The sequence below is a fragment of the Lygodium microphyllum genome, chromosome 16 (genome assembly GCF_053477565.2).
Source record: "Lygodium microphyllum isolate KBCC chromosome 16, Lygodium_microphyllum_v1.1.10, whole genome shotgun sequence".
Taxonomy (NCBI): Eukaryota; Viridiplantae; Streptophyta; class Polypodiopsida; order Schizaeales; family Lygodiaceae; genus Lygodium; species Lygodium microphyllum.
In genome coordinates, this window is record NC_141150.1 from 77186760 (window position 1) to 77247947 (window position 61188).

At 40.2% G+C, this 61188-nt stretch overlaps 1 protein-coding gene across 1 annotated transcript; it reads left to right on the forward strand.

Annotated features, from left to right (window-relative positions):
- Positions 1 to 37485: 37485 nt before the first annotated feature.
- LOC148023002 (heterogeneous nuclear ribonucleoprotein 1-like) lies at positions 37486 to 51139 on the forward strand. Its single transcript, XM_087695974.1, has 3 exons — positions 37486 to 38200; positions 38286 to 39459; positions 50731 to 51139. Exons 1-3 carry the CDS (start codon positions 37979 to 37981, stop codon positions 50742 to 50744), a joined length of 1410 nt encoding a protein of 469 aa, XP_087552100.1. The 5' UTR covers positions 37486 to 37978; the 3' UTR covers positions 50745 to 51139.
- The last annotated feature ends 10049 nt before the right edge of the window (positions 51140 to 61188 follow it).

Sequence of the window (61188 nt, forward strand, 5' to 3'; positions counted from 1 at the left end):
CTAGAATGGTATCATAGAGTACATGAATATTACTATTTAAGAAAGAGTTTGTAATATGCTTAGTCAAATAGGGTTACTATAGTACTTTTGGGTTGATGCAATTACTATTGCTATGTTTCACATTAATAAATCCCCATACACTACTCTTGGTTTTCAAGTTTCAAAGAAGGTCTAGTCTAGGAGACTTCCCTCATATGCACATTTGTGGGTCTTTGGATGTGAGGCTTTTTGCCATATTCCCAAAGTCAAGTACAATAATTTGGATCCAAAGTTTGTCAAATGCATCTTTCTTGGGTATGGGGATGCAGGTGAGATGGGCTATCACCGTCGAGATCCATAGGCTTGGAAGGTTATTCATAGCCATGATGTGATTTTCCTTGAGAAGAATATGCATAAGCAACCTAAGTAGGCAGTTGAGGTACATAGGGTGGTCTTTTAGGAGAACCCTCCTATTATAGTACAATCAACTAGATAGCCTGCAGTTGATGATATAATAGCCTAGGATCCACTTTTGTAGAAGATCATTTTGTTAGACAAAGAGGACATGATGCATAGGCTTGATACCCAACTTTAAGGTTCTCGTCTAGAGCTTTACGTCCTCTTGATCGCTATGAGCCCTGTATAGATTATGTCATGGTGACAGGCTCTACTGAGCCACTTACCTATGAGAAGGCTATGTGGAGTGATGATTCTCATTCTTGAGAGAGAGCTATGCAATTTAAGTTTGATTCACTATAGAAGAACCATACATGGGACCTTGTTTCCTTGCTTGATGGAAAATGTGCATTGCCATGCAAGTGGGTGTATAACTTGAAGAGTATCCCTAGTCACACTAAGCCAGCATATAAGGCTAGATTGATTACAAAGGGTTTAAAGTAGGAGCATGGTGTTGAATTCAATGAAGTCTTTTCTCCCATAATCAAGATGACTATCATACACTTGCTGTTGGGATTGGCTACTCAGTTGGATCTAGATCTTTATCGGATGGATGTGAAGACGACTTTCTTACATGGAGACTTGCATGATGAGATTTATATGTAGCAGCCTAAGGGCTTTACGGAGAAAAGCAAGGAACACCTAGTGCAAAAATTAAAAAAGAATATTTATTGGCTTAAATAAGCACTTATGGAGTGATACCATAAGTTTAAAGCTTTTATGCATTCATAGGGATATTCCGATAGCCTTATTATCTTGGTGCCTATGCCTAGCTAACCACATTTACTCACTCTACATTGTACTTGTAAACTTGTACACTACAGGTGGCACGTGCCCATCACTATCACTTTATTTTTTATTCTTTCAGTATACACTGTACTTGCACACTTGTACATTGTAGGTGGCATGCGCCATCACTATCACTTTATTTTTTATTCTTTCAGTGACTATTGAGAGTAAGGGAAGATTGGTCACACATTGTGACTATTAAAGTTCCTACATTCTCTCTCTCTCTCTCTCTCTCTCTCTCTCTCTCTCTCTCTCTCTCTCTCTCTCTCTCTCTCTCTCTCTCTCTCTCTCCATTTGCTATAGCTCTTACTTTGCTCTTGCTTTCACTTGGGCTCTACCTTTTAGAGTTTTGTAGCGTCAACTATTTATTCGATCCATTTTACTTGCTTGGTATGTTACTAGAACTAGTCAAGTGGGTAAGACTAGATGGTAGGAGATCTTGTGGGGTGAGAGACTGCATGATATCTTGGCTAAAGAGAGCACATGATTGATATGCATGCTTCCACCTAGATCTAGCATGTAGGCGAAGTGAACTTATACTTAGATGGTTGGGATATCATGAGAGCAACACATGAGAAATTTGGCAACCATATCCATTTATTGCCAATATATTAACCACGTTCCTTAAGCAAGGCCTTAGGGATTCATCTAGCTTGGTTGTGGTTGTGATGTTGATGTTGCCTCTTACCTAGGCTAAGGGCTAATTTCTATGAGTGATCAGTGTGTGACTGGACCTCTCCCTTTTGGTGTGCCATCTTTCAATCCACTTTTGGTGGATCAATTTGGTTTAGGTGTATTGCTAACTATCTTGTTGTGGGCCACTTGAGCTTTAAGAGATTGTTTGAGGAGAATATCACTACCCTCCTTAGGAGATATACTGAGAGATGTTGAAGGTGTGAGTGGTGCTACTTTCATGGTTGAAGTGTAGGCACCCTTGTTGAAAGTTGTAATAATCTTGGCATTGGATAGCTCCAAGTGAATGTATTACACTTTGAAATTGAATGTACCCCTAATTTGTCATTTAAATGATTGGCTCAACAATACCTCATCTCCAAACTCCTTCAATGTTAGGTAGGAGGTAGTAAATAGTTGGTAGACTTTCAATCTTGATAATCAATATGATTTGGTATTTTTCCAATAGTGCATAAGAAGTTCTTCTATATGGATTCACTTTTGCTATTGTTGGAGTTAGTAGTGGTGCACCCAATGCTCATCCAATCATTGTATCATGATGTTACAATCATCACCTTTATCAACTAGGGCATTCATTCTATGTGATTTCTTCATGGGGGTCAAGTTTGGTGATTCTAATAGCCCTTATAGCAATAAGTGGCAATGCCATTGGGGGTTCATGCAATGGATGCATCAGCAATAATATATTATGCCTCGACTACCATTAAAAAACCCATGCCTTTGCCATCAAGCATCTCAATTTCCACATTGTTGGTTCTACTGATTGATTGTACATGGAAAGTGCCTAGGACTAAACTTATGTTTTTGTTCATGGCCTTTAACAAAATAAAGCAACACTAAGTTGATTTTTTGAAAATCTCTTAGTTTGATGTGTTGGTTAAGCTTGGCCTTTTGTCAAGATTTTTGCAACTTAGAGCATGCATTTCCAATAATCTAATCTTGGATAATTGTTTAAGCCCTACCAAAAGAAGTCAGTGCAAGCTTCTTGACCTTCCCATCTCTCATGCGTAGCCACTCTTAAGCTTGGGACAAAGAATTCAATTGGCATGATGGTATTAATGTCATATGTCAACTTAAATGAGGTTTTTAGCATCTATGTCACTTGAAGAAGTTGGGACTATTTTGGTTAGCATGTTGATCAAGAGTTTTGTTGGTAGCTTCCATATAGCTATTTCTTTTCTTATAGGTAGTAGGAGGAAGATTTTCAATGAATAATAATGAATGTGGATAGCAAGTGTAAAATCACCCCATCAATGAAGTGCATGCCTTACTCTCTCACAATCTTGATGGGCAACCAAATCAAGAGATCGCATGATCCCACAAGACTTTTCATGTTATCCATGCATCATTTTTTACGGCTAGGGCCTCATCCCATTTGGTTAGGTACTCAATTGCAACAATGATATATTTAGCTTGTGAATATTGAGCTACATGACTTATGAGCCCAACAAAATCTATCCCCCACTTTTCAAAGGGTTGTCATGTTATCACTAGTGAGCTCCATCTTGTCCTTTCTAATGGGAACTTTTGTGCATTAGCATTCATCACACTATTTTATGAGCTTAGCGACATCAAGGAAAAGCGTAGACCACCACAATTGAGATTGTATGATATTTGAGCTATAAAATTCCTACCAAAATGACCTCTTGCAACTTTTGCATGAGCTTTAGCTAAAAGTTCATGCATGTCATATTCACAAATGCATCATCTCAGCAAGCCATCTTGGCCTAGTTGATATAACTACCCCGCAATAAGCAGATAGGATTGCGCCTTGATTATGAGATGGTGAAGCCAAGCCTTTTCAATTAGGAAATCTTGTATCTCTTTTTCTAATATCTTGACAATATCATCCGCCTAACAAGGAGTAAGTTCTACTTTAAAGAGATCCTCTTCTCTAGAGATTATAAACAAGTGTGCATCTAAGAGATGTCTACAATACACTTTTCTACAAGATCTCTGTTAGGGAATTAAGATAGATGATTGGCCATGCATCCTAAGAAATAAATTGAGAGTAGGAGCAGGAACCACTTGGCTATGCATCCTATGGCACATGGCTTCTTTACAGGATATAACAAGGCCTTGTAATGGCAAAATTTATTCATAGAAAACACCATTGCCAATCCTTCTCTCTTTGTGGTAGAGTAGTTTCTCTTAGTATTGGAGACTTGGGAACTAGCAAAGTTCACTACATAGCCTAGATTGTGTTCTCTAGATTGGGACAAAATTGCCCCCACTTCAAACTTTGAAGTATCAATGTCCACATGGAAGGTCACATTCCAATCTGGGACTTGTAAAATTGGTGATGTTTTTAGAGATTTTTTTAATGACTTGTTGGTGCATTTGAGTTTTTGAGTCCATTCGAAAGTGATCAATAGTTTATACAAACATCGAGCGATCAATGCATAGTTGAGAACAAACTTTTGATAATATCACATAGTTTTTTGGGGGTGGCAAATCAACAATGATCTTGACCTTTGAAAAGTTAGTTACAATACCATTCTTAAAAACTATGTGCCCTAGGATACGATCATCCAACTTGTGTTCTATCCAATTTGTGTGTATGAAAACTATGTGCCATTCTTAAAAACTATGTGCCCTAGGATATCTCAAAGCTTTTCTAGGTGTTCTATCCAATTTGTGTGTATGAAAAGATCATCCACAAACACCTCTAACCTTTTTGGAGTATGCCCTTGAAGATGTTGCACATGAGCTATTGGAATGTGACTAGATTTTTGGTCGAGACCAAAGGGTATTTTTTTGTATGCAAACACTCCCCATCCACTCGCAAAAGCCATTTTATGCTTGTTGTTTGGATGACCTCAAAGTTGGTTATAACTTGAAAATCCATCAAGGAAACTATAACTCTTTTGTGCCCATAATTTAGATGACCTTACACTTGGTTATAACTTGAAAATCCATCAAGGAAATTATAGCCTTGTTTTTTTGCAATCCTCTCCAACATGTGTTCAGCATAGCACAATGGGTAATTATCTCTCTTCATTCCAATATTAACTTTTTTATAGTTTACGCATGCTCTGATTTTTTTATTTTTCTTCAACATGATGACGATATGGGAAACGTAGTCCATGTGCTCAATTTCATAAATGAATTTAGCATTCTAGAGTTATTTAATCTCCTCTTTGATTGCATGAGCATGCTTAAGATTCATTGGATAAGAGCATTGTTTAATTGAGTACCATGGGGATGTTACAGGTGATGATGCTAGGATCTATCCCTTTAAGCTCCCCGAGTGACCACACAAACACATGCTTGAACTCATGTAAGAGACTTATAAGTTTAGTCTCCTCATCTTCGATGAGGTCATCTCAGCTATGAAGAATGGCCTGTGCTTTTCTCCTCCTTTAGTTAAATCAACTTTCTTTACTTTGGTTGGCCCTTCAATTGGCTCCTTGGTTTGTCATTGTTGTTTTTCTCTCAATAGCATGCATCCAACCTTATTCATCATCATAGGACATGGGATGTATTGATAGAGTAGGATATCATACTCCACTTACATCATGACAATGAAGTTCATTGAAAAACTAATACTTGTGATTTAATAGGCCAATTCTTTGGCACACCAAATGGCATGATCTTTGTTTCGTTGGCCAACATGACATTGAAATGTGCACTTTCCATAGGTGGATTGTCCCAAGCTTGTAGAATTATATGGCTAGGAATACTAAATCTTACCCCATGTCAATAATCCCCTTTTAGATGGAGTTTCCTAATGCAATAAAAAGGATTATGTGCATTTTTGTCCCTTCCTAGAAGGCATTTACTTGTACAATTCCAATTGTGGGGTTTAGGGTTGGATGGGTACATACATATCAACATCATGGTCTTGTGGAGTTGTCATTTTGGCTCCTTTTGTCCCTCTATTCACTTTTTTGATGCATTCCAAAGTGAAGGGCTCTACTTCAGCAAATATCCTAGTAGCAAGGAGACAAACATTGAGGTTAACGTAGCCAGTAAGCTAGTGCTTGGTTTCTCCTACTCATACCCCTCAATGTTTTGTCTTCAATAGTCATGCTTTGATAGCTACAGAACCTGTTGTGTCTAGATGAGATATGTCTAGCATTTGGTTTTCTTATGAACCCATGTAACTAGGAGAAGTGGGCGAGCAAACTCATAGTTGACAAGTCTTGCAAGTCCTCTTTTACTATCAGTTTAACATCTTGGAGATGCACTTGTGCCTCCTTCAAATAGCTTATCACCTTGTCTATTATGGCCAAATGTTGCTTGGGTTTGGGGTATTCTCCAACTTTGGCACTCTCCTTCTCTTTTATTTTTAGAGAAAATGTTTCTACTTCCATGTTAGAAACTTACTTTCCTATTATGATCATTGTGGCACTACCTATTTTGAGCATTAGTTTTGCTTCAACTCTCTTCTTTCTTTTCTTTGGTTCTTTTTGTCTATGGATGAGGCATCCAAGTTGCTAGGTCCAAGCACTAAAAAAGTCTAGCATGTTTCACTTGGGGTCTAGTCATGACATCCAAGGGATTTGTGTGGCATCATCTTCAAATGTTTCAATGCTAGAGTTCAAGTGCCACTAATGGTGCAATTACTAGCCTAGTGAAGGGTTTCCACCTAGGGCAATAAAGATACAAATGTGTGACATCACATTTTTGACATCTCAAGTTAGACTTATATTTATTTGCTTGTTCTTTTTTTGAGTATCTAAATGATATGTGTCTTGGGTGACTACACATCATGTCCAATAGGTTAGAGGTTCCTCTGGTGGGTTCCCTCCCATGGCTTAATATTGTTGCCTACCCACCAAAGCCATAACTAGAACTTGTCTAAAATCCATCAATATCAGATACCCTTCTTCATCATAAGTGATGTAAGGATTCATATATGGTTCTTCTTCCAATGGGTCTTCCACAAAATGCACAAGAGCATCATTATGTGGATCTTGTCATTTCCTACATAATGCCCACACTCTTTCCCTTGTAATGTAAATCTACTATGCTAATCATTCTGTATCGTAGATCTCTTGCTATGGATGGTAATGATGCTTATGGGTTGAATAGCTTTTGCATTTCCTCTCCTTTAGCAAACCATCCACATGGATCGCTATTTTGAAAACCTTGGCTTGCATGTCCCTTTGCATATTCAAATTTCTTGCTAGTGCTTTATAAAGGTTTTTGCCACCATGTTGCCAAATCGGTTGAATAGGCTTCCTATAGGGTCTTGCATTAATCAAGTGGCCAATTAGGTTACTTAATGCCTAAGGGGTCCTTGAATAGTGGTCAAATTCAGATGGCTAGTATGCTAGTAGGCTTGTAAGATGTGGCCACCATAATTATCCATTTGGTCACTAGGCTATTGAGCCTTGGCTACATGTTGACAATTCAGCTCTGCTAAGCCATGTTATTAATTTGGTTGCCAATTCAACCACTAGGCTAGTGCATCAATTTGGCCGATGTACTATTGAGCCTTGGCCACCGTGTTGTCCATTTGGATGCTGGGCAATTGAGCCTTAAAGGCTTACCCCACCATGTTGCAATTTGGTCACTAAGGCTAGTAAGCCTTAGCCTACCTGGCAATCGACAACTTCATTAAGCGTATAGGCTTTTTATCTTTTGGGCTTGGCCACCTTGGGTTTTCTCTTGATCGCTCTACTAAACCTTAAGCCTAAAGGCTAGTCTTCCCTTCACTCAAGAATTGGCTGCATTTGGACTTTTGTTTACCCTCCATGTTGATTTGACTGATTGAGGCCATGATTGTGGCAAGATTTGGAAGGCCATTATAGCACCCTCATTCAAGTGCAATCAAAATAAGAACCATCAAGGCCACATTTTGAATGCCATTAAAGGAGATAGGCCCCTTAAAGCTTAATAAGATCACTAAGGTTTGATGAGGCCTAATAAAGCCTCTAAGACTCAATTGGATAGTAGCGGCATTAGCACAGCAAAATTAGCCAACTAGGGCACCTTGCCAAGACTTTACCATGCTTAGGAACCCTTGGGACTTGCACCTTAGATTGTGACTCAACACTATGACAAACATCATACCAAGACTTAGGCTAATAGTTGTGAGTAGACACAAGCAAGACAACCACTCTGACTACAAGTAGCAACTCTCAAGGCATCCACTCTAGGAGCATGCTCTCTATAAGCTCAAAGGAGGAGGAATCTTGCAAGGGGGGATAGAAAGCTCAAGTATTCACACAAGACCAAGGAGTGTCATTTCAATATGTAAGGGACCATCATCACATTGCTTGCCTACTTAAATCTCAAGAGGAAATTGGAATAAATAGATCAAGTATCATGGAGACACAAAAGGCATAGCAAGAATTCATCCTTGCATCTTCCCTTTTGTCATACCATCAAAAGAAGCATGACTAATACCTTGAGGACAATGTTCAAGGAACCACATTCATGACCAGTCACACATAAAGTCTTGATATCATAGACAAGGCCTAGACTTGTAGCTAGAATTTACAATCTCTCGTTAACTTAAGGAAAACTCCTTAGTTTTCCTGAGCATCCACAACAAAACTCCTAGGAAGGTGATTTGATCTCCAATTTTAGAATGTTGAACCCTTTTATGTCACCCAAACTCAACCATGGAATTACCCACAACTTGAGGACATTCGCCACTTGTGTCTAGGCATTGTTTTCTGTAGATCACGAAGTTCCAAGAGCTCACAACCATTTCCCCATTGACCTTTGACATAACACATACTTGGGGAACTTCACCCTTGATTCCACCAATGCTAGTGAATCATTCATGGTGGTGCCTACAACCCTAGAGGACTCCTAGCAAGGCAAGGTGGAAATATCCTTAATGGACCTAAGAGCTACCATAAACATTACACTTAGTACCCTTGACACAACAAAATAACAAGGTGGAAAGGTACTAGCACTCATATAGTGATCTTGTTAACTCAATCAACTACCTATGAATTCTTAACCTAATCCCAAGGCCACAAACTCATCCTCGTGTGTAAGTTGTAAAGAAATTTCCTTGGAACAATGGCAGTTGTCTTGAATCTTGAGAGAGGATTTGAGGAGAAGAGGTAGTCACATTGAAGCATCGCTAGGACCTATATGGTCAATTCAACATTAGGCCAGCCTTTTGGCAACAATAGGCAAACATCTAGGCTTATTGGCATAGCCATAATGGAAGGGTAAGGGCTTTAAAGTTAGCCAATTGTGGTCTAGGAAGGTCTTTAGGCTTTTTAGACAACTAAATTAACATGAGCCTAAAAGCTCATAAGTGTGGGCAATTCAACATAAAAGAGAAAGAAGATATTTCTCAAGTAAGAAAGTCAATCACTTCTAGCTTTGAGGAGCATAAGTGGTGCTTTATTGAGATAATGTAGAGTCGATTTGTATCTTATTGTCTCATTTTCTCTTCTAATAAGCAATGATCCCAATGTGCTCTTCTCATAAGAGTCTTGCCTTGTTTATGTAGCTCTATTGATCCGCAAGCATTTACAAATAGCACAAAAAAGTAAAAATCCAAATGCCAGATCTGTGGAAAAGAAGAAATCTTGCTACTAAGTAGCCCAGAGATCCTTCTAAACCCCTTGCTTTTGGTTTTATTTCTATAAACAACAATAAAGACCAAAAAGTTTGATATTTTAGCTTTTTAAATGGCACCTTTGAACCTTAGCCTTTTATGCTTCTAGCTTCCTAAAAATTCAATGTACTTATGTTTCCAACAAAAATCCAAAACACACAAGTAAAATGAATCGATTGCCTCTTAACTTACTCATCCTATGCTAATCCATATGCATTTTGGGCTGCAAGTGTTCAGGGGTAAAGGCACATGTGCATGGCTACCCATGTATTACTACATTGATAGTACCCACACACCTATACACTGCAAGTGGAGGGTGCCCATCACTATTACTTCATTCTTTATTCTTTTAGTGACATTTGAATAATGGGAAGGCCAGTCACACATTGTGACTGTTGGAGTTCCCACACCTTGCATCTCTCTTTATCTTGCTCTTGCTCCTTCCACCATAGCTATAGCCTCCACTCGTGTGCTTCCACTCTAAGCTCAGTCCCATCAATTGGTATCAGAGCCATCTTCCATGAGAGCTTGAGCTCGACCCGGGATTTCTTTAGCTTCCATTCAAATACCTATAGCAGTTCACAATCAATGGTAGCCATGGCTTCTTCCATTCGAGGTGAGCATTGATCTCCAATGCTTCGAGGCTTGTTTATGCCTTTTCCATGACCTTCCTTGGGCTACGTAAGCCTTGCTTAAGCCATTACCAAGGTCAATAAGAGTAGTAGGACCAGCAAGAAATGCTAGCATGATTTGTGTTTGACTATCTTGCCCTCTCTACTGTCCACATTCCACCTCATTTCAACTCATGTATGGTCTTTGACACTTAGGCAATCATCTTCGATACTCCCCAGCATTGGCCACTTGCACATTGGAGCTCCCAACCTCCATGCTGAAATATGCAACAAACCTATGTAATATAGGTTTGAACAAAGTTTTCTCAAACATTGGAGCTTGTATATGCTTCCTAGGATGCCCGTATGCACATGTATGGATGTCGAATACTTGGGGGATATATAGCATTGATGTGAGATGCTATTGGATTGATTTATGAAAACTTTTGGTTAGTTTTCTCACATATTTCATTACTACAATAACAAAGTTGAATCTCTATTTATCTAGAAAAAGCATATGCCTCTTGTCATTTAATGCCTTTGGGGCTTGGTGTTGATGCTTGAATGTTAGCTTGACACTTGGGAATGCTTGATACATCACTTGGAATACTTTTGGGCTTCAATTGACCTTGCATTGGCTCAGTTTTAGTAGAGATTTCAGTGTTATAATATAGTGGACAACAAGCTTTTCTCAGGGAATAGTAAATGCTTATTGCTCTTGAATGTCATTCAAGTGTCTCATATATATATATATATATATATATATATATATATATTGATGCTTAGCATTGGTCTATACACTCAAATATGCTATGGGATGCTTTGAGCTTCAATTTTGAGCTTGGTAATATTCATCTTGATTGTAGTTGTGGGAGCTTTCACTCAACCGCCAAGACCCATGGACCGCTTATTGTTTCAAGCGTTCCAAGCCGAGCACTAATGGCTACCTCTCACATAACCGACGTGCAATGCCTACCTTATGGGTGTAGTGAGCTTATCTCTGTGCCGTTCGAGTTACCTCCTCCTCCGCGCACTCCGGTAGCTCCACGATCCAAGTGCAAGCTTCAAGCAAGCTCCATCCTCAAGCTCCACGCTCCAAGCTCCATTGCCGCGAGCAAGACAAGAGAAGAGAAGAGAAGAGAAGAAGAGAGGAGAAGATGGAGAGCTTCTCCTCCTCGGCCCCTCACCCTCACACACTCACTCCCTCACACTCTCACACTCCCTCTCTCAAGCACAAGCTCAAGCAAGCAAAAACAAGAAGAAGAAGAAGAAGAATAGAGCTACTTTTGGCCACACACAAGAATGAGCTTCTCATTCACTTTTCAACTTTATATACAAAACCCTAAATCCCTTTTGGGCGGTCATCCCCTTTTCCCCTTTTTTACATGGCCGGCTGTAGCCTAGGCCCTTTTTCCCATTGTCCTTCCCATGGCCGGCTGCAGCCTAGGCCCTTTTTCCCATTGTCCTTCTATCTTCCTAGATTCCTTTCCACCGCCCGTCTATATTTACAAATTGCACGGGTGAGGGACCGCGGGTGAGGGACCGGCGCTCCTTGAATTAAACCATGATACGCTTGCGCTCTTTTACAAAAGTTTTGACTTGCGCTTTTCCTTGTGCGCCTTTCTCCCTTATTTAGGACTCTTCTCCTTGTGCATCTTTGTCTTTCATTTCTCTTTGCCTTTGCCTTGGCCTTTGTCTTTGTCTTCTGCTTTAGCTTTTCTGGATTTTCCACCTTCGTTCGTTTGAGGGTTAACATTACCCCCCTCCTAGACGAGTGCCAGTCCTATGGCACTCATCGTCTTAGGTAGCAGGCGGGAGCATGCACCGAAGACGTGGGTGACAAGGACATTTGTGGTTTCCGTGGAGGAGTGTTGGTGGTGGTGTGGCAGAAGGTCCTGGGGGCCTGTTTGTGGCCAAGGTGGCTGGTGGAAGGTTATTGGAGTTGGTGGTAGGGCTATTCTGTGTTGGGGATTGCATTGATGGCCAGCACAAGTGTTGATTCGTTGGGGATTCTGCACAGGACGATTCTTTGCAGACTTGTCAGATGGTAAGGGATAAGCATTCAGAGTTGGGTGTTGATGAAGAGCGAACGACACTTACGTTGGAGTCTTCAACACCTGCAATTGAAAACCTCTCATGTGGTCGCTCCCTAAGGGTAGTGCTAGTCTTCTCTATTGTGCACAAAACATAGTGCAATTAGTTTGGGAGACAGGTCGACTCTAAGCAAGCTAAGAGTATTGTCCTGCACTTGAGGACCCAAACTATGGATATACTTCGATGCAGATATGATGTACGTGCTCGTGCATACTTAGATATTACGTAGTTAGAAGACCGTGGGCTAGTTTCTCGTAACAATGTGTGGATGAAGCAAGGTTGTCCATGTGGAGAAGAAGTACACGTGAAGGTATATGAGACATCCTTTGCCTTGTGACTGAACGACATATCATAAGTGAATACGCGGACACCGCACTTTTGGTAGCTGGAAGCTATTAGACTTGCTTGATGAGGATGGTGTACTTTTCATGGCCAATCGTGAGGTGCTTACCACCACTGATTGCAATGGTAGTAAGGCAGAGTGCAAGAGAGAATTGTGAAGTGGGTCAGGGTGACAAGTCTAACCATAGGCGAGACAGGCTCCCTAGGTATGTCCTGCCCTTGATGTGCCCTGAATAATTGTGGGTGATGGTAAAGGGCTAGGGAACTAGGGACGGAGCCAGTCGACCAAGGTCACTGGATGTCCCTAATTTGAGGACCCCTAGGTGCTGTGCTGTGATTGTGGGTGCTTCTTATCTTTTCATTCGTTCGTTTTTTTTTTGTCTCTTTTCTCTCTCTCTCTCTCTCTCTCTCTCTCTCTCTCTTTTTGACTTGCTTGAGTACAACCATTACAATATGTTGAGGCTATCAGCCTTTCAATGGGTTGGAAAATGTCAAGCCTCGAAGGCTCAGGAAATGGATATTACAATGATGATTGTGCCCTAGCCTCGTTGTTAGAGAAGCAGTTGTTGAGATGGGGAGATACACTTGAGATATTGCAAACCTCCTTGTGACACACACGATGTTGGTACAAGTGAGGTAACCACTGCCATGAGCCAACTATAGAGCTTGACCCAGAAAGAGAGCGTGGCCCATGAATGTGCGTTGGTCCATGTGATGTGGGTGGTCGGCAAGGGTGATTCTTGTGTTCGGCAGCGTGGCTTTGTCGCGGCTCTTTGTGGGGTCAATGGTCTTGTGGTGATCGGGAATCAAACACTTTCACACAAGAACCTGTATTATCCTGCATCCACTTGTCACTTCGTGAGAGTATATGCTTGCTTGTGTTAAGTACATCAAACAAATTAAATCATGTTAGACATAATTGTGCAGAATTCTATGATGTCTATTGGGATGCCTATTTCATTGCTTATGAAGGTCGCATACATTTAGGAGAGGTAACGGGAATGTGTACAAGTGGGGATCTTGCCCCTTTACTCATCAAAAAACAAAATGTTCGGATATGCTAACTTGTTGAGCTACTTGTACATCATAGGGGCTTAGTCGATAGGTACTAGGCGGGGTGAGTCCGGTTGGCTAGGCGACTGAGGCTGTGCTGGTGAGGGGCTCATGTGAGGCTGGGCAGGGAACATGTCAGCCGGGACATAAATGGTGTAGTCCCGGGCCACTACCATTTTCAGAATGTCTTTAAACAATTCATTAAATTCTGCCCTATCCCGAGCTACCCTTTCTGCCCTTGAGCATCTGGTGCCCGAGCATGCATTGGGGGTCTGTGCAACTGGCGTTGCCACATTTTGTGTGCCTCTATGACTGCCTGCTCCCCTAGCCCACGGATTCTTCGGCCTTCATCCGGGGCGGTGTCGCTTAGGGCCTCGCTTCTTGGCATACCTCTTGAGGGTGGGTACATAGCGTACCGGTGGAGGGGCGTGTGCTGCATGTTCCCGTCAGTTGCGGAGAGCGTCCTTGCAAGCTAGTTGCCCTTGGTTCTCTATGTTTTCCTCGCGGGGTCCCTGTAAGATGCGAATCAAGGATAAAGATTTGTCACGTGATAAGACCATTCATATGTAAGGGATTATAGTGCAGGTTATCAAGCGCATAGGACGAGAAGGGGTGAGGTGGGACATGCAGTGCTGTTGTAGAGGAATGGCCCTCGTGATGTATATTTAGCCTCCTACCATTAGCGGATCTTGGTTCACGCCGAGTTACGTTGGCTGGCGGTCATGGATTTAGGCAAGGCCCCTCCTCGGAAGGATAGACCGGAAAGGGAAGAAGGTGTATAGAGAAGGGACTACACCATGTCTACATCATCAGAGTTATTGGTCAAGGCTTCCTATGGCGGTAATGTGGGTTGCATGCCCTTCACTTGGAGGTGGGGATGGTCAAACGGCTTTTAACTGTGTGATGAGAGGAGGACTTGAGGAGCTTAGCCTGTTAGACCCAAGTCTTCTCCATGTGCTTGACTATCATCGCTTGTGTGTGTTGATATTATTTATACAAGATGACACAAGAATTAGTGTTTATTTATATACATAATGTCACTTCACGAGGATAAGAACCAATTGTAGAACTTGGGGTTGTACTAGAGCGTGGCACACGCATCCAGCACTCGTGGCAGCTTACTTAGTACCAATAGATATTTTGCCACATCGAGCAGCATGGACCCTTGTCCGAGTCTACTGGCAACATGTAACTCCTCCTCAGTGAGAACCTTATCAATCAAAGGGCTCTCTAGGCTAGTTTCAGCTAAGTCCGTACCCTGAATGTCAATCAGCACTCGAAGGGAAGTTGGTGCCACATAGGTTGGGTCTCTTTGAGATTGCCATTTGACCAATCACTCCTCAGAGACTGTCATGATCTAAGCCCCTAGTTCAGCAATTGCAACACGGCATTTGCACCAACACTGCTCAAATTGACTTCGGTCCTCTGTTAATCGCTTTAGTTGCTCTATGTCTATGAGATTCGGTCGGTAGAGCACTTCATTGAATGTGACGGTTAAGTGCAGTTTGTTAGCCTCCTCGTCAGAGATGAGTTGCATGTGTTCATGTAAGAGCTTGTTATAGTGCTCGTCAAGATGTTCCTGCTCTTCCCAAGATAAGGGGAATGGCAAGTATTCTTCAAGCTGCTCCTTAGGGCATGCGCCCATGTCTGCAAGGACGTAGATACATGCGAACACTTTGAGCTTAGCATCCAACTCAGTTAAGCATTCTGCGACACTTCTATGTTCAACGAGGGCTTGCTCGGTTGCCATCTCATGCAAGGTTCTAAGAGTTTGCCTGGGCTTTAGCATAGCTGGGGGCTCAGGCCTAGATGAGCAAGATTGGTCAACGTTGGGATTGCTCGTGCCCTTGGGGTTTCCATGTTTCTCTAGAGGCTTCGTCATTGTGTCATGGTTCTCCTTGGATGTGACTCGTGCAAATTTGTCACCGTGTTATGACAGTGTTGTATCCACTCTTAATTGGTCAATGTGAGTTCTATCGTCGGTGGCTTGAGTGTTGGAAGCAATGTTGATAGCAACGGCTGCTTTGATTTTTTAGAGCACACAAATGTGCCTGAGGTTTCACTGCTATTAGGAGAGACATTAATGGGTTCATTGGTGGATGGACTCAATGCTTTATTCATCGGCTTCCCACGCTCTTCGTCTCAATGTTCTTGGGGTCCACAACCACCTGTAGAGCTGTTGTTGTTTTCAATGTTTTCTCCTCTTTTTCTTGGTCAGTGAAGGTGCATCTCTCAACAACTCAGGACCCTGGACTAGGTCAACCGTTGATGTGCTTGGTTGGACCTCAGCATTCTCTTTCTTTAGTGTGTCTTTACGAGACATGGCCTTGGCTTGCTGAATAGCCTCGCTAGGTTATGAGAGCACAACTACCTCCCTTTTCGAAGAGTCTAGCTCTTCAGCCAACTCCCTTGAGTTTAACTCCTCCAGCCTAGGCTTTAGGCACTTTGAAAGTGTTGGAGTTGTCGAGGAAGTTGGTTGCGACACCTCCTCCACAGGTAAACTACTAAGGACACGTTCTGCAAGGGGTCTTGTCACAGCCAAGGGTTGTGACTGCTGTGATCCCTGATTTGAAGTGGTAGCAGCTAGTTCAATGGACTTGCTACTATTGGTGGATTGCGGTGTCAAGTCCTTAGAGCAATTGGAAGTGGTCGTGTCTTTTGTTTCCCTTAGAGCATTCACTTGCATAGATCGAGTATCCGTTGATCTAGCCACGGCGGATTGCACATGCACATCTTTAGGTTGAGAGCTAAGGGTGGTGTCGTATCCTGCCTCTTGGACATTTGGAAGCTTTGATGTAGGTTGAGATTGGGATTGAGTAGTCGCACTTGACGAGTGTTGTGCTTCCTGTGTCCGTTTAGGGGAAGAGAGTGTAGGAGGCTTGGAACTCCTAAGTGGCTTTGACATTGGCTGGGAGATTTGCTCATGGCTGTTAGATGGTTGTGCTATTTGCTTTGTTGAGCATTTAACCTTGCCCTGAGCAATGTTGTGCCTATGATGCTTGCTATCCTCTTGGGGAATCAAAAGGTCCTTGGGCACTAGCGGCTTCTGCGTATCCTCAATGATTACATCTGGCATCTGCTTGTCAAGCATGCTAGGCCGGGGATCTACTTTTTGATAGGTCATTTTTGGTTTCTTGACTTCCATCGTGTGGGGCTCAATCACTCCCATATTTTTGGTTCGAGACTTGGATTTTCGTTTAGGTTTCCTCCTACGCCTCTTTGCTTTTGACATAATTTGGGCATCTGACAGAGGTGGTTTAGCAGGGGGTTTTGGTACCCAAATCCATCGGTTGCCTGCATAATACCCTTGAGCACGAAGCAATGCCTTGGATATCCATCGTGGCGTTGTGCTACCTCTCCATCGATGCCTTCGCCTATAAGGCTTGGGCTTCTTTCGTGGTCTTCTACGATATTTTTGAGTCCAAACCCTATCCTTAGCCTTGCCTCCTAACCTTTTTGTCTCAAGTATGGCCTCACGCACTGGTTCTCTCCGTTCAACCTGCGCTTGTATCAACTCTTTCAACAACTCCTTGCTCTCATTACTAGGCTTGCTTGGTATGTCAGAATGCTCCTTTCCCTTCCCTCGAGGTTTGGTGAGGTCACCCTTGCTAAAAGTTGTGATTATCCTCACACTTGGTAGTGTTAGGTGTATCCTCTGTGCTATATAGTGGGTTTCACACTTCGTTGCCTTTTTGAAGGGCCTTCCTAGGAGGATTTCCTTTCCACAACTCTCGCTATTCGGAGGAACATAGAACAAGACTGGCAAGCTTTCTGTTACAATAGTTACAAGGATTCTGCACTTCCCTAGAAGTGCTTGTGGGTGTTCCCCGTAAGGGTTAAGAGTTGCATCAGTCGGTTTGAGCTCTGGTTGACCTAGTAGAGTCCATGCTTCGTAAGTCAAGATATTGAAATCTGCTCCTTCATCAATGAGAGCATCAACACTATGCTCTCTTTCTGCGGTGAGTTTGACCCTAAGATAAGCAGGTGGTACTATGTCTTCATCTTCCGGGTCTTGGCTTGTAAATTTAAGCCTTCTGACAAATGCCCTTGAGTCCCCGACTGTACGACCAGATGTGGATTCTCCACTGGTGTCTTGGGTCGTCTGTGCAGTGTTGCTCAAGGTACATCTCTCGTCAAGAGTGTCATGTCTAGTCATCTTGGCATTTGTAGCTTGCTGATGTTGCATTTCGCTCTGACTAGACATGGTATGAACACAATGTCTTTGTATTCTCGTGGTGTGGCCTCTTTGCCCTTGATGGCTAGATTGGCCCATTGATGTTCTAGGGTCTCTATTTCTCTCTGTTCGGGTATGGGCTTTTGGTTCCTCTTTTGCAAGTGAGAATCCATGCTTGTGTAGAGCCATTACTACTCTAGGGTCCAAATTGGAGGACCTGTCACGGCGCGCGTTTTCTCTCCAGCCTACTTGGGGAAGGTGCGGAGGGGGCAGAGCCCCCTCTGCGGGGGTCTGGGGGGGGCAGACCCCCTGGCCCGCAGGGCCGTTACGGTAAAAGCCATGCACAATTTGGAGGACCATTTATAGCCAAATTTTGAACTACTTGCTCTAAGTTTCAGCTCAGTGATGGATCTGTGATGTGCCTTTAGCTCTACGTGGTCTTTGGGGCCAATTTAGGGGTTTAGATGCGTCAGAATTTGTGTTCTGGATACCTGTCCAATTTTGACAGTTTTTGGTCCGATTCTAAGATGTACGATTTTCAGGAGTCCGATTATCAGAATCAGACTTCCGATTTTGGGTTGGTCCGATTTTGGTCACATCCGATTCTAGGAGTCGGATCAAACGAGTGGTCCGATTTTCAAAGTGGTCCGATTTTGGAAATCGGATCGGACAGGGTGGTCCGATTCTGGCTGGTCCGATTTCGGACTAATCCGATCCTGGGTGGTCCGAGTGTCCGAGTGTCTGAGTCGGACGGGTTGGTCCGAGGGCCACGTGGCACGTCCAATCGGGCTGCCCGATTCTGGTAATCGGACTAGACTAGTCCAACTCACTCTCAGTCGGACGGTCTGACTCGAGAGCACGAGCGGTCCGATTCTGGGAATCGGATCACTGTAGGTTGGTCCGACTGCGTCGGCGACGGGTGCGATTCTGGCGCGTTTGAACCCTCCTTACTGTCTGCTATACATAATCACCACAGACTTCCCATATCTGATTAGAGCACTATTGGAGAACACCGGACTCACCTCGAGCAGCACGAATCGCTGGCGCCTAGAATCGGGGTAGTGCTTCCTCGTCCTGTGAACCAGAAGCTCTCTCTCTCTCTCTCTCACACACACACACACACAAAGCCAACTAAAGAAATGAGGTCTGTCCTAGCTTCCCAAGCCTCTTAAGGTCCTTTCCCAGCACTGCAGAACCTTACAGCCAGTTCCCTGTCCCTGTTTCACCCAGAAGCTTGAATTTGGTCCTCTGTTTCCCTGTTTTAGCCTGTTATACAGCAACAGAAAACCCTACTATTTACTTCTTTTTTTTGGTTTTTTTCCTATCCTAAATGCATCCAAATCCCAAAGTAAATACCTACACTACTCCATCTCACAACATAAATCTCAAAAAATAAAAAAAAACTACTTGCCAAGGAGATCGAATACCATCTTCAACCCCCTCACTTCCTACCTATCTCAAGCACCGGTTTGGGGAAAACCCTACTCCAATGCTCGATTCGAAGCGCGTAAGTACTCAAGGCTTGAATCCGTTGGTCACGGCAACGGAACCAAAATGTGGGAGCTTTCACTCAACCGCCAAGACCCACGGACCACTTATTGTTTCAAGCGTTCCAAGCCGAGCACTAATGGCTACCTCTCACATAACCGACGCGCAATGCCTACCTTACGGGTGTAGTGAGCTTACCTCCGTGCCGTTTGAGTTACCTCCTCCTCCGCGCACTCCGGTAGCTCCACGATCCAAGTGCAAGCTTCAAGCAAGTTTCATCCTCAAGCTCTGCGCTCCAAGCTCCATTGCCGTGAGCAAGACAAGAGAAGAGAAGAGAAGAGAAGAAGAGAGGAGAAGATGGAGAGCTTCTCCTCCTCGGCCCCTCACCCTCACACACTCACTCCCTCACACTCTCACGCTCCCTCTCTCAAGCACAAGCTCAAGCAAGCAAGAACAAGAAGAAGAAGAGAGCTACTTTTGGCCACACACAAGAATGAGCTTCTCATTCACTTTTCAACTTTATATACAAAACCCAAAAAGATGCATGCAAAGTTGGACACACCACCTACAAGTGACCATACAAAACTACCAACATTAGTCTGATTCTACTCTTTTGCTTTGTTGCTTTTGAACTATGGGTACATGCACCTCTTGCATGAGCTTATCATACAAAGTACCAGGCCAATTAGGAATTGCAACATTCTCGGCATACCAAAGAATGCCAAATGTGTCCTTAGTAATAACTTCTGTCTTAATGAAGAGAAGGAACCTTTGCATAAACCACCTAATGAAGAATCTCCTTTGAGGGTCAGCATGCCTCAAAACATACTGATTTTTGGCACCAGTAACATTGCCAAACTCCTATTGCATTACTTCATTAGTGCATCTCAAATGCTTAGGTCTATCATTAAGATTAAGAGAGAATACTTGTGATAGAAGAGAAGGTGTGAGGTCCAATTTTTCCACTCTCTCTAATCATCAAAAGCAGAAGTTGGGCATGTACATTATTCCCCCAAGAATCCCGTGGAAATTCGGCAAAATAAAGCAAACCAATTTGCTTAAGCTAGCCCTTGGTATAGTGGGCTTAGAGACATCCATGAATATAGAGCAATCTACCATCGGTGTGGCCATCTCACTATCATCATCACTAGACATAGTTGAAGATGCTTTCGGTGTAGAATCCTTTGCTTTGGAAGGAGTTGTGTCAGGAGGATTGTTGATCCAATCTGCCTCCTACTCAAGAACCCCTCGCACGCGACTGTTGTCACCCCTTCTTGAAGGGGTTTTGCGTACCGTCTTTCACTGCATTTTCACCATCGTAGCACCAACAACAGCGTGCTAAGAAGCAGGTAAGAAAGGAGATGAATAATAGGAAGGATGATGAAGGTGTGCAGTCGAAGAATGGTGCATCTGAATGGGCGCTTCAAAGCCAAGCGTCAAAGATCATGGCTTCTTTGCCATACCTTCCCCTTTTTCCCCTTTTCCTACCTCACAGTGAGTGAATCTCCTAGAAAAGAGAGTGTGTATAACATACTAATTACAACATGTACTCACTAGGAGTTTGACATGAGTCTTGTGTCTCTTCAGTTTAGCCTCATGCAACTGAAATCAGATCACTTCACATAGTTCAAGTAGCAAAAGAATTGGAGTTGAAGTCAATTGCATTTCTAAGCTATCGTGCACAAGTCCATAGTTAAAGGTGAAAAGTCCTTTCAATGCACAATCCATCAACACTATGATGATACTTTGCCAAGTCATTATTACTTGTGGAAAAACTTTGACTATATATCCACCATAAGGCAATTTTCTATATTCAAGCCTTAATAATAAATAATACCTCCGCTTCATGAAGTGCCATAATGCTTGCAACAAGACTATTAATGCTTCAACAATACTCGACACCTCATAGAGCACCATACAAGTTTGAATAGGCTCCTTATGAGGACAAAAACAATCTGAAGGATAATAACATTTGCAAACACATCACAATGACATGATGGTACTCCATTTAAGAAATCAATCAATGCAAACTGATAGACCACCATCAGAGGGAGAGAATCATAAACTGCTCTATGAGGCAAAACCCCATTGCTTGCTCTATAGGGCAAAATTGTAGAAAATTGAACCAAATTGATCACAATTATGGAGTCTGAACTTCATGAGGTAAATCACCGCTCACCTTGCCAAGTAGCCAACACAAAAGTTCCTTGACCCACATCTTAGACAACCTCATAGGGACCACTATACTACAACTTCAACTTTCTCGAAAGATTTACAAGCTTTGAATTATAAACCATGACAAGATCTCCCTCCTTAAATATCTTCTTCTTAATGTGTTTGTTTTACCATGCCTGTCTCCTTGACTGCATCACTGCTAAAAGGTAATGGGCTATAATCTGATCTTCTTCAAGCTTCATCAACTTCTTAAATAGGCCATGAACTGACTCTTCAGGACATAATCTATAAGTAATTGCCACTCTTAAGCTAGGAGCCAGAAACTCCATGGGGACCACTACTTCAAGTTAATAAACTAACTTGAATGGAATCAAACCTATTGAAACCTTATACGATGTACAAAAAGACCACAAGGCTGAATCCAACTGTGTCCCAATCCTTACGGTTATTAGCAACTATCTTCTTAAGAATTCGAAGCAAGATCTTGTTAGAACTCTCAGCCTGCCCATTTTCTTGAGGGTGATAAGGTGTGGCTTTCTTATGTAAAATTATATGCTTAGAAGTCAACTCTTTAATCACCACATTCAAAAAATGCTTATTATGGTCAGTCAACTCTATGGGGCAACCAAACCGAGTCATTATATTAAAATAGAGAAATTGTGCCACACTTGCTGACTTATTGTCCCACAAAGCTTTACCTTCAACCCACTTAGTACAATAATCTGTACATACCAAAATATACTGATTTTGGCTCTGACAAGCAGCTGGCTTGATTGGACCCACAAAATCAATACCCCACTTTTGAAAAGGCTCTAGAAGCAAAAAAGGATGATCCCACATCATGTCCCTAGATTGAGGTTGACCTTCCTTCATTCAAACAATGCACTCTTTTTCATAGTGATAAGCATCTTTAAGTACAGTTGACCTCCACAAACCAACATGAAAAATATTCTTGCCAATAATCTCACCAGAAAAATGACCTCCTGTCAAGCTTGCATGTGCCTCACACAGAACATCAAGTTGTTCCTCAACAATTACACATCTCCTTAACACATTATCAATGCCCCTCCTATAGAGCACTCCCATAATAACTTGAAAGTGTTTGCTCTGTAATGCCAACCTCGATGTTGATCTCTGGACAAATCTACAGGCATCACTCCATGAAGCAAAAAATGCAACATTTGATCATAGAAGAAATTGAATTGATTCACCTGAACACTGAACAGTTCTCCATAAGGAAACTAATAATTTATCCCTGGTACAAGGTCCACTGACTCAAGTCTACTAAAAAAAATCAACTATTGCATGCTCTTTACCTAGTGTATGCACTATTTTGTAGTCAAACTCTTGCAAAAGAAGCATCCACCTTGCCAATCTTCCTATAAGCTATGGTTTATTAATGAGATATAGTAAAGCTTGATGATCCTCATGAAAAATTACTCGATTCCCCAATAGATAATGTGTAATGCCCCCATTACTTAGTGTGCATATACATGGTGTTGCACGTCCACACATGGAAAAATTGCAGAATCTCTATAGGATTTACAAGAAGTAGGACTAGCTTACTAAAATAGTATGAAATCTCTAGTATCATGTTTAGATTACTTAATTCCCACTTTAGATGGATCCAAACATATACTGTGACTTATTTTGAAGGGAATAAGTTGTCCAAGATAAAAGATGGAGAAAAATGATGTGATTTACAAAAATTGTCATTTTTGCCTATTTTTTATGGATTTTTAAAATTCTCTCCACGTTGGCTTGTTGATTAGATGTGTTCCAATCGTTTAAGTACCCGGATGACTATATTTGGAGTTCATATGACGAAGCTATGATCCAAATAAGTTGCAAACAGGCACATGGTAGAAAAATTAAAAATTGTGAAAAAAGCATAAGCTTTAAAGCTAAACGCCTTAAGCTTTTATGAAAAAGCAAAGAAAAAGACACACATGAGAGGGAGTGGAGAAAAACTATAAAAGGGAGGACAAGGAGGGGAGAAGGGCCATTAAAAAAATCACGTGTGTGTAAGGCTTGAGGTTGAGATTTTATCCCTCACAATCTTCAAACTTGCCATCGAATTTCAGAGAGAAGGTTTGAGGACGTGCTTTCAGCCCCTCACCTACATCAAAGTTCCAACATCATGAGTCGTTATGGAGATTGGATTGAGTTGAACTTAAAGCTTCTCGCCTATTTTTGAAGATCGACAACAAATTCTCGTTCCTACGGTGAGCGACTTCACGAACCCCTGCACGAATTCTGTGTGACATCTGTCTCCATACCAAGAGAAAGGGACAAGAGCAATCTTGACGAGGACGAGACACCGATCAAAAGAAGGAGGCTCTATTTTGCGAGACAAAGAAATATCATTCTATTCAACCCAAGGAAGGGGATACACTAAAGAATTCCCATCCTCTTCTACTCTAATCCGAGAAGAGAAGACACTAAAGAACCTTATCCTATTTTATCAATCAGGTTAGAAGTCATACCTCTACTCTGGTCCCTATTCTGTCTACTAGAGAGAGAAAGAGATCATACCTATTCTCTTGCTCTTGCTCTATATTAGAGAAAGAGCTACCCTTCTTCTTACCATTGCTTGCCAAGGTGAGAGAGAGAGAGAAGTATTGCTCTCCACGAAGCAAGAAGAACCATCTGCGAGGCCTACATCATCGAATCTTGCAATAACCATTATCATCATCGTGAGTCTTACACCTTTGCTAGCCGATATTACTGTTGTGTTCTTCTTCTTCTACAAATCATATTTCCATCATGGTCCCGAAGAAAAAGAATTCAAAAGCAAAAATCACGAATGACCCTACTAATGTGGAAGAAACAATTGGAGTTGCGAGTATGGGAGTCACTAATGAAGTCATGAGCGCGGATAACGACCCTTTACCAATCGTGATACCACATGTTTGTCTAAAAATTTATATTCAAATTCAATAGGAATAAGATAAGAACATCTTATGGGCTAGAAATTGTTAGGGGAACTATGAAAACCTAGAACTCAAGAGAAGTCATGAGGAATTTTAAGGTTAACCCCATAGAAAAGAAGAGTAGTGAATTCAAGACGAATTTACTAAGAACAAAACCCTGAAGAAACTAGCCAATGATATAGTTTTAATCTAGACAAAAAAAATCTCTAAGTTGAATAAACAGACTTAAGGCCAAGAAACTTGGTTACAATCTCCTCGGCATTCTGCAATGCACTGCATCATGCCCGAATCTACCGCAATTTGAGCACGGCCGAGATCTAGGATCTTGGCACTCAACTGGGAGGTGATTGCCACCACAGTATATACATTGTACATGCGATCTCACAGGCTTCCTTACCAGCTCTTGCAACCGTGCAATCTCCATTCTCATTTCTGCCATCCCCTGGTCGTGGTCTACACTCTTTCCCTTATCTTGCACACTAGCAGTTGCTTTTTCCCCCGAAGTAGTTGATCTCTCAGGGTCCCTCTGGCTTGCACTCTCTTAGTTGGTAGCCCTCATGCTGTGTTCCCTGAGTTGATCATCTATGCATATTGCCTCCTCGAAAACTCTAGCTAGCACGTCTCATTGCAAGGTGGAGTTACTGGCCAAAGCCTTGTAGAGCTCCTCACTCCGAATCCCGTTCATGAACACTGTAGACACTGCCCTCTTGGTAGGTCGCTCATTGGTCCTACCTAGAGAGACAAAGATTGGGATTGATTCCTATGCTTCTGAGCAATTTTTACATCAGCAATGCATTCTACAGATTATGGATGGAGAATGCAAGTAATGTGGATTCTGGATCGCATCTACGATTCTTTTCCACTATAGTAGGGAAGACGCTAGATAATAAGTGGTGGAATTTGTTATATTGATGCAAGCTGTCTTGCCTTCCTTCAAACCAATTTGAAGAGGATAAGATGGATGGAAAACCTTAAAATCGTGAATGCTTATTTATTCCATGAAGCTAGAGTGAATTCAACTTTATTCACTAGAGGTCGGGAGGTTAAACTAAATTGATATGTTTACAAGGAAGCAACAAAGGTCATCCCAACGGACCGAATTATAGTTGTTAGCTGCTCTAAACGCCGTAACTACATCAAAGATGGATTTCCTGATCTTCCTTTAAAGTATTGATTTTTAGATATCCATTCTTCAAATTTTGATTATTACCCAGTGGATGTATCCAAATGCCATGCTTAGATTGTATTAAGGAAATTTTCTCTCCCAAATAACTAGCCATCCCAAAATAAAGCAGGTATTTTTTCCCTTCGGCAAAAGAAATTATTTTGTCTGTCCATTGAATATGAAATTGGTTACCATTATAGCAATTAAGAATTATGAGTCAATAGATATATTTGAAATCCATGGTTAGATTCCTTAAGTTAATTCATAAAACTCTATCATGATGTAACACTTCTCAAGTATGCACCATCTATGGATATTGTGTAGCAAGTATCCAAGTTTTGCCATGGATGATTGAATGATCCCCTGAACACATGGCTTGAAGCAATGCGTCCATCTGACCTCCAAGACACATCGATAAGGGCAAGACCGATTGTACAATAACTCCAGTCCAAACCAAGAAATAATAAGCCTTGGAATAATAAGTTCCAAAATAGAAATATAACTAGGGGCTATGCAAAAAGAGCCCAAGGTCAATTCCAATCTGCTAATAGCAAGAAGGCTAAGACGTCGATGGTGAAGAACCTTATTGGTGGTAATAAGGATACTTTCAAGTGCTATTATTGTAACGAACCTAGCCACATCCAAAGGCGATGCCCAAAACTCAAACAAAATGAATGCCAAAGCAAGTTTCGTAAAGACCAAAGCCGAATAGCAATAACTAGAGGAAGAGTTGCCGGCATAACCCTCAAGGAAGTAGAAGATGATGAATGTCCCACCTTGGAAACCGACATGGAGAGAGCAAGAATTCATGCCTCTCTCAACAAGAAGGGACCAAATCGACAATTCTCAATGATTCAAACACCATCAACTTATAACGGTAAACCCTTTAAAATTTTGATTGATTGTGGAAGCACGCATTCATTCATATCACCAAGGTGTGATGGAAAACTAGGCATAGACACAATGCATGCACTTGGGTTGATAGTTGAGTTAATTGATGGAAAAGAAGTTTCCTCAACACAACAGACAAGTAAGGTGGAGTTTAATTTGAATGGCAATTAGACTAACATGCAATTCAGAGTGATGAACCTGGAAACCTATGAGTGCATATTAGGAATGGACTAGTCAATTCCCAATGACGCTCATCTTCATTGTGAAAAGGGTCAAGTCACATTCTTGAATCTTGTAGGACAACAAGTGACCACACAAGGAGAAGCAAGGAAGCCAAAGATTCAATTAGCAAAAGCTTCTTGAATTGTTAAAGGTTTAAGAAAAGGCTCACTTGTATACATAATCAAATTAAATAAGATTGAACAAGATAAAGAAGCCGAAGATGAACCGTCCTGGCTTAGGGAATATGTTGACATATTTCCCAAAGAATTAACTAAACTTCCACCACAGAGAGAAGTCAACCACGAAATCAAGCTAGTACCAAGAGCTGCACTATTTGCAAAGCGACCATATCGAATGTCCATTCTGGAAGCCATAGAGCTAAAGGAACAACTCAAACAGCTCTTACATCAAGGATACATTAGACCCAGTAACTCACCCTAGGGAGCTCCGGTGTTATTTCATAAAAAGAAGGATGGGACTCTCCGTCTCTACATTGATTATTGAGGGCTAAATCAAGTAACAATCAAGAATAAGTATTTGATTCCAAGGATCGATGAACTACTTGATCGACTACAAGGAGCAAAGATTTTATCCAAGATTGATCTTAGATCAGGGTATTACCAGATCAGAATCAAGCAAGAAGATATCCCAAAAACCACTTTTAGCAAAAGGTATGGTCATTACGAGTTTATCGTAATGTCATTTGGATTAACAAAGGCCCCTACTACCTTCAACAAATTAATGCAATATATATTCATACCTTAACTTGACGATTTCATCCTTGTATTCTTTAACGACATCTTGACATATTCCAAGGATGAAGGAAGTTAAGAGTCACAACTGCGAACAATTCTTGAGACAATGTGAACTCACAAGCTGTATGCTAAGAAGAAGAAGTGTGCATTCTTCAAGAAGTAAATCGAATATTTAGGGTTCATAGTTTCAGTACACACGGAATTTCAATAGATCCTGGAAAGGCCAAGGATGTACAAGATTGGCCGCCTCCAACTACTATAAGTGAAATTGGTAGCTTTTTGGGTTTAACAGGATGGTTTCGGGTCTTTATCAAGAATTATGCCTTGATTGTTGCACCCCTTACTAACCTACTCAAGAAGCAGGTTGCCATTAAATGGACCCAAGTTGAACAGTCTAGCTTGACAGAATCAAGCTAAGCTTAGCCACTGCTCTGATCCTCAAACTACCCGATCTTAGCAAAGAATTTAAAGTGGTGACCAATGCGAGCTCTCTTGCTTTGGGATGCATACTCATGCAAAAAGGACATCTAGTAGCATATTCCTCTAGAAAATTGAAGACTCATGAGAGAAATTATGCTACTCATGACTTGGAATTACTTGCAATTATCCACGCTCTTAAGTTATGGAGACATTATCTACCTGGGAAGAAATTATCACTAGTAACCAACCTTAAAAGTCTTAAATGGATCTTCACTCCACTAGATCTAAATATGAGACAACATTGGTGGATCGAAGTCTTGCAAGAGTATGATTTTGAGATCAAATATAGATTGGGCAAAGAGAATGTAATTGCAAATGCTTTAAGCCGCAAATCATTTCTCAATGCACTTATCTTAGAAGAACCTCCTAGAGCTCAAACACTAACTACAATAATATCAATGCCTAGCAATCCCATCATTGAGCTAGCCAAGGAGAAGGCAAATAATGATCCCAAATATCAGCAAATGCTGAATAAAGAACAAAATTCTAAGCTTAAGACAAAGTATCTTAACTTCTCTATTGACGAAGGACTTGTCTACTTCAAGACAAGATTATGTATTCCTTCAAGTCAAGAACTTAAGAAGAAGATACTATGGGAAGCTCATGATTCCCCATTTTCAAGACATCTTGGCTATGCCAAAACTCTCAATACAGTTAAAAAATACGTAATTGAATGCTTGAGTTGCCAATGAATAAAAGCCAAACGAGTTAAGGTGCCAGGAAAGCTACAACCACTTGATATTCCTAAGATGAAATGGGAATTCATTAGTATGGATTTTGTAGTTGGATTATCCTTAGTTCAAGAAGGATACAACTCGATCATGGTATTTGTGGACATGTTGACTAAGGTTACCCACCTTATTCCAATCAAAACCAGCTATAAAGCCTCAGATATTCCCAGGTTATTTGTCAAAGAAATCTTTAGATTTCATGGACTGCCAAAAATAATTATCAACGATCATGATTCTCTATTCACTTCACATTTTTGGAAGGGATTATTTGAAGCTCTCGGTACACAACTTTGTTTTAGTATAGCTTATCACCCTCAAACTGATGGGCAAACAGAGCGTGTAAATTAGGTCATTGAAGACATACTTAGGGCATATTGTTATAAAGAACACAGACAGTGGATACAATATCTACCTTTGATGGAATTTGCTTACAATGCGTCATATCATTAGAGCATTTAGATGACCCCATTTTGAGCTCTATATAGGCAAGAATGCCTAACTTTGATTAGCTTCTCTGGCCCTATCTTAAAGGTTGAAGCTTCTAAGAATATGCTTGAAGAGATGGATGAATAAGTCAAAACCATCAAGTAAGATATACAAGCTGCCAAGGTCAGCAAAAAGCCTATGCTGACCTAGGGAGAAAAGAGTGAATCTTCCAAGAAGGGGACAAGGTTTTTATTTGTGTACGCCCAAAAAGGAGTTCTTTATCCTTGGGAAATTTCAAGAAGCTAAGCCCAAGATACTGCAGACCTTACAAAGTCATAAAGACTCTTGGACCTCATGCTTATAATCTGCAACTTCTTGAAACCCTAAAAGTTCATTATGTATTCCATGTAAGTCTCTTTGAAGTCCTATGTAACTAATCCTGATCATATTCTTGATGATCAACAAGTTGTAATACTGAGCCAAGATTTACTTGAACTTCAAACTAATAGAATCTTGGATCCTTAGGGATAGGACCTTTAGAGAATATCTCATCTAGTGGAAGGATTATCCTAAAGAGGATGCCACTTGAGTCGATGAAGTAACCCTTATGAAAGAATACCCCTAGTTTCTCTTGAGATGAAAAACATCTTGATTTCTCTAAGGAGGGAAGAATGTAATGTCTCCATTACTTAGTGTGTGCATACGTGGTGTTGCATGTCCACACATGAAAAAACTGCAGAATCTCTACAGGATTTATAGGAAGAATGACTAGTTTACTAAAATAGTCTAAAATCTCTAGTATAATGTTTAAATGACTTAATTCCCACTTTAGATGGATCTAAATATATACTGTGACTTATTTTGAAGGGAATAAGTCCATAAGATAAAAGGTGGAGAAAAATGACACGATTTATGAAAATCATCATTTTCATCTATTTTTTATGGATTTTCAAAATTTTATCCACATAGGCTTGTCGACCAGATGTGTTCCGATCGTTTTGAGTACCCAGACGACTTATTCGGAGTACCCGGAGTTTATATGATGAAGTTATGATCCAAATAAGTTGTAGACATGCACAAGGCAGAAAAAATGAAAATAGTGAAAAAAGCATAAGCTTTAAAGCTAAATGCCTTAAGCTTTTATGAAAAATCAAAGAAAAAAAACACACATGGAAGGCAGTGGAGAAAAACTATAAAAGGGAGGACAAGGAGGGGAGAAGGGCCATTAAAAAAATCACGTGTGTGTAAGGCTTGAGGTTGAGATTTTATCCCTCGCCTTCTTCAATCTTGCCATCGAATTTCAAAGAGAAGGTTTGAGGACGTGCTCTCAGCCCCTCACCTACTATGAAGTTCCAACATCACGAGTCGCTATGGAGATTGGCTTGAGTTGAGCTTAAAGCTTCTCATCTATTTTTGAAGATCAACAACAAATTCCTGTTCCTATGGTGAGTGACTTCACAAACCCCTGCACAAATTCCATGCGACATATGTCTCCATACCAAGAGAGAGGGACAAGAGCAATCTTGACGAGGACAAGACACTGATCAAAAGGAGGAGACTCTATTTCGCGAGGGGAGAAGGGCCATTAAAAAAATCACGTGTGTGTAAGGCTTAAGGTTGAGATTTTATCCCTCGCCTTCTTCGATCTTGCCATCGAATTTCAGAGAGAAGGTTTGAGGATCTGCTTTAAGCCCCTCGCCTACATCGAAGTTCCAATATCGCAAGTTACTATGGAGATTGGCTTGAGCTTAAAGCTTCTCGCCTATTTTTGAAGATTGACAATAAATTCCTATCCCTGCCGGCGAGTGACTTGATGAACCCCCGCACGAATTCCGTGCGACATCTGTCTCCATACCAAGATAGAGGAACAAGAGCAATCTTAACGACGACGAGATGCCCATCAAGAAGAAGGAGACTCTATTCCTCGAGATGAAGAAACATAATTCCATTCAACCCAAGGAAAGGGATACGTTGAAGATCTCTCATCCTCTTCTACTCTAATATGAGAAGAGAAGACACTAAAGAACCTTATCCTATTCATTCAATCCGGTTAGAAGTCATACCTCTATTCTCATTCCTATTTGGTTAACTAGAGAGAGAGAGAGATCATACCTATTCTCTTGCTCTTGCTCTATACTAGAGAAAGAGCTATCATGTTTTTACCCTTGCTTGCCAAGGTGAGAGAGAGAGAAGTATTGCTCTACATGAAGCAAGAAGAATGATCCATGAGACCTACATCATCGAATCCCACAATAACCATCATCATCATCGTGAGTCTTACACATTTGCTAGTTGGTATTATTGCCATGTTCTTCTACTTCTACGAATTATATTCCGTCATGACCTCGAAGAAAAAGAATTCAAAAGCAGAAATCACGAATGACCCTACTAATATGGAAGCAACAATTGGAGTTGCGAGTACGGTAGTCATTAAGAGAGTCACAAGCACGGATAATAACCCTTTACCAATCGCGATACCACAGGTTTTTCTAAAAATTCATACTCAAATTCAATAGGAATAAGATAAGAACATCTTATAGGTTAGAAACTGTTAGGGAAACTATGAAAACCTAGAACTCAAGAGAAATCATGAGGAATTTTAAGGTTAACCCCATAGACAAGAAGAGTAGTGAATTCAAGACGAATTTACTAAGAACAAAATCCTAAAGAAACTAGCCAAGGATATAGTTTTAATCTAGAAGCTTTGATAAAAGATTTGAAAGACCAAAAATATCTCTAAGTTGAATAAACAGACTTAAGGCCAAGAAACTTGGTTACAAGAACTAGTAAGTTAGAGATCCTAAAATCTAGATACCCTTAGTTGATTAATCATCACTTGAAAGTTGCATGATTGATTGAAGTTGTAATGGCTTGAAGACATCAATCTTGTTTGTGATTTTCTAGATTAGATCCTAATTGAATTGAGAATTGGAACATATAAAAATTGAGGTGCCCTATATCTCCCCCAAGGATAGGTGATGAATCCCCCATATCAAGAGGGGATGTTTTTACCACCGCGGAAGCATGGACTGGCTCTGATGGCGAGAGGTCTGCCAGCAGGGATCGTATTAAGTCGGAGGTGGTTAAGGTGCTAGGGGGACTCTGGCTAGTAAATCCTTTACGCACCTCGGAATTACTTGGTCCCTTGTATGGTCCGGGTTCCACTTGGGACACCTATAAATGCTAGCTATAGGTGGATTTGATCTTGGTGACATGTAGATGTGTCAGGTGAGGCAGCACGTGAAATTATAATTTTTCTCCTATATGGGCGGAAGAACACACATTATGGAACATAATCAATGAATTTTTTTTATTCTGATTGTATTTCCATGAGTAAATTACGTAAACGAACAACTGTGCATAAAGGGATTTTAATTAATGAAGTTGTTTTATATGTTTCATGTAATGTGGTAGGTAATTAGATAACTAAGAACTTCCATAAAGGGAAGCATGTGGATGGATTCCCGACAAATCCAGTCCTATGGCAGGGTGGTCTCGATTAGGCGAGAGGTTTCCCAAAAAACAAACACTATGAAGAAACTCTAGGAAGGGTCAATTCACTGACTTACCTAGGGTTTGGTCTCACAACCCGAACTGTAAATTATCTTAGGGAAAAGGTACGGTGGCTGTGAGACAGAGCACTGCAAGGGATTTCATAAATCCTTAGTCTACTACTGGAAAAAAGCGTTGTACTCCATGAACCAAGGGTAATGGCAATCGCTCCTTCCAGACAAGAATCCTTTTGAAGAACACCTCTGGATGTGAGCTAGTTGTTGATAGGTGACTGTTAGATCAATTAGGAACCTTCAGGTTGGTCCTTCGTGGGTAAGGGGAGGACACTTCCCCTGTAGGGTAGACCTAGGGTTAACTAGCTGGACAAAATTTGATCATTCTGGTTAGAGTACGAATGGCGATGGCTGGAAGGTAAACTCTGGGCTACTACTAAAATGTTACTCATCACATAGTTAAGGCGAGTATGTTACATAATGCCTAAACTTCTGCAATGCAAATATCATTTCGAGAGCTTCCCTTTCAGTTACTGTATAATTCTTCTCAATGGTTGTAAGCCTTCTACTTGCATAATAGATAGGTCTAAACTAGCCTATAACTTTTTCTTGCATTAGAACTGCACCCACCACAATATCAGAGGCATCAACAAAGACATTGAATGGAATATCCGAGTGCGGAGGTTGTAAAATCGGTGCTACTACCAACATCTTCTTCAATATATCAAAAGTTTTATCTTGCTCATGCCTCCAGACAAACTGAACTTCCTTCTTAGTAAGCAATGTAAGCGGAGCACAAATATGAGCTAAATACCAACTATGCCATTTCATTTGCCCCATGAAAAGCACATCACTTCTTGAATGAACTAAGGTAGGTACAACAGCCTTCCGAATTGCTTGAGTTTTCATCGAGTCAATAGCTATACCTTCCTTTGAGATAATATGACCCAAAAGAACTCCTCTTTTAGTAGCAAAAATAGATTTAAATGGGTTAAGTGACACCCCAATTTCAAAACATAGTGTGAGATGGTGCAAATGATCAGCTTTCTTTCCAAAGACACAGAAGTCATCTATGAAAACCCTCATAAAAGAGGTAAGATATGGATCAAATGTTTTATGAGTTGCACCTTGAAATTCAAGTGGTCCATTCTTTAAACTAAAATTCATAACAATACTTACAAATGCTCCCCATTCCGCTATAAAGGTAGTCTTTTCCATATCATCCGAATGCATTTGGATCTGATTATATCTAGAGAAACCATCTAGAAAACTATAAATCTCATGGCCCGCTACATCATCCAATAAAGAATCCATAAATGGAAGAGGAAATGGATCAGTTATGGTTGCTGCATTTAATTTTCTATAATCCACACAAAATCGTATCTTGCCATTCTTTTTGGGCTCCACTACAATAGGTGAAAACCAAGTCACTTCATTCACTGGCTTGATAAAGCTAACTCTAGGATGTTTGTTTATCTCTTCTTTCACCTATTTAGCATAATTCTAATTCATACGATACCGCTTTTGCATAATAGGTCTAGCATCTACCTTTAAGTTGATTCTATGCTGACATACTCTTGGATCAAATCCCTTCATGTCATTATACTCCCAAGCAAAGATATCCTGAAATTCTTTACATAAATTAATCAATTGCTGCTTGAAGTCTTCCTCAACAAAAATACTCACCTTTATCGGTTTAGAACGTGCTTCAACATCCAAATACACTTCTTAAACATCATCTTCAAACACTCTAGTTGACTTACTCTTAGTGTGTTCATATTTGAACTCCACATCAATAATAGCTTGCTAACTTGCTTGATCTAGAGCCTCCTCAATCTCTAATGAAGGCTTTCTCTGCTCTTTAAAAGTCTCTAGATCGGTTTCCTTACTTCCCTTAGGGTTACCATTGCTCTACAACCAAGTTTATGTCTTGCTATATGAGATCACTACTCTATTGTATGGGGCCATACTTTGGTGTATGGGATCACTTCTTTGCTATATGGGGTCACTGCTTGAGGGTAAAAATGCACACTTGTAGCATATTAGATGAGTGTATATGGGTCCTTGTTATTCCCATGTCACAGACATATTGTGAGGATGATTATTTACTTTTTAGGCAACACTTCAATGTCAACTTGATTGATGACACAAGTATAGTCATTGTAGTAGCATTGACTTCCTTGAAGCATTTGGTCAAGGGCAGATTCTACTTTTATGCCATCTTTTTTGCCATTCTGATAGTGATCTCTTGATAGCTTGGCTTTAAGCTTGCTAGAGGTTTTGGTTGAGCTAAGAACATGTCATGTGTTTTTAGTATCAAGGTGTCAGCTATGCTCTTTGACTTTGCTTTGTATCCAATTTTGTTGAAGCACTAGAGGCTTGGTTCTTCACAAACAAAGGATGTGACCATTTTGATTCCACTCTTGATTGGGAAGTAGTAATTATGGGTTCATTTGACTTTGTAGCATTAGTAGCCAAGGATAACTACTTCCTCAATTTTGCAGATGGATTGGAAGGAGTAGCCTATTCAGAAGTTTTGAATGTAGGGTTGACAATGGTTTGAGATTGTTGTTGCCAATCTTTTGATTTTTCAACTATTTTTCCTTTAGGATCCAGTTTCTTGGGTTGAGCAATGGCATAGGGTTGTTGTTGTTCCATTTTTGCTTCTAAATTGATTGTTTCTTTTGCAACTCTAAGTTGATTGGTAACTTTCATGGGCTATTGAAGTTTTGCATTGCTTCTAGTGTGTTTTTTCTATACATGACCATGGGTGGCTTATCCACTGATCCCTTTAGTTTTGGTATCTTTGGTTCTTGAGGTGACCAAGGCAATGGTATTAGTTTGGTTGACTTTTTGGCTCTTTGGTTTGGAGGTAGCTTTTTGTCCAAGCACTTTACATTTTGACTGAGGAGGAGTTAGTTTAGATGATATTAGTAACTAGATCCATTGAATTTCCTTGAGCATGCAATAGGAATGTAGGGATCCCTACATCAGTGGAATGCTCATAGGAGATTTTGTTCCTAATTTATAAAACTACATGACCTAGATTGATAAAAATGCCAATATGAGATTTCCTCACTAGATGGCAAAATTCTGTGACCTCCACCACATCCAAGGACCATCATTGGAATCGGCCTATAATCCATTAGGAGCATGAAGCCTCCTTAGAGTTCATCCACTTTGATGGTTTATTTTAACACTCCACATAAATCATTCTTATCTAGGCTTGATTTGTCGGCTATGATATAAACAACATAAAGTTAGACAAATTGTTACACTTTTGTCTCTCAAAATTCCTACTAAGGATAGATTGTTTACTTGGTGTGTGGTTTTAAGGGCCTTCATAATTGTGCAAAAAGATATTCAGGTTGGGGTGAAGGAAAATGCTATTGTGGTGAGCTTGAGATGCTTTAATGCTTGCTTTGTATGGGTGCTAGCCATATCTTCTTTGGACTTAATTTTGCGCTAAGGGGCCTCTAATATGAACTTGCTTAGAGCATATACCTTTTTTGAAATGCAAGGAAAGCATCCATAGCTAGTTATAAGACTCCATTTTGCAAGAACTTTGGGGCTTTAGAAATGCTACGATATATATCAACAAGATTTTTGTGGTCATTGAATGCAGCCTCTTCATTTGGGAGGCTTGATACCTTTGTTTTGTTACAAAATTTTAAAGGCATTCAGGTCTAGAACTTTTAAGTCGCTCCTCTTATACATCTAATTATCAAAACATATATCCTTTGTGGGAAGAGTACTAAAATGCCATTGTAGTTTGTAGAAATTCACAAATAACCCTCAAATTTTAATAATTACTAAAATACATTTGCATATATTGCTTTCAAATTGCTCTGAAATTTACACAATCCCTTCTACTCTACACTAGGAACCTATCTTAGAGTGTCTTAAATAATAATCACGATCAAATTAAACAAAGAATAGTGACATTTGACTCCATAAATCATAAATTTTCATTAAGTTAGCATATAATACCATTAAATTCATCATTTTATCATCTCTCATTCATGAAACACGATTATCTTGAAACGCGAGGTATTAAATGATTTTCGCAAACCTAGGACAAGTATATTTAGAATTTTTGTAAAATTTGAGGATCCATCTAGGGAAAATTGATCAAAGATTGGGAATCTCAACAAAATATATAAGGATTATTTCAAGTAATTTTTTTGAATTTTGAGGGGTATTTTGGTAAGTTACCCAACCATTAGTTTTAATATACACATGAAGGTTCGAACATGTGAACCATCCGTTAGTGCTCAAGTAATTGGAGGGGATTTTGAAAGCAACATACATGGTCATCAATTCAATACCTGATTGGGCAGCTCCCAAGGAGGGGGGGGGGGATTGTTCGCCAATGTGTACATCAAATACCTGTGAGGGTGAAAGCAACATACATGGTTAGTAGATCAAATGTGTAAAGCAAATACCTGTGAGGGTGAGAACAACATACATGGTTAGTAGTTCAAATGTGATTAGGCAACTCGAGGAAAAGGGGGGGGGGGGGGGGGATCTTTCACCGATGTGCAGAGCAAATACTTGTATGGATGAAAGACATGCTTGACCTGTAATAAACTGTGCGGACGTGCAAGGCAAATATTCATGAGGGTGAAACACATGCTAAACCTGTAGTAAACTCTAACACATTTTTAAAAAAGACAACATACATGGGTGATTTTTTAAATTTTGTTATATATCTTATTTTTGACTTGAGTGATTGAGAGAGAGAGATGAAATAAACCAAGGTGATTAACAGATGGATGGATTAAATCATGAAATAAACTAAGGTGATTAGCAGATTAAATCATGGATTAACAGATGGATGGATTAAATCATGAAATAAACTAAGGTGATTAGCGGATGGATGGATGGATGGATTAAATCATGAAATAAACTAAGGTGATTAACGGATGGAGGGATTAAACTAAGGGGATGAAATTTGCGTAAGGCTTGAAAAAGAAGCCTCCGTCCCCCCCCCCATGCAATATCCGATGGGTGGAGAGAGAGAATGAGGGAGGCTGCGAGCCACCACCTCCACCTCCTCTCTCTCCGGCCCCCGGCCTTTCCTTCTGATCTCCTCTCTCTCTCTCTCTCTCTCTGCGTCTCTGTCTCTCTCTTCTCTCTTCTGTCTTCTGTCTTCTCCCTTCCCCATTCCTACCCTCTTGCTCGCTCTTCTCACGCGAGAGCTCGGCAAGAATTGCACTTTCGCTTTCCCCTTTTTGTCCTGTTTCCGGAGAATGGTTAGTTAAAAAGGCCTAAGCTTGACACACAGGCACAGACACGAGAGAGAGAGAGAGAGGGGGTAAGACACAGAGAGACACAGAGAGAGAGAGTCTCTCCCGGATAAATAGCTTCTCAGACTCTCAGACCCTCTCATTTCCCCTCTCCCTCGCATCCCTGCCTCACCTTCCCTTTGGCATTGCCTTGATCCGGCCAAGAAACCACGGATCTGCCAATCTTGAGACGATGGAGGCGGATCAAGGCAAGCTCTTCATCGGTGGCATTTCGTGGGAGACCACCGAGGAGAAGCTTAAGAATTACTTCAAGGCCTTTGGTGACGTGGTGGAGGCGGTGATCATGAAAGACAGAGCCACTGGAAGGGCCCGCGGCTTCGGATTCATTGTGTTTGCTGATCCGTCGGTTGCCGACAGGGTTGTCCAAGAGAAGCACAGCATTGATGGAAGAATGGTAAGCAAATTCTTCTTCGGTTCTTGCATTTCAATGGGATGTTCAAATTATGATGTGATGCAATACAATTATTTCTCTTTTTCAGGTGGAGGCCAAGAAGGCTGTGCCAAGGGATGAACAGCCAAATACAAATAGGATCCATATTGGCCCTGGAAGCATTGCGCGGACCAAAAAGATATTTGTAGGCGGTCTACCATCTACTGTCACAGAGGATGATTTTAGGAAGTACTTTGGGCAGTTTGGTACTATCACAGATGTGGTGGTGATGTATGATCATGGTACGCAGAGACCTCGTGGATTTGGTTTCATCACTTATGATTCTGAAGATGCAGTGGACAAAGCTCTTTACAAAGCGTTTCACGAGCTGAATGACAAATTGGTGGAAGTGAAGCGAGCCATTCCTAAAGAACAGTCTCCAGCCCCTACAAGAGCAAATGCATATGGAATGATAACCGGTGGTGGCAGGACAAACTTATATGGAGGTTTATATGGACAAAGTTTCACTTCGAGCCCAGTGGGTTCATATGGGCCAAGGTTAGATCCAAGGCATGGTTCTATCTCAGGAAGTAGGGGAGGCTTTTCACCTTATAGAGCAGTTGGATATGGCAGTAGTGGGCAATATGGTGCCACTCTGAATGTGCCTTTCAATGGACCATTGAATGCTGGTGTTTACAGGGGTAATGAGATTTTTGATGGGGGATTTTATGGAGGTGATTCAAGTGGAGTTATTGGCCATGGAGCTTTAGCTGGCAGATATGAAAGTAGTATATCTGTCAATGTGCATGGTTTGCCTGGGAGAAGTTTGAGCAGCGGAGGTGCCAGCTTGACAGGTTATACCACAAATGAAGGGATTGGTTCAAGTAGCTATGGTGGAGCTGGGGCATGGGTTTCTGCTCAAACTAACAGCAATCCTGCATATGCTGGTACCAGCTCTGGTTACAGAAGTAGAGATGCCTATAGCACAGGTAGCCCTGGATACATTGGCCGAGGCACTGGTCATGCCTCTGGTCACGGAAACTCTTTAGGCAGCTTTAGATCAGGGGTGTCAGGTACATATTATGACTCTTCTCATGGAGATATCTATGTCAGCACAGGCTATGGTGATTCCACATGGAGACCAACAGGAGCTGACAGTTTGAACCCACTTGGCTTGGGATTTGGAGGATTTGGAACCTCTTTGTTTGGTTTAACTGCTGCTGGGGAACCCACAGCAAATGCATCAGGAGAATTCAGCGTTGCAGCAAGGCAATCTCACTCTGGTATCTAAATATAAAGCTCAAACTCCTGGTTTGATTGATCAGAGTAAACTAGTCTTACCTTGTGGCAAGAACCTGCTAGCCCTTTCACAAGGCCTGTTGTTTGCTAAGATTCTAGTCAGCTCTTCTTTAAGCTGAATTCCAGATTCAGGATAGAACTGACAGATGATGGTTGGAGATGATTGTGATGTTTTCATTGTAACTTGTAAGACGTTTAAGTATTTGCGGCAGCCAGGTAGGCAGGTGATGAGCAGCATGGTGAGTCTGTCGACATAATCCTTCTGGGCATGCAGAATCATCAATTGCATCCTGCCCCTTTAATTGTTGCATAGGAGATAGTTGCAACCCCCACAATCTCCCTGCTGTTAATTATCCAATAAAGGAACATCGAGTGAAAACACTAAACAACAAGGACTGAATGGAAGGTTGCAACTGTCTCCCTGTTGTCAATTATCTAATAAAGGAATGTTGAGTGAAAACAGTAAACAACAAGGACTGAGTGGACATTCCTCTCTGAGCACAGATAATGGGTTTGATGATTCTAGTTGTAGCTTTATGTGAGGCTTGGGCTGTCCCATTGCTACTAATAGTCCAAACAATGCTAGACATAAGAGGCCTGAAACCTATAGCTTGCATAAGCTGTGATAGAATGGACATGCTCATATGCTTTCTGTATATCCAACCGTACCATCACCACATTTATTTCAAAGACTATTCATAATCTAGCTCCCATTACTGCCTTTATTCAAATCAACAATGGATGGGCCTTTGGCAAGAGAGGGATGATCCCATCATTCACTCATGAGGCATACCACTAGTGCTAAACACCTCTTGGGTGTGTTGGGTCTTCAAGTTTTTGACAGATGTAGCGAAAAGTTTATTGCCAAGGTCAGTCTTTTAGCTTTGAGAATATGAAACGGAAACTCCTCAACTCTCCTAGTAAATTTTTATTCTAGTTTAGAACCTCAAAACATTTGATTTACTAACTCAAACCGAGTCAAACCTGTGTCAGTGTGCTGCAATAAAGACCAGGGCAGATGTGAACTGAGACTCTTGTCAGAGGCACTGAGAACAGCTCTGAGAGTGTGTTGTACTTGAGATGGATCCCAAAATGCAGCAGCAGTCCTTGGGGAATGATGATGATGTGGGCCAGCATTGGAGGGAGTGAAATGCAGTTTTCTGGGCAGCAGGAGGCCGGTGTAGACTTTCGGGCAGCAAAACACAGATATGCTGGCTGAAATGCAGCCAATTGATGGCAGCAGATGAAGATGATGATGTTGTCAGCTTAATGCCTCTTGACAGCTGTAAAGACAGCCTGCATAGAAGAAAAAGCAGGCAGCAGATGCTCTAAATGAAGATGCCATGGCTGGGCAGCAGGTGACAGGCTGAGGTTGCTGGTGACAGGTCCTCCAGGCTGGGCAGCAGCTTCAGCGATCTGGCAGGGTGGCAGCCTCTGCAGATAAGTGTGGCAGTTGGCACAGCAGGGCAGCACCTCCCGACAGTAGGGTGGCACCTCCAAGTGGTGGGCAGCAGCTCTTGATGAGGTCTTGGACAATAGGGAGAGGTGAGATGGCTGATGGCTGAAGAAAGGTGATGCCTGCCCACAACGTGTCCTTATATAGGGGATTCTGGTAATTTGTCTTGTTGCCCAGAAATTTACCCCTTTTTGTATTGGGGCCTTTTTTGTGGAGTTAAATTAGGCCGAAATACATGATAATTTTTTTCTTAATTGAGACTTTAAATTTACTTGCTCAACACCCCTTCTCAGGCCCATAAAGGTGCCCAAGGGAAGAGAGAGTGCAACTCCACCCTCATTTACCCAAAAGGTCCTACCCTAGAGAGACCAAGGCATTGGACTAAGGGTGTCACAATGGATTGTCCAAGGGCCTACCAAGCTTGTAGAGGCAATGTATATCTTCTATTGGGTAGCCCAAGGTAATGGGTCTTGTGATATTTTTTCTTGGGTTTTAATAAGGCGAAATGGACAATAGGATCTCTCATAAAGAATAGTCATTTGGCAAGGGTGTTGATGACAAAGGTTCAGTGACGCATAGAAGAGGGGACAACTGCCAAGGTTGTGAATGTGATTGCTGCATATGCATATCCAATTTGATCACTCTTTGAAGAGGTAAAAGGGAGAATGCTTACACAATGCAAGGATTTTCATTTGGAAAGGGCCTACTGTCATAGGTTTTCATCCCTTCCAAACATGCTAGTTCATGTAAACACAATGGAATGCATGGGGTGATGCAAGGTGTACTAGGAAATGGGACGCATTCATGCAACAAGTGTCACTTGAGCAATGCCCTTGCAAAGGAATTGTTTATACTCCAAGCACCCTATTACAAGAATGATCATCTTGATACAAAGGGAATATGATGCAAATACATGATGAAATAGATACAATGACCAAAATCTTTGTAAGTACCAAAAGGAGAAGCCCTTCTCTCTCATTGCTGATTGATGGAAGGGAAAGCTATCAGATCCCCTGTCCCCATCATGTAGATGCTGAATGGGAGTGTGGATTGAAATCAATCTTTCCGCATAGATGCTCTAAGATTGGCTTTATAAGTAGATTAGCATGGTTGTTAGGTGAAACTACAAAAACAAGGCAAATGATGTTAGCAGATATGTCAATTCATGGCTGAGTCTGTGCATGTGATTCAGTGGGCTAGGGCATTAAGATATTTTCCTGATTATTTAGGCATTTTATTTGGTGGCCAACCTGTCATATTCTTTGGCATTATTTTGCCCTATATCAGGCACTCCTCCTCCACAGTCATCAGTATTCATCACCTAGAGGTCCTGATTGGAGAGAGGATCCAGTGCCAGTGCCCATGCAGCCAATGACTCACTATTGTATGCAACTCATGTCTTGGCATATGGATTCCATTTCCCAAGCATTCTTCTTGGTTCTCTTCTTTTGCAGTGCTCTTCTTTTCTCTCTGTCTTGTGTTCAGCAGTCTATTTCAGCATTCATATACGCTTCCATTGCTGCATCCTCTTTTGACAAATGGCACCCTGTTCCACCTACTTTTAAGTCAAATGGTAATGAACTTACTTTCGACTTGGCTAGGAAATGGGGGACTGAGCCCAATGAAAACGTGTAGCCTCCATGAGAATGTTGCATGTTCAGGTCTTTGTCCGGGTTAGAATTGGTGTATCCCTGCAGTGTGTGTCCTTGATTGAAATGTAAATCATAAGCATGAGTTCCATGAATGTAACTCAAAACACATGCACAAGTGTACCAATGAGATTGCATTGCATTACTGGCTCAAAATGGAGACTAGATATTAAAGCTTAGGGCAAGTGTGAATTAGCCATAGGAGACTTAGTGATAAGTGACAATAAACAGCTTGCTGGTCTGATCTGTAAATTAGGGTTTTACAGTTGGACAGGAGAAAGAAGAGAGAGAAAAGAGTGTGAGCTGCACGTTTCACCTCCCAACCTTGGCATGACCACATTTTGTGATTAAGTATATTAAAGTTTAGCAAGTGTGTGGATGCTTGCCACATCACTCACTTGGCTCTAGCTGCCAAGCACACCTATTAAGTGGCTAGAGTCCCATATTTTAAATGGCCTAAACCCTTGGTTGTACATGTCCCTAATGTGTGCTATTAGTCATGCCCCTTGGATCTTGTACACGTATATTTGATAATATAGTTACGGCCATAGCTTCCTAAAACGTTTCCTATAAAAATCACATTAATTAATTAACACTTTACTTTATGTGACACCTCCTTCCCCTTAAGATCTATTTATGTCCTTGAAAACAGAACTAGAAAGGTCTAAATACAAAGTGTGAAACCTTTTCTGAATGGTGCTAACACATTTCCATATTGAACTCTCTTGCAAACAATCATTCCATTTTACCAAACGCTTTTGGTAAAGAATATTATTGCTTTGTCTAGTATGAACATTTAAAATTCTTTTAGGTTCATGTGAAAGGGATTGCTTATCAAAGAGCTTCACTATATGATTTTGTAAGACCGAATTATCAGCTTCACCCAACTTTTTCTTTAACTTGCATGAAAAACTAAATGTATCTTACTTGTGGCAGGAAGTTGGACCTTGTAAGCCCCTTCACCTATTTTTTTAAGTATTGTGAATGGACCACAATACCCAAGAGACAACTTTGGACATTGTTCCATTTTCATGGTCTTAGATTCCTCAACTTCTCAAACACAACAAGTCTTCTCTGTAGGTCAGCATAAGCTGTGGCTCTATCTCATACCTTCCTAATGTTGCTTTGTGCCAGCTTCAACATTTATACATATCCTCTAAGAAATCTTTAATTGCTTGAATCTTCTCCGCTTGCATCCCATTGCAAAAGGAGCTCAAGCGTGAAACCCATATATTAACATAAAGAGACTATATCTAGTGGAAGAGTGCTTGGCACCATTATATGCAAACTATACTATAGGTAAGTAGTTTTCCAAATTAGTTTGCCTTTTACTTGCATATGCACAAAGCATATCTTTTGGGCTTTGGTGAATCCTTTTAGTTTGCCCATCAATGGTTACACATTTGGACCTGGGAGGGGTGGATAACAATGAGTGTAAAGAATTAGCTGAATAACAATCCCAAGGGCCAAATGTGATGACCTAGTGGTTAGTACTTGGGCTTATAATCATGAGGTGTGTGTTCAAGTCTTGCTTGAATCTTCTCCGTTTGCATCCCATTGCAAAAGGAGCTCAAGCGTGAAACCCATATATCAACATAAAGAGACTATATCTAGTGGAAGAGTGCTTGGCACCATTATATGCAAACTATACTATAGGTAAGTAGTTTTCCAAATTAGTTTGCCTTTTACTCACATATGCACCAAGTATATCTTTTGGGCTTTGGTGAATCCTTTCAGTTTTCCCATCAATGCTTTTGATACACATTTGGACTTGGGAGGGGTGGACAACAATGAGTGTAAAGAATTAGTTGAATAACAGTCCCAAGGGCCAAATGTGATGGCCTAGTGGTCAGTACTTGGTTTTATAATCATGAGGTGTGTGTTCAAGTCTTGCTAGGTGCTTTGCTTGTTTGGAGTTTGGATGCCTATGTTCACATGATGTTTGTATAAGTCTAGGCTCTTGCCCACTCCAGCATTGGGTTGGTCCTCCTCCTTGGTAGGGTCATGGACGAGGAGGGTCATAGTGTGATCAAGCTCCATTATTCATTCTACTTGTGAGCTATCCTATTTGCATATAAGAAAATGCCAGTGTGATTCTTGCTTGCTCTCTCTTGGCTAATATTTGGAGGGGAGGCACCTACCCTTATGCAGCCCTTGCCATGATGAAGATCGCTGATGATGCTCAGGGAATCCTTTAGTGCTGTTGCACCAGCAACCATGATGAGCTTTGATGCCATTGTTGTGAGAAATGCTGTTCTGGAAAGCAACACTGCTACAGTTAGCTTGTAGATACCTTCCACAGAAGCTTCAGTTGTTAGGATGGACTCTGTGCTCTGATAACATGATAGAAACAAAGGTGCAAAGAAAGATGAATAGCATGGGGGAGAGAGAGAATGCAAAGACGACAAAGATGAATGAATGGCCTGGAATGGAATCTCGAGCATGCAAATACTGAATGATGAATGAAGTATGTACACTTGTGATGGTACCCTAAATGGCACGAAAGGTGGATAATGCTGAACACAGTAGGTATCCAGATATGGAGATGGATACTAGATCTCAACAGGAATGACTCTGGGTATTATTTGCATATGTATCACATTTGTTATGGTCTCTGGTATCATACAATTCAGCATGCATTGAAGTCAATGTACATGCCATTAGGGTCATTGTATGCCATTGTTGGTTGCAAATCATGCCTAGGGAACTTAGGAGCACTCAAGATCTGATGAAAACATGTGTAACACATAAGTTAACTTAGAAAAAATCCTTGTTCACTAGCTAATATAGGTTAATTATGCTCTTATAAACACATTACCTGTGACTGAGTTCTTGTTTTAGACACCTTTTTGTTGCCCATGTAATCCATCCATTTAGGCTGGTTTGCTTTACCTTTTCCAATATAGTCCTTCCCACTAGAATGCTGAAAAAGGGCTCATACTATACAAACAAAATAGTGAAATTTTCCATAAAAGAAGGCATGAAATGATGTCAATGATTGCATATCTAGGATCCTGGAATTTAGGCTCTTTTGTCAGTTCCTGACTCCGGAATGTTTAGTTCCTGAACTTTCAAAAATGGGTTTTGTTGGGACTGAACAAAATAGCTGATAAACAAAGTGAGTTTTTTCAGAAATCAACTTAAATGAGCAAGAAAAGTTCTGCCTATGTCCATTTGTCAAAATGATACACAAACATAAATATCAAGCACATCCCGTGCACATGCATATGATATGCAGAAAATGCAATTGAAAGTTTTCCTTTGTATTTAAATTGTCTTGTGGTTGAAGACCAATTTTTGAGCCCATGATTCTAGGCCTTTGGCTCCAACTAATGAATTGCATGTATTTAGGATCAAACATTGAATACTAGATACTCGGGTCCAAATATCATATGGTTAGTTTTAAGCACCGATCATAGTTTCTTGGGCTTTTTGGATCAATTACACTTCCAAAGCTCAATAACAGTTAGGCTATTCTTGTCCTTACTATCAGAATTTTCTAAATTTTCCACATCTAAAGGGGTTGGATGAATGAGCATTGAATCTGTTTGTCAATATGATTGGCATAGGGGGAATCCACTAGGGTGTGAATAAGCTCAAAGTTGCCCATTATTGATTTGAAGTTTGTAAACACATTGAACAATGGAGTATGTTTGCAATTGCTCTTATTTTTGAAACGTAAAAATTCAAGAAAACAAAAAGAAGGAATACTTGAAGTTGAATATGACACTTATTTAGAAATGACAGCCATGGACACATAAAAGATATGGACACATATAAAAAATGGAGACAAAGTTCCTTATGATGAGCCTAGTTACAATCAACTTGAGTGTGAGGATAAGTAATTCTTACTCTCACAAGATCATGCAAAGGATTTACATGCACATATGCATCACATGCATACATTTACTATGCAAGAAAACTACTAATTTCTTTACAAATAGAGAGTAAGAATAAAAGGAAAATCAGCCTTTCTATGATTAATAATATATTGATATGGCTTTCTTTTTGTCTTGACGTGGAAGAAGAGCTCCAAAAGAAGGCGCAATAATGAATTTACAGGTTTGCTATAGTGTAAAACCTTAGTAGGAGGACTTAGAAGAGGAAAATTAAGAGATCTAATGATGAACAAGTGAAGGATGATGATGGAGATGGTTGGGACCAACTTGAGGTATCTTTAGCTATGTACATGAGTTTATAACAAAGAAGACTGATCTAGAATGAGAAAAAATGATCTCTTTTTATAGGAGAAGAAGAGACTTAGTGCAAAAAGAGAAAGTGGAGAAGCAGAAGAGAAGTATCAAGCCATGTATCAGAAAGTGTGACAAGTGGTGGGATACTTAAAAGCTTATGTGACAAGTGTCTTGCCACTTGTCTCTTCTCTATGGCCTTTCTTTTTGGATTGAGATTTGTCAAGAGTAGAATCAACCAAATTTAGTAAGTATTGTTAGAATACAAACTTATGATTTTTGGATTATCATCCCTATTTTTCAAGATTAGCATTTTTAGACCGATTTGAGGCTCCTAAAATTTAGGAACCTTCTAAAATTTAGAAACTTGAATTCAACTTGAGTGGTGATTTATAGTCATCCCCCATATATGGATAGCATATTAAAGCTCTTTTTGAGTATATAGAATAGTATTGAAATCCTCACATTAGTCTTCTATGCAAAGATATGTGTATTCTAAACTTTGAGCTTGCATATGCATATTGTACAAACTTTTCATGAGCATGTCATCTTGCTTATTATAACTGTCTACTTTGGCAGATCTAGCCTATATCTCAATGCATTAAACCTTTCTATGTACGAGTCTAATCCCGATGTATGTGAGCTCTAGTCATAGACGTTCAATTGGACCATATAGGTGGAAGTATATATTATTTTTCTTTTAAACCCACTGTGTGGGTCCATGATAACTTGTGACTACTTATCAATGGCAAGCTCTAATGCACTTTTCTACATATCTATTAGTTACAAAAGAAACAAATTCAGTAGATGATTGATTATATCAATTAATTAGAAAGGATACAATTTTTTTTTGTTGTGTTGTGACGAATTCATAGGTAGCTAAGTAAAATGGGAAAGATAAACAGAGAAGAAGAGGAAGAGAAACATGTGAACTAGTGGCTGCTAAGAGAAAATTTAAAATTTTGACTAAGGTTTTAAGACCTTAGTTCTAGCCTTTTAAGAGTGAGAAGACTTTCCAGAGAGAAGACAAATTTATGAGGAGAGAGGAAGAGACATTTTGAGGAGAGAGATGGAGAGGTGATGATGAGATAGAAAACATAGGCTACGGCTTGTAAAACGATAATCTAGTTGATGACAACTTGGTGGACTTGATGGTGACAGCGGAGGCAAGTTGGGCATGATGTGACAAGGATCCCACCAAAAGGGTTTCAACAGATTAGATGTGTTAGTGTGTCTATTGGCAAGCTAGATGGCGTGTGATGAGGATTAGCAAGACATGGACAAAAAGCTGTGAATTGTGACAAGCTGATGTTTGTTGCTGGAGTGAGGTGGTTGTTGATGGTGGTGAGTTGGAGCGATAGGCAAACTGCTGGTGATGCACCTCCCTTTGATGTGATGACTGCGGCTAGACTATTGGTGACTAATCTCTTTCTTGATGAGATTGATGAGGTAAAGATGAGGCGAAGAGGAATATCCATGCAGGGCTGAACCTACTTTGATAACATATGTTGGAAATCAGGAGAGATGAACACTAGAAGGGAGACAAAGAGAGAACACTAGAGAGGGTTTCTTGACAAATAAGGGGAAAATAACATACAAAATACAAAGTACATGGCCTTGTTTGTATGGGCCAAGAGATAGTTCAACTATCTTGACCTTTATTAAATGCACTATGCTCACATGATGTCACACACGCACACGTGTGCGCGTGTGCAGAGAAAAACAAAAAGAAGCATGTTCACACATGTAAGTGTGTTTACACTTCAGAGAGAATAATTCTAACTACATTAGCTTGAATTGACTAAGGGTGGAGGTATGTATCCTTGGCCTAAGAATTTTAGGAATAGAGCCAATGACCGCTTAGTTGAAATTAAGCGTAAAGCAGACCCTAGTGGTTTGAAATGCAAAAATAAGTGAAAGAATGTTGTCAATCTCATTGGATGGAGGAAGTGTCATGCTTGTGAAGAGAGTCAAAGGCAAAGGAAAGGGCAAGCAAGATGAAGAATAATGGATTGAAGAAGAAGGGAAACTAAGTGCAAGAAGATGAAGTGGGGACCTCGAAGAAGAAATGAGGACCAAGCAGCCTTTGGTAGAAGGTTAATAAAACCTCAGCTTAAGGAAGTATATGTGGCAGAAGGTGGATGTGACCTATGGTCAGTTAATGGAGCTTCATGTGAAGTTGAAGACAGATTGGAAAAGGCTCATGAATCTGGTAAAGCTTGACAAAGAGGGAACTGTAAGAGTTAACAACATTGAAGGTCTAGTGGATATTTGTCATGTAGTGGAGGCTTAACACGAAAGAAGCAGCATTGGAGAAGCATATATGGATGGAGGAGCATAAGTCTGCATTATTACTCAAGCTTGCACAAAGAAGCTTGAGTTGGATATGCCAGGTTATCAGGTTTCAGGATATGATTGGCATATCATCAGACGATCATAATGCAGAATCTCAAGGTAAAAGCTTTTGGCATGTGTGTAGAGTTAACTGTTATCTCATGCCTGTATGCTGAGGGCTTTTCCACTTATTTTGGGGAGACCTTGTTATGCATTGTTGATGTGATACAGGATTAGGGCAAATATGTAATCACCTTGTATGATAAAAAGGTGCTGGAAAAAAGGTTGGATGTGAAAAAAGGTTAGATATGTCTACTAGGGACCTGTGGAGGATGTAGAAGAGGATGAGGATGACAATAGGAATAGAACTTCAAAAGACCAAGACAATGTCTCAATGTTTTGGATTTAGATGAACCCAGGATATTTGTGTTTTAGATGTTTCTTCCTTGACAGGTGATACCTTTTCTAAAAATCTTGATGAGGTTCTTTCAGAGACTTTACAGAATCAGGTCATAAAAGATTTTCTGAAGAATATATAGGAACTTGTGGCATAATGAAGAGGAAGAATTTGTACCTTTGGAAGGACAAGAGGGGTTGTTTGGGGTTGATACAGGTAAGGATCTCATACAGGTTGTCAATCTCAGCTCCAGGAGCATTGTATGTTTTTGAGAGATAAGATGAGGGATTCATGGCTGGAGTTATGGTTATGATCTATTACTTGCTTTGTTATGCATGACCTTCTTGTTGGGTATGGAGCTTGCGTGCACCAAGTTATTTGCTTCATTTCAACAAAAGAAGATGGGGAAACGCAGTCACATGCCCTTCCTCTTTTCCCTTCTATATGTATCATTTGTGTCATGGATGGCTTATGTAATAAACATCGTGGACCTCTGCACTATTCTCTACCCCAAGGAACCAAGCTTTGACCATCCATCCTTCAGATTATACATTTTCTGTGACCTCATCCTGAAGATCCTAGAGATACATAAAGGTGACACCTACAAAAAGCAACAGAAAGAAAAAGAAGGCACCGTCATCCTGCTACACAACATCATTAGTTAAGATAATATTTTCTCCCAAGTGTGCCATTGTGAGATTTGAGGACATGCATTCACTTGGGATTGTATCTCAACTTGGGCTCCTAGGACCTGCCAGACGATCTTTACTGATATGCTTAATGGTTGGTTTTTCTACTCCAAATGGTGTGTGTAGTGTATTCTTTCTAATCGGACAGTGACTTTGACACAGCCATGGTTACCATGTTATGTTACTCCCTATCTTGATGGTGCCTTGGTGTTCATTCCCCCTTGCATTGTTCAATATTAAGAGGGATGTGGTAAATTCTCTTCAAGTTTGGTACTTCTACGGAAGTATAAAAATTGATCTCCTCCATTGTAATAAAGTTCCAATATAGGAGTTCATGCTAAGAAACCTCCAATATAAAATTAAGACTGTTTTATGTGTTTGCTTTTATTTTATTATAGGTTTAGAGCTACATCTGACTTTTCGGGTTTTGTCTATTCTGCATATTTGGTTAGCAGTCATATTTTTGTAGTAGACTTGCTGGCGACTGAAGAAAGATCGAAGCATATGCAACTTAATGCGATTCTTGTGTTTTTGGTGCAGGTGTCCCTGTGTAGAAGCTGGTTGTTTGTTCTCTTCACAACTTACACATTCAGAACCTGATTGGTTACCACGGCTGCTTATGCTCTGGCCGTAAAAATTTCAGAGGTCGTATTACATTTGCTTTCCTTCCACATGTAATCTTACTGGAGGGGCATCTTATTTTGGGCTGTGATATAGTCTTTATGAAGAATTAGTCATATGATTGACAGAAGAGCTCTTCTGTCTCGGAAGAACAAGTGTTGTGTAAAAGATTGGAGCTAGGCCATTCTACTCAAACCACACATGCAGACACACCTGATAACTCCACATTCCTTTTTGTTACTCTTGAAGTGAAGAAGTGGGGCAATAAAACGTGACAGCTAATGTAATTATCTTCAAAAAATGATAGCAGCAACTTATCTTCTCTGTATTCTCAGTGTGTTGTATATTTGACTTTTGGGACTCTTTTTCTGTTCGTGGACCAGCAACTGTATTGTTATGTTTCCCACCCAAAGCAAACCAGGTTGCAGTACCCATCTCTCTCTCTCTCTCTCACACACACACATACATGCATGCACACACACAGGCACATACATCACAACTAAACCTACAACCGCTTGATTAGCAAGGTTGCTTTAACCTATATCTTCAACAGCTTTCAAGTACAAGTCATAACAAATGTATTTCAAGCTTAATTGAAGCGTGCAATTTGAAGGCTGCTAAGAGAACTAATATTGAGCAAATGTACCCAACTAAATAGCTATCAGAGGAAGTTTGCTTGCGCGCATGAACTTAAATGAATTGCCAAAATGGAAGATTCTCTGCATTGTGCCAGTAACCACAATAGCATTAACTTCTTAGCATGACGTTTGTATAGCTATGAAGGCCCTGATGAGATTTAGTAATAGTCTTCTTAACAATTTAATGTTGGCCCTCTGGTTGTTGATAAGCAGGACGACTGGGCAGCTCTGCCCTTCCCTAACTTATTGTTATGGTTCCGATCTATGAAGGTTATTTCTCAGACGGCTACAAGCCTTATTGTTTCCCCATGATACTTACAGATTAATTGACTTGTTAAGAAACTAAAGAGCTACTTTCCTCCATAACTCAACTGTGAGTCAATGACAATGCAATCAATGCAAGTCGTGTGTAACTGATATAGCAATGATCAACTCCACCACAACTATCAGGAGTAAGGTGTTAACTAGCTCATTGATAGCTCATCCAGGGCTTGTAGTACCAGCTCGGCATTGTTGTCCTTGTATTGAGTCTGATGTCATTGCCTATCAGTTTTGTGCTCAAGCAATGGCAGCATCATTAGTCTATCTTGCAAATCCTTCCAATTCCTTTGTGTTAGTATATTTACTTGTGGGCAGTTTACCATCCCTCAAATTGTGGTAAGTCTTACACTGATCTAAGGATTGAGATGAAAATAACAAGGCAGACTGAACATGAATTGCTTGAATAAGCTCGTAAAGTGCCTTTTCTGGCTAAAGGGAGCAACAGCTGAAATAACAGGCTTGATCCACCTTCAAATGCATATAAAGGGGCCTACCCTGGGATTTGCAATACACTAATTTGTCCCTAATCTGTAGGTTGAATGAACAGTAATGCTCCCACGATAAGCAACATACACTTCCTTTGCAAGCCTTTAACTGTAAGATCGACCTCTTTGCTATAGGTCAGAGCATAGTTTTGTGAAGGCTCTTCCAACACTAGAAGCCTTACTGCTAGCGTTGTCTACATGTCAGAACACATTTTATGAATGGACCGACATGTTCCCCAAGTAATAGGGTGGACGATGGCATGTCCCCCAAGGATATATATGTCAATGTCTATAGCACAGACACAAGAGTCATAGGGCGCACTATAGCATGTTCCCCAAGGATATATATGTCAATATGTATACCATAGAGACAAGAGTCAAACACATGGACAATGTATGTACCAATGATAAAGGGAACATGGACATGGCATAGATGGCATATCTCTAAAGAAGTGCATGTCCACCTTAATCATGTTGTGCTGATTTGCTACTATCTAGTCAATGAGTTACCTTCTTGTGGTTTTTCTCAAATGTGCATAAGGAGGAAGAAGATTTGTAATGTTCACTACATGGAGGTCATCAATATAAAAGAGATGTTGATAGTCAATGGGTATGTGCGCAATACAACAAGCATAAATAGATTATTGTGTGACATTAGGGTGAAGACCTATAGCTTCCGAGATCCTCAAAAGTAATGGAATGAAGGATGTTGGACTTTAGAAGGAAACACGTCTTAGAGGTAATGTAGTACATGAACCCTTTGTTCAACATGTCTATATCCATAAGGAGGTCAATCTAGATAGTGATAATGAAATCCTCAACAAGTTCCAAGGATGTGTATCTAACCTCATTTTTTCTAATTGTATTGTTTGCACATATTTTCACTCCATGTGAAATTGCAAAGAAGACAAATAACTTATTAGTTTGGATCTCTTGGAGAAGCTAGATGGGTCACATATTTGGGGATGGTTGGAATATTAAAAAAACCAAGGTTTTGATCTTATTGAATGCATAATAGCAATGGATGTAAGTTTCAAATGCATCATTACAAGCGAAACTTTGTGTGCACACTACAAATATACAAAATGGCAACTTCTTAAGGGTGACTAGTAGAGCACTTATCATGATACAGGTGTAAGAGAGGATCCAACCATTATCACCATTGCTATTTAATGGTAGCCCCATGACCCAGTGCCAAGTGCAATTGGCAATGAGTTTCCTTAGACAAGAGATCCAAATAATATCTCATGATCTATCTAAGGACGTCTCCTTCATGTTAGACGGTTAGAAAGTTAGATGCAAGAGCAATAGTTGTAAGAGACTTACCATTGTAAAAGAGCCACATGTCCTCGAGAATGTGGAATGATGCTGTTTGATGCAATGTTTCTTGTCTAAAAATGTCATTGAATAAATTATTACTTGCCAACAATGTTATTGAATACAAAATTATTTATTTAATAATCTCTCATTCTTCATATTAAGATTAGCATCATATCAACATATATTATTTTATATCTCCTTATCTTGTATAAAAGCCTTTGTTATACTGCTTTCTTAGGCTTTGTCATGCATCCTAAATCAACACAACATGTTTTAGGGTTTTTTTTTTTGGGGGGGGGGGGGGGGGGGGGGGTGGCTAAGATATGCCATATTAACTTTTATTTGCTTCCTTGAAGGTACTTATTCTCAACTAACTGCTCAAAAGCAATGTGATGAAATGTTCATTTTAGGCTTTTGATAAATGTTTGATTTCTATGATTGTCTAACACTTTGGGACCTCTTTCCATAGCAAAGGAAATTATCCTTGAAAATGAAGATATGCAAATACATATAAATTGCTTGATTAGCCAACTTAAAGACTCTTATGGGTAGGGCTAAAAATAGGAAACAAAACCTTCTTACTTGATCATTTCCATAAAAAACAAGGATGATGCGGAGACTATCTCAAAGCTCTACAAACTTCTTAGTTGGAAGATTGTCCTCCTCATGCTCAATGACATCCTTAATCATTGGCAATAACTCAAAATTTGTGCAAATTTTGTCATCCTTTAGCAAGTCTAGGTACAAGTACTTGTCTACATCACCACTATGAGCTTGCATCTTCTTTAAGATTCTACCCTATTATTCTAAGGTTGTAGCACTCTTGGATATTGAAAAGGGCTTGAAGATCAAACACTAAGACATACCCTATGCCTCCTATATGGATTGAGGGAATAGACACTTCTAGGTTCAGGGTTCCAACTTTGAGGCTAGGATGTTGGATCTCAATACAAAAAGCTTGTGGCACATTCACTTTCCTTAGACTTGTCAAAATGCTCCTTTATGTACTACAAATCATCTCCTTAACTTGAAGGATCAACAACCTCTTGTTTGTCCCTTGGTCTATAGCATAAGCTAGATGAAGTAGCTATGCTCCTCTCATAGCTTGGCAAGGTATGTGTTCATTTTAAGCCTCAAAATAGAAGCTTGAATATTAGAGATAGAATTTGGAATGCATGTTTTTACTCCATCTATAGAGACATGTGACTCCACTACATGGCCATTCAACTTCTCCTTTGTGCTAGCCAAAAAATTCATGCTTTGCTCTAAAGATTTCAAATAGAGGAGAAATATTACAGTTGAACATAATCACTATTTTCCCATCTAGCCCTCGAGATTAATTTACTAAAAGAAGGCAAAGCATGCATATTTTGGATCCACAACTTGACCCTTGCCTCATACCTCCATGTTTAGACAATGCAAAAGAAGTCTCTTAAAGGTAGTTACCACACATTGACATAGGCTCTTCACATCTTAATGTAAGCACCCTCTTTGTTTTGTCATGTTTTGTATTATTTTTTCCCATTCCCATAGATTGCCTGAATCACGACACCATAAGAAAGCACTTTCTAATTCAACAACTCTTCTACTTATATTGTTATGATTTGATGCACAACTTTCAAATTTCATGATTGAATTTTTAAAAATGGGTTGTTGATGGATAAGACTTGAGTAGAGGCTAGCACTTGAAAGAAGGAAGAAGCAAGAGAGAGAAGCAAGAGCTACAGAGATTCAAGCAAGAGAGAGAAAGACGGTATGTGGGAACTCTAGTAGTCACAATATGTGACATGTCTTCCCTTATTCTGTTGTCATAGAAAGAATAGAGAATAAAATGACAATGACGAGTGACCGCCACCTATAGTGTACATGTGTGTAAGTAGTAAGTACAAGTAAATGTTGGTGGCTAGACACATGTGGCCTTTAACCGCCAAGAACCTCCCAATTAAAGGTAAACCTATATGAGTTGCAGAAAACAAGAAAACTTTGACAAAGTACAATTTGTACATAGAAGTACAAGAGGATGAGGAATAGATGCCATCTCACCCTATGCCCATCATCTTCCTAAGGAGGCATAATGTTCCACTAGGAGACTTTTGGTAAGAAGATTTATAGGATTCTCATCAATTGAGATTTTGACAAGCTCTATCGCCTTGCCCTCAACCACCTCTATGAGATAAAGTGGTAATGAATATGCATATGTTTAGTTTTTGTATGAAAGATCAGATTACGTGCCAACTAAATAAAATAGAGTTTGAATGCAATGTGGGGGCCATAGTCATGCCAAGGTCAACCTAACCATAGAGCCTCCTTACAAGCCTCAGTGGTTGCAATATACTCAGCCTTGATAGTAGACAAGGATGTGCATTTTTTGCACCTTGGACATCCAAGTAACAACACCTCTAGCAAAGGTGAAGACATAGCCAGATGTGGGCTTCCTACTATTAGCATGTCCTGCATAATCAGAGTTTCTATAGCCCATGACTTCAATGTCATGGCCACCATAACAAATGTACACATCTGTAGTGCCTTTAATGTATCTCATAATACCCTTTACGACATCCTAATGTCCTGTACCAAGTGTTGTTATATAGTGAGCCACAACTCCCACTACAAATGCTATGTTAGGTCTAGTGGTTATCATGGCATACATCAAGCTTCCCACTATAGATGCGTACAAATCTTGGCCATCTCAACCCTTTCATCATTTGACTACAAACAATTTGCTTGACTAACCTTTTCATGAGAAGGTAATGGGTAGCCAATAGGATTAGCACCTTGTATATGGAAATACTTAAGGACGTTACGAATGTACTCCTTTTGTGACAAGTAAAGGAGCCCCTTAGAGCAATTGCATGTAATGCACATACCAAGTATGTGAGAGGCATGTCCTTCATCTCAAATATCTTCTTGAACTGATGCTTCAAAGCATCCATCTCATCATGAGTACTCCCAACAATCAACTATTATCAATATATAGTACCAAAATGATAAGGCTACCATCACTCGCCTTTTTTATGTAAATACATAGATCCATATCACTACGAGAATAACTCCGTGAATACATAAAGGATTCAAACTTATAATACCATTTTCTATGTGCTTGCTTAAGTTCATAAATACTCTTTCTCAACTTGCACATTAGGTGTTCCTTGCCCTTTTCCTCAAAGCCCTATTGCTGCATATAGATATCCTCATGCATGTCCATCTTAACATCCATCTAGTACAAGTCTAGACCCATCTACACAACCAAGGCCAATACCAAATGAAGGGTTATCTTGACCATAGGGAAGAATATCTCATCAAAGTCAACTCTCTTTTCCTATTTAAGATACTTACCAACCAAATGTGCCTTGTGTGCTGGCTTAGGGTGACCAAGGGTGCTCTTTAACTTACACATCCACTTGCATAGAGATGCATGTTTACCATATGACAAGGAAACCAAATCCCAAGTACAATTTTTTTCGTAGTGAGTCCAAACTTAGATTGCATGGCCCTCTCCCAAGAGTGGCCATCACCTCCGAGGCTCTAGTAGATCATCTCACAGTTAAAGTTGGCTAATGGATGGTAGGCTGTCTAATTGGGGCTAGTTGGATGTAACATGAGGCTCCTCCTAAAAGATTACCTCATGTACCTCTGCTACCTGATATATTCTTATATGCATCTTGTCCTTATAGAAGATAACATCATGGCTATAGATAACCTTTCGAGCATGTGAATCCCAAAGGTGATAGCCCATCTCACCTACATCATCATATCCAAGAAAGATACATTTGATGGACTTTGGATCCAGGTTATTTTGTTTGCCTTTGGGAATATGGCAGAAAGACTCACATCCAAAGGCTTGCAAGTGTGCATCTATGAGGGAGGCTTATAGATTATACCTCTTCTATAACTCTACCCCAATAACAGTGCATGGTAATTTATTAATCAGATGAACTATAGTAATAACTGCATCGGCCCAAAAGTACGGTAGTAAGCCTACCTGACTAAACACATTATACAATCTTTCCTAAATAGTCGTATTCATGTCCTCAACAACAATAACATTGGGATGTATGGGGCAACCAACTGATGCATAATACTCCCCTCATCATAAAACTACTCAAATTCCTTAGAGGCATATTCACCCCCATTGTTAGATAGTAAGCCTTTCAGCTTATGTCCAAATTGGTTCTCAACCATAGTAAGAAAGTACTAAAATGTGGTTAACACGTGATTTTTGCTTAAAAGGATAGGCCTAAACCTCATATGTGAATATCAATAAAAGTCACAATTTAGTACTTAGCATTACCTAATGACTGACAAGCATGGGACCATAAACATTTGAAGCCAATGGCTCACCCACACACATATAACTAGACTTTTTTATGTGAGTTATGAGTCTCCTTGCCATATAAACAATGATCACAAGAGTCAAAATGTGAGTAATCAAGAGGTGGCAAACATTGCAAATGAGTGAGTACTTTCATTCCTTTAAGGGACATGTGCACAATATGACGATGCCAAAGAGATACGTGAGGAAGATTGGTCATAGCCAAAAAATACAAGCAAGGGATACATACTACTAACCTTGCCACCTCTAGCAAAACTGAGATTGGCATATGTAGTTTTCCATGCAGAATCACCGAAAGATACATGATGTCATCATCATCCAATTGTCCAGCTGAGATAAGGCTTTTTAGTCAAAGCCGAGACATGACATACATCATGAAGTTCAAATGGAGCATCGGTATCAAACTATAGTCTTATATCACCTATGCTAGCAATGTTACATACATCATTATCACCCAATTTGAGTGAAAATGTATTTGTGCAATAGGTATGAAACCAAAGACGAGGCAAGGTAACATGGGAGGAAGCTCCCGAATCAAGAATCCAACATTGAGTTTAAGGAGACTAAACATCAAGTAAATAAGTAGCATTGAGTGATGAAGCAGCAACAAGTACGTAAATCATTTGAGTTGTACTCCAAGGATTTTATCTCTTCTATCTTAACACTGGACTTGGGAACAATGGTGCTAATCATTAGAAGTCTTTACACTTTCTCTTTGCCTTTCTTACACCTATCATTGTGCATCTTATGGCACTATGGCCTTATGTGACCCTGCTACCCATAATAATGATAACTAAGCGAGGACTTAGGACTACATGAGTTATTGTGGGATTATGAAAAGGGATTTGGACTTTCCCCTATTGGGTTGTGAGTCTCTACTATGGTTATTAATTCATTTCCCATCATGTCTACCTATAACTATAAGTCCATGAGAAGTGCAGGCTCCATCAATGTTCTTTCTATTCACTTCTGTAAGCAAAGCACTCTCTACATTGGAGCATTTAAAGACATTTGTAGGAGGATCAACACTCATAGTAGTACGGAATGTATCCCAAGACTCATGTAATGTGACAAGTAATAGCAAAGACTTTATGCTATCCTCAAACTAAATGCCCTCTGCGAGACAACTTGGCTAAAAGTAGAGTGGAACTTATTCAAACGAGTAGACATAGAAGCACTCTCTTTCATGCGAACATCCACAAGCTTCTTCAACTAATACAATTGTGAGGTAGAAGTCTGCTTGTCGTAAAGTTTTTGATAAATCATAAGCAACAACTTTAGTCAAAATAACATTGAATTACACTTGTTTAGACAAAGATAATATAATGTCGACTTGCATAACTCATCAAGCTCATCCCAATCATCTCTATCCCAATATTTTTTCTTTATTGCCTTGGCTTTTAATGGCTTGACTAGTTTCTTTTGCACCAATACTTGCCAAATATGAGTCTTCCAATACGAAAAGTTATTGCCATGCAACTTCTTAATGTTAAATATGGCATTGTCATTGGAAGCATTTGAAACACTTGTCATGATGTATGCAAACCACAGAGAATGCGGATTTTTGTAATAACTATAAATTAGTCCCAAAACTTGGCCAAAAAGTATACAATAGGGAGAAAATTGAGCCCAATACGTTATCGTCCACAAGTAGGAAGCGTTGGAGTGCGTAATAGAAGTGTTTACCCTCAAAGAACTACTCAAAATCGAATTTTCAACATGGCTGGTCACAAAACTATAGTAAACAAATGTACAACTATAGGCAAATGAATAAAAGACAAAGCTCCTACTACTAGGAATATCTCGATAACAATTGGGCTACACAATGTGACTAGTAGTGCAAAATAGAGCATAAATCACCATGGTAGAAAATACTATCAAAGACCCAAAGATATCAAAGACAAAGATGCAATCCCAAACAAGAGTGTTGCATGTACATAATCCAATTGTGTATATGAGATCTCCCAAAAGCAATGAAGATCTGCTAATCTATAACTAACTATATATATAAAAACGAAGCTCAAGTACATCTCCAAGAATGCATCCAAGTTGACAAACCCATTTGACAACAGGAAGTATGGGGTGTGCAAACCAAAGATAAATTAACCCTAATTAGCAATTCAACTAAGCATATGCACATAAGCAAGTACGAGTTTCCCACTGACTCAAGAGTCCAAGCTCTGCAATAAAAATATCAAAGTTCTCCCACAAAAGCAAGCAGAGCTTAGTACATAAACCTCATAACATCCAAGTGCCCAATAACATGAAGCAAAACATTCGAGAGCATGTACCCACAATTAAGCCTTCAAGCCCGTAACCAATAAAACTTCAATGCAAGTAGCCACTACCCAAAATGTAATAATCAAGCTCAAATCCAAGATGTAGAGCTTAACATAAGCATATCTGGACATAAGAATCAATGCTAAGCATCAATATATACACGTAGCATCCCCAAAGCGTGTGTAGGCATGAAAGACATAAACCTTCACTGTGAATGCTTGTTGTCCAAACTTTGTTGTAGTAGTTAACCCTGTAATAATTGAGCTAATCAAGCTCTAATCAACCTAAAAAAGCTTTTTCCAAGCATCGATGCATCATGTGGGCACAACAAACGGGCCCCATAAATATAAGTAGAGCACAAATTGATCAAATGCTTGATGTCCAAACAATGAACAATAAACCTATCGTGAACTGTAGAACAATCGCTAATCCAAAACTCTTCAAATGATGTGGGATATGGAGTCGAAGGAAGCTGGCTAGAACCATAAAATGCTAGATAATGACAACAGGAGTAATAGATTGAAATGGGGCAAGTGAGATAAGTAGGGAGCAACCCTTAAAATGCACCCAAAAATGCAAGCTATTCCTTGCTCTCTTGCCTAGTTATTGTTGATAGTGTTGGGGCTCCTAGCACTCATAAATATCTTCGTTAAGGCTGAGAAATTGACCGACAAGGTGGGGAGCTTATCCAGGAGAAATGGGACTAATGCGTACCTCAATGAATGGTTACCATGGAAGCTGAAAATGAAGTCCACTACCATGCTCTAATACCAATTTAAAGGTGGAGCAAGAGTGGAAGCATAAGCAAAAGTAAGAGAGAAGCAAGAGCTATGGAGGTTCAAGCAAGAGAGAGCAAGATGGTGTGCGAGAACTCCAATAGTCACAATGTGTGGCCTCCCTTATTCTATTGTCATAGAAAGAATAAAGAATAAAGTGATAATGATGGGTGGTTACCACTTACATTGTATAGATGTGTAGGTAGTAAGTACAAGAAAATGTA

Excerpts from the sequence above, each read along its gene's own strand:
- LOC148023002 (XM_087695974.1), top strand. The coding sequence starts at position 37,979 with ATGGAGGCGGATCAAGGCAAGCTCTTCATCGGTGGCATTTCGTGGGAG. Across the intron at positions 38,201-38,285 it reads ACAGCATTGATGGAAGAATG|GTGGAGGCCAAGAAGGCTGT; the intron begins GTAAGCAAATTC and ends TCTCTTTTTCAG.